General features: G+C 31.4%; 5 protein-coding genes and 1 long non-coding RNA gene across 18 annotated transcripts; 3 read left to right on the top strand and 3 right to left on the bottom strand.

The window, feature by feature from the left end:
- Positions 1-10,608: 10,608 nt before the first annotated feature.
- Positions 10,609-15,893, bottom strand: LOC118028583 (probable trehalose-phosphate phosphatase F). Of its 9 annotated transcripts, none has more exons than XM_073407960.1 (16): positions 15,819-15,893; positions 15,540-15,657; positions 15,379-15,440; positions 14,430-14,527; positions 13,346-13,451; positions 12,859-13,274; positions 12,567-12,707; positions 12,395-12,466; positions 12,162-12,293; positions 11,968-12,024; positions 11,778-11,879; positions 11,616-11,693; positions 11,445-11,514; positions 11,291-11,361; positions 11,106-11,198; positions 10,609-11,032 (listed from the first exon to the last, which is right to left on the bottom strand). In XM_073407960.1, exons 6-16 carry the CDS (start codon positions 13,117-13,119, stop codon positions 10,949-10,951), a joined length of 1,161 nt encoding a protein of 386 aa, XP_073264061.1. In that variant the 5' UTR covers positions 13,120-13,274; positions 13,346-13,451; positions 14,430-14,527; positions 15,379-15,440; positions 15,540-15,657; positions 15,819-15,893; the 3' UTR covers positions 10,609-10,948. The 9 variants fall into 9 exon arrangements, with proteins under 9 accessions (XP_073264061.1, XP_073264060.1, XP_073264062.1 ...); XM_073407959.1 differs by having other exon boundaries at positions 14,442-14,527; XM_073407961.1 differs by having other exon boundaries at positions 14,442-14,527; positions 15,388-15,440.
- Positions 15,894-36,545: 20,652 nt separating this feature from the next.
- On the top strand, positions 36,546-38,326 carry LOC118028584 (probable xyloglucan galactosyltransferase GT19). Its single transcript, XM_035032215.2, has one exon. It carries the CDS (start codon positions 36,634-36,636, stop codon positions 37,993-37,995), a length of 1,362 nt encoding a protein of 453 aa, XP_034888106.1. The 5' UTR covers positions 36,546-36,633; the 3' UTR covers positions 37,996-38,326.
- Positions 38,327-43,116: 4,790 nt separating this feature from the next.
- On the bottom strand, positions 43,117-44,062 carry LOC118028585 (uncharacterized). Its single transcript, XR_004684034.2, has 3 exons — positions 43,918-44,062; positions 43,690-43,782; positions 43,117-43,593 (listed from the first exon to the last, which is right to left on the bottom strand). It is a non-coding gene; the product is annotated as an uncharacterized lncRNA (long non-coding RNA).
- Positions 44,063-48,824: 4,762 nt separating this feature from the next.
- On the top strand, positions 48,825-53,628 carry LOC118028587 (uncharacterized). Of its 4 annotated transcripts, XM_035032216.2 has the most exons (5): positions 48,825-49,115; positions 50,169-50,457; positions 50,757-50,936; positions 51,344-51,899; positions 52,038-53,628. In XM_035032216.2, the coding sequence occupies exons 2-5, from the start codon at positions 50,320-50,322 to the stop codon at positions 53,348-53,350; spliced, it is 2,187 nt and encodes a 728-aa protein (XP_034888107.1). In that variant the 5' UTR covers positions 48,825-49,115; positions 50,169-50,319; the 3' UTR covers positions 53,351-53,628. The 4 variants fall into 4 exon arrangements, with proteins under 4 accessions (XP_034888107.1, XP_034888110.1, XP_034888112.1 ...); XM_035032219.2 differs by lacking the exon at positions 50,757-50,936; XM_035032218.2 differs by lacking the exon at positions 50,169-50,457 and having other exon boundaries at positions 48,827-49,115.
- Positions 53,629-58,660: 5,032 nt separating this feature from the next.
- LOC118028588 (probable WRKY transcription factor 17) lies at positions 58,661-61,228 on the top strand. Of its 2 annotated transcripts, none has more exons than XM_035032223.2 (3): positions 58,661-59,890; positions 60,212-60,337; positions 60,850-61,228. In XM_035032223.2, exons 1-3 carry the CDS (start codon positions 59,259-59,261, stop codon positions 60,986-60,988), a joined length of 897 nt encoding a protein of 298 aa, XP_034888114.1. In that variant the 5' UTR covers positions 58,661-59,258; the 3' UTR covers positions 60,989-61,228. The 2 variants fall into 2 exon arrangements, with proteins under 2 accessions (XP_034888114.1, XP_034888113.1); XM_035032222.2 differs by having other exon boundaries at positions 58,671-59,890; positions 60,832-61,228.
- A 5,811-nt stretch (positions 61,229-67,039) lies between these two features.
- On the bottom strand, positions 67,040-68,198 carry LOC118028589 (uncharacterized). The gene has a single exon (XM_035032224.2). The coding sequence runs from the start codon at positions 67,978-67,980 to the stop codon at positions 67,147-67,149; it is 834 nt and encodes a 277-aa protein (XP_034888115.1). The 5' UTR covers positions 67,981-68,198; the 3' UTR covers positions 67,040-67,146.
- Positions 68,199-72,089: the final 3,891 nt, after the last annotated feature.

The raw sequence follows: 72,089 nt of genomic DNA, 5'->3' as shown, positions 1-72,089 counted from the left end.
ATTTAAATAATTATTTCTATTTATTATTTTAAATATTGCAAGATTGGTAGTGATAATTTATTGTTTCTTGTCATTTATTAACCAGGGAATGTCTTATATACCCCCACCCAACATAACCCTATCTGTTTCTTATTTCATCCTATTTTCTGCACTGTGTTTCTTATCTTGAAATGGTAATCAGAGGCTATCTTAGATTTTAGTGTCACAATTCATATTTGTTGTGTGTATCAATTATTTTCTATCAATCCAGTTGAATTAAGGCTAGTAACCGAGGACACTACTTTGTTGCAAGGGTAATTATTTTTTATTTGGTTTGTTTTTTATAAAAAAAAATTAAATGAAATTTAAAAAAAAAAAACGAAACCGGTTCAAACCGATTAGTTTCGGTTTGGTTTTTAGAACAAACCGTTCAAACCGTTTGGCTCAATTTTTTTTCCGGTTTCGATGTGATTTTTTTTATTTCAGACTTATAAAACCAAAATCAAACATGTTTGTTTTTTTAAAAATTTTAATCAGTTTAATCATTTTTTTTATAATTTAATTTTTTCAATTATTATTTTTAATTATTTTTAATTTAATTAATTTTTTAGTTTTTTTATTCACCATTACTTTGTCGTGATAAATAACAGCGAAGTCATGTTTCATGAGTGGCAGCCGACCATTCAATGGCGGCCACAAGAACATTAACAAACGTTTTTCTTGTTGCCTGTGCTAGAATTTGACATTTAATCAAGGGATATTATTTACAATACAAAAAAAAAAAAAAAGAGTCTGCTATTTGTTTATAGGAATGAAAACGATTAATCATGTTTACGGTTTTAGATATAACTATAACTAAAATAAAAATAAAAATAAAAATAAAACTAATAACCATAACCATTATGGATTTTACATGACCATAACCATAACCATTAGTTATTGTTTATATATTCGGTTAATTATTAGTTATTCGTTTTATTTTTTCAGAGAAACCTGAGATAAACATAGTAGTAGTACATGTATGTGAATATTAATCATAGAAAAATTATAATAATAAAAACCAATGAATTGATTTTACTCGTAGAAATATTCTTCAGCCATAAAAAAAAATATTCATTTACAATAATAACAATTAAATAATATTTTTTATATTAAGTTGTTTCTGTATTAATTAATAGGTTTCCATGAAAAAATAAAAGTAAAAAAATAAGTTTTACTAGAGCATGAAATAAATTTCTAATTATTTAGAATCAGTATAATTATAATTTTTCAATAATCAATAAAAAATATTACAAACATTAATATTTTTTTTAGTGTGATTATCATGAAAACCATTGTCATAATGAAAATAAAAATCAATCATTCAAATAATGATATTTTTAATCGAAAAGCAAATTAGATAACATTTGGTGACTATCCTAAAATAAAAATGACGAAGACAGTAAGGACATGAAAGACAAGAAAGAATAAGAAATGAAGACAAAATTATATCTGGTATTATACAAAATAAAATGATTATCTCATTAACCTATTCCTTAGATTGTTAATAAAAGATAATAAAATATAAATAAGTCTATTTTAATTTTAATATGTATTGCTAGAGAACTTATATATTTTAACAAATAATTAGGTATATATATATATTTTTATTTTAGTTTATATTAAATGTTGAAATTAATAATAATATAATAACTCTAGTTATAAAATCCTGATTGGCTCAACGGGTTGACCCGGGACCCAATCAACCTAGAGCTTGGAATAATCCAAGTTTAAGAAAAAATAGAAAAATGATTTATCTAGTCAAAAACCTAGGTCGATCTGTGACTCGGTCAACTCGGGGTAAAACGCAGTCAAAATCCAAGTAAAAAATCCATTGCTTTTTTTTTAAAAAAAAATTATTTGGTTAAAACAATATTATTTTAATTATTTAAAAAAAAATGGGATTAAACCTCCTGACCCATGACACGGGCTTTATATTGAGCCAATCCCAGTGATGAGTTATAAACAAAAAAAAATTTATTTAGTGATATAAATAAATTTTAATTTATTTAATTAAATATGTGTATCGATTTTTTAATTTTTAAATATAATTTTCTTTATTTATAAAACATATGAAAAAACTTTCATATTTATTTTTATGTGTCGAGAATAAAATTTATCCAGTGAGGAAGCCCGTATCAGATAGCTAGTATACACCACCATATATATATGATAATATCAACAAACCGACCCTCCACCTGCCAAGTGACCGCCACCTGGATGGTTAGACGAAGATGGGTTTGCAAGCAGTGAGAAATTTGTTAAATTATGGAGTCGTAAATCCAAAAAGACGGGTAAAATCCTTCCCAATTAAGTTTTTAATCCCCGGAACAATTCTGTGGGGAAAAAAAAGGGTTGACTTCAAAAAACGTGCAAGACACTTGAAAACAATTGGAAGACGGTTCTATGAAATAATGTGGAGAGTTGAACATCATCGCTTACAATAGTCATGAGAAAGCTTGAACGAAATTACAACGGTAGTCAATTTCGTGATGCTCTACGAATCAATCAGGAAACTCTAGAGGAAGAACTTTCCACGGACAGATCTCTCGAGATGAAACTAAAAATTAAAATGAGATCAGAGGAAATATTCGAATTGAATCACTTGAAAAAGACTTTTATCCTCTTTGTTTTTTCATTTTAAAATCTTTTTAAAAAATCTTGAATTAAATTATTTTGATATACTAATATAAAAAAATAATTTTAAAAAATAAAAAAAATATTATTTTAATATATTTCTAACTACAATATTTTAAAAATCAATAACTCTTCCAACCAAACATAACATTCAACTTCGACAAAAGAAGAAAAAAAAAATAAACAACCGACGGGATACTATTTCCCTCAAATAATGGAGATAATAATAGACCAAATGCTGATTCAGATTTGAAAAGTGATTGATTGCTCTTCCATGGCCGCAAGCAATGGCCATAAGAACAAAAACTTCTGCGGGCCATCAAAGAGGGTGGGGCCCATTTGTCCACTTTTTAATAGATTATTGGACAGGAAACGTTATTAACCACATGCAAATGATGACTAGGCTTGATAATACCATTCTGGATAAAGTGGGTGCTTTCATGATGTGATCTGTCATCCTCTCTCTACCCCACGATCTCATTATTGAGGAAAAAAACAGAATATACAAGACTTTATATATATATATATATATATATATATAAAACGCTCGAGGAATAAACAAAGCAAAAAATAGGGAAAATCTAGCTCGATCCCATGTCTGTTCTTCAATGAACCCAGCTTCCACATGCAAAACCCATATGATTTCAACACTGCCCATATGCGCTTGCCTCCAATAACACATAAGTGAACAAGAATACAGAGATTATTAATTTATAAATTACTAGAGAACTCTTCGTAACATTTTGATTGAGATTAACATATTTGGATCATCAATGCACCTGGACATATAATGTAGAATATATATATATATATAGGAGATAAAAAACGATTAAAAAACATATAAAAATTAGTTTTTAGAAAAGATTTTAAAAAAACAGGATTGCAATAACGCTACCTACGTGGACACCAACAATACAGATGCCGAAGCCAAATCATGCCACTAATTTTCCATGTTTAATTATAAACTCCTTGAATATTGTGGATCCCAGATCTAGTTTAATTGCATTATGGTTAGTGGTTGATTGGCCGATAAATGATTGTGATCGGAAATAAAGTCTTTTTTCTGGGAAAGTCTAGGAGAACTGAACACGTAAGAATCGGACCACATGAATTATTTGCACAACAATGTCCCACACATGTATTTTTTTTACATGTCCACGTAAGCTCCAACGAATCAAGGCATGATGATGTCGTGTCATTGGGTAAAAACCTCTCTTTTTCTTTGCCCAGTTGGCCCAATCATAGAGTTTTATGTCGCTGCTAAACCACCACTCGTCTTTTTCCCCCTCAAGGATAACGAGATACCAGAAAAATGAGTGGTGTTGGGGAGGTCTTTATGCGTGGTTTAGATTACCAGCAGTTTTTATTTATAATAATAATAATAATAATAATAAAAGTCCTTCTGAATTCTGAAACATTAAAAATAGAAGGGTTTGGTAAGTAAAATATTGCTTGAAACGTTTCGAGAGGAGCAATGGGGGGAAGAAATGTGTCGCTGTGCAATTTAAATATTTTATAAAAGGGATAACACTCCTTAGAGGATACCTGAACGGCTGAACCACGACATCACCTATAACTTTTGACGTGCAAAACAGGTTTACTCAAGATCATCTTGACAGCCACAAAAAAATTATTCAAGAGCTATTAAAATGTTCTTAGGAGTAAAAAAATTTCAAAACAAAAATAAAAATTCTTTCTTTTTTTATTTAAATATTAAAAAAATAATATATTAAATTAATCTAAATCAGCCTGAGTTTACTTATTAAATATATAACTGAAATCATGAATCCATCTTGATTGAATCACTTTGGTTTTTTAAAATTATATTTTATATAATTATATAATAATGAAAATAGTTGTAGAAAAAAAATCAAATATTTTCATGAAAAAATTATGATGGCTTATAAAAAAGAATGCTTGCTAGATTTTCCTTATAAAAAAGACAACCAAAATCTTATCAAAAACTAAACTAAGATTTTAATAGTATTTTAAAAAAATAATATCTCAAATATATTTTGAACTAATTTAATAAATTAATAGAGCAATATATATAATATACATTTAATCATCTAATTTTACATCAAATAAACTTAAAAGGAAAAAATGATTCCAAATCAACTTTAATTAGAATGGGTTTCTTAGCCATTAACCTTTACATATATATTTGAAGGAATCCGGTTGTATCTATGCTACAGCGCCCATTAGGGGGATTCATACCTAATTTAACTTCTTCTGACTGTACAAATCAATTATTAAGATTCTCTTGGCTTGATTGTTTGTTTGTTTTTTTATATTATTGGAAGGCCCGATGAATCTTGATTGAACAATAAGAGTAATACTTTTATATTATGGTATTTTATTTGAGATTGTGTTCTGAAGTGTTTTTTAATTTGCCTTTTATTTTGAAAATATATTCTAACATTGATTTGAGAATATCCTTGCTGACATGGCATTTTGTACAAGAAACAATATGGTTTTTTGTTTGGGAAATTTGATAACGTTGCCTTGCAGGCATGAACATCAGAGGGTTTCAAACAAAGTGTACTACCGGCTCCTAGGTTATCATAGGTGGTACATATATCGGATGAAACCATTAAAAATGAAGTCTTATCATGAACCAAACTTCAAGAATTTCACATAAAATGACATCTCATAAAACATTATTAAAAATTAGAAATAATTAATTTCTTAACAACAGAATCATAGAAAAAATTTAATGGCATCGAGTGGTCACTATATATTTTTTTCACGAGGGAACAATATTATTTTAGGCGTTGTCTGTGTTTCAGGGGGTAGAGAAAATGGAGGGAAATGATTATAAAAAAAGGGGGGGGGGAATTGAAGCCATTATATTGACTCGCCGCTGCACTAAAAGAAAGGCTCACCAATGATGATTTCAGCATCGCCCAAGAAGGCTGTGAACAATTGTTTTTCTTGGTTTAGTACTTATTCTTTGATAACTTTTTTTTTTTTCAATTTCAGTCCCTCATTCTTATATGACTCTTTAAATTAGTCCCAAATTTCATTCCATCTGAGCACAATTAAGGTCCAGCCAAAAAGATAAAAAAAAGGGAAGATAAATAGATGGGGTGGATTGTCAAACTAGATTAGTTTTCAGTAGTCATGTCATAACTCAGACCATGAATTTAACAAGTTAACAAAGTTGATCACGATCGATCTAATATGATGTTACTTCTTAATTTCAATTCTTTAATTTTTTTTATTTTTTTATTTGGTAGTTTATTATTTTACAATTGAGTTTAATCATTCTAATTTCATATATGACATACTATAGATTACAAATTACTCAAGAGATATTAAAATGGACATTGAACTTATACATATACACAAATGAAATTTTAAATCATCTAATAACAAAGATTTATATCAATTCAAATCTAGCAAATACAATAATAATGACAATGTTATTCAAGAGATCAAAATAAACCTTCAAAACACATAATAATTATGGAATTAACCAGCATCCGTATACACATCCCATGTATAATGAATTAACATGTCTTTTATCTTCCATGCTAACAACATTTAACTTAGAAGATCTCATATAAATGCATAATATTCTTATATTTACTTTCAAAATTGCAAGGTAAAAATACACCTTAACCATTATATTTGTCCTCAACCAACGACTAACTTAAATATTCATGTTGTCAATTTCATCTTTGTCCAAACAACCGTCTAAGTAAAATATCAATCACCTTAATTACTGTCAGCGTAGTCAACTAAGTATCAATTTTATAACCTTAATCCCGTTAACATAGTTGATTAAATATCAAATCTACAACCTTAGTGTCGTCAATACAATCGACTAAGTAATCAATTATCTTTTAGTTTTCATCCCAACCAACTAAGTTTACAGTCACCATCATAAGAATTGACTATGTGATCAGTAATCTTTTAATTGACATCCCTGACTAACTAAGTCCACGGTCTTTTTCACTTGGGCTAACTATATATCTTTATCAAATTCACAATTAGAATCTATTTTAAATTTGCACATTGCACAATAACATTATGTTCGTTTACAATTTATAGGTGGTTACATTGATAATATTATGATTGTTTACAATTTATAGGCAGTTATCGGCCATTGAGATTGTTTACAATCATATATATATATATATATAGAGAGAGAGAGAGACACACACACACTAGTTTCAATCATTGTAGATGAACGTATGTAAATAATGGTTTTTTTCATTGAGTCAATTATCAAACTACAATTGACCTAGAATTTTAATCTAAAATAGAACTAATTTAAACTGGAAAATATTAAACTTTACAACAAAATAAGAGTTATGCTTTGATATTGTAAAATTGGATAATGTTAAACACAAAATTTGAATTTTTGTACTATTTTTTTAATTAAATAATCAATATTTTTAAACTAATTTATTGGAGACTTTCATCCTTATTCATAATAAAGAAATTCCATGGAGGATTCCTTTCTTTTCGGTTAAAAATTGAGCAATTGCACGCGAGATTTATATCAATGGTTAATGTTATTTACGAGTAAAATCATACATTAATTTATTTGAAATTCTCTTATATTGTCTTTTTATAAATATTTTCAGCCCAAATTTACAAAAATATTTTCTTTAAAATAATTATTTTACCCAATCACGAAGTTTATATAATTTATCCTTGGTTGACATTTCACCTACTGATTTTATTACTCTTTATCATCTAAAATTTAAATTAAATTACTAAGAGTTTTTATTCCTATTTATAATAGCTTTATTTTTTATTGTCATTTTAGCTCTGGCTTATCAATTTTAGGTCAAGGGTTTACACAGATCATGCAAGGGGCCATGATAGGGTACGGAGTTGGAAAAATAGAAAACACATAAATTATGTTAACATCTATTTTTGCAATTCAGTTTTTATTTTCCTTTTTCCAAAAAAATATATCATGATTAAGCAAAGATGTTAAATAGCATGATGTGCCATAATTTTTTTCTAAAGATTTTGTTTATTGTTAACTATTCTTTCCTTTTTGTTTATTAACATGTATGTAATCAATTAGTTTTATTGAGCACACTAGGATTTTCAATGATATATATATATATATATATATTTTGTTATAAATTATATGTGATTTTCAATGATATAAATATATTTTTTTCCTAAAAGAAAATCCAGGTCAGGTGCACAGGGGAGTGGCCGATGGATGGTCAAAATCTCAAGTCCTCCGACTAGTCCTAAGGCTGTTGATACGAAAAAACTTATCCACGACCAGACCCATCGACATCCCGAAGCCTAAGCCTATCTTAGAATACTGCTCGACCAAGAATACAGTACGGTGATGGAGCCACCATTGTGGCTTGGCTCTGGTTAAGCTTGAAACTCGAACATGGAGGCGAGTGTTTGGTGGTCAGAAACAGTCTTACTGATGAAGCCAATCACTTCCATGATGCGTGGAGCAAAATAACTTGCGGCACAAATTTAGAGTTTTATAATAACACTATCAAACAATAACTAACATATCTGATAAAAAAAAAAAAAATTAAGTATAAATATGAAAGTATGATTGTTGTTATTTTTTAAAATATTTTTAATTAAAAATACATTAAAATGATGTTTTTTTTATTTTTTTAAAACTATTTTTAATATCAATAAATCAAAATAATTTAAAAACACTAAAAATAAATTAATTTAAAATAAAAAATTTAATTTTTTTTAAAAATATTTTAAAAATATAAAAATAAATAGTGATAAACTCTTTTAATTCAAGATGAGAGTACCATCCATTATTTTATTATATATATATATATTATTAAATTAAGCTGACAGAACCATTTAAAATAATATGTTATTTCATTATTTTTTTCTCAATCATGTTAGTTTGCTGAAACTCGATCATCACACGTGTTTTGACGGGGTAAAGACAGTGACGGCTAATAATAATAGTTTAAAGGAGGAACCAAATCGAATCCCGAGGGCCAGAAAGAAGAAGACACGCAAGAAAAAGTTCACAATCCATTCATCTGAAGGCAAACGCAAAGCCACGTGTAATAAATGTGCAGAGACATCTTTCGGATTCCGACCGCGTGGTCACAACAAAATGCGCTGCCCATTTTGACTCCCAGAACCTTCAATAAAAACAGTTTTTTTTCCTTTCAAATCTGGAGCGTGCTATTTTCTTTTTTTTTTATATAAAAAAATCATAAGTTGAAACCTGTTTGGAAGCATATTAAAAATTATTTTTAGAGAATAAAACATTTTAAAATTATTTATCACATGTTTAGTTCTATGTTCATTGACTAAACAGTATCAAACGAGAATATCAACTACATGGCTGAAAGAAAATCAACTACAGTATCAAATGAGAATATCAAACGAGGTCTTATAATAAAGAAATATTTATATTAAATACTATTAGATATTTTTTTCCTTGAGAATAAGTTATATTCAATTTTTTTTAGTACATGTTTAGTTCTATGTTCATTGACAATGAATCCTAGAATGATTTATTTTTTAAATTTAAATAAATACTATTTTTATTATAACTTCATAGACTAATATTTATTTCTTAAAAATATTATATTTAAAAATAAATAAATAATAGATTTACCGTTGATATGATAAAGATGATATTTATTTATTCTTTTAAATTCAAGATTTAATTAAAATGGTTTCTTAAAAAATTTACTCTACCTCATTTTTATTTTTAAAAAAACTATATATAACACATACGAATTTAGAATCGATGATGATTAGAAGTCTCCAGTTGTTTCATTTCCTCTTTTTTCTACTGTGCGATTTTTCTCTTTTTTAAAAAAAGCTCATAAAAACGAGGGTGGCCAAAGAAAAACAAGAGTTTCCTTTACATTTATTCCATGAAGCCGGGTACTCAGATAGAACTAGAAAGATCTACACATTTGGGCAAGGCTCCTCAGCTCGCTTTGCTTGATTAACATAATCATCCGATCCAGCAGCCAGAAGCTCCACAGATGCAGGCCCCATTGCCTGGGCAAGGCATAATTGATCCCCTTTAATAAGCTGGGCAGATAGGGAAGACCAGCTAATAGTAACAGCTATAGACGGCTCATTTAGACGGAGAAAATTGCTTCTTTCTTCTTCTTCTTCTTCTTCTTCTTCTATCCAAGCAAAATGTCTGGAAAACATGGAACTAGATGAACAGATTTTCTGTGACCAAGTCTCACTCTTTCGGTCAGAATTGTTATGTTATAAATGGGAAAATTAGTGCTTGTGGGTGGTTGACGAGAAAGGCAGATGCCTTTTGAGGAGACATGCTGGCAGAAGATTGCTATTAACGTGTAAAATTAGGCACCATGGTGATAATTTGTGAGCAAGCAAGTCGAGAATGTGGTGTGGTATTGACTTTCTTAAAAGGTCATCACTTTGCACTGAAGTGTCGGAATTTGCATGGTATTGGGTCGATATCTACGAATGGTTGCTTAGAGGCCCATGGTTTTGTGGACAAGGTCAATTTGAGTGTTAGGGTGAGGTCATTTAAGAATAGCGTAGCCTTTTCAGACCTGACTGTTGAGTTTTTTCCTTTTAGTTTTGTTTTGCCCTATCACGAACAGGAAAAGTAATAGGTTCAAAGCTGAAGCCATCTCAAAAGATACCGAAGTAGCAAGCACAAAAATATTTTGTTACAAACAAATGAACCATTATGGCCGTCATCATCGCCGGGCAAAAAACAATTCCCAAAATTCATGCATTGTAGCAGAAAACCGAGTCTAGTTTTCATGATTAGTAGGGATCAATTGTCAATGGCAATGACCTCATATTCCTACTGTTTTCACAAGGTAAAAAAATACGATTTACCTTAAGACAAGTACAGTATCCTCTCCATTTTACCATAAAAAGTCCAGAACACGAGTAAAAAACAAGCAGTAGGAACCAGAGAGCGTACAAAAGCATAGCTAATCATGTACAAAGGCAATCGAAACACATCCAAAATCTGCAAGACTAAAATCGAAAACTGAAGTATAAAAGCTGCATGCACTGACCGCAGCTAAAATTCCAGCAGCAATGCGGTGAATTAAACCTTGCCATCTCCGATAAATTACACAAAGAATCATGACTCTAAAGTAAATGTCATCTGGATAAATAGACCTTTAAGCTTAAGCTTTAAAGCAAAAAAGCTTTACAAGGGGAAATTAACAGCAATTTAAACCGCCAGCTCTAAATTGCTGGTCCCAAAGGAAAAATAATACTCAACTGTACCAACAACCTCTTTATTATGTAATATCAATAATTAAAATGATCGAAACAAAAAACCTAAGCTATATGCATGTCATCAGATAGTCCTCCTGTTATTCAGGATGCATCCACCTTCTTCCACCTTCTTCCATGTCACCAAGGAGTTAAGAAATTTCATCACCTGAAGTTCCACCGTAAGATTTGACAAAAGAAAAGCGAAAAAGAAAAGGAAAGAGTTCACAGAAGATTTTTACCTCAATTGGATCTTTGAGAGAGTAAACTGCACTGGTTTCTTTGGGTCTAGATGATACGAGAATTCCATAACCTCGATTCCCCTCCCGAAGCACCTAATGTTAGACAATTTACCGCATAAAACTAAGCATGCCACCTTTTCCCTCTATATGAAAATTAAAGTCCTTGTCAAGATTAAATTCAATACCTTGAACGCATCCTCATCTGACAGATCATCGCCGATATAAATTGGGAGCACGTCGTCTCTGTTACTTAGCCCTGCGCACCACAATTTATGAAATGTAAATGGTTAAGAAAAACAAATCTGTACTGCCAAAGATGTTTGCAATCAGCAATCTCACCTAGACATTCAAGCAGGAATTCAACTGCCTTCCCTTTATTCCAGTCAATCATTGGACGGACCTCTAAAACCTGGTCATGTAGAAAAGCAAAGTCCAATATCATAATCATGGAAGCACCATATAGATAAAATCACATCACTAACATGAATATCTAGCAAACAATCATAATACCTTCCGTCCATGAGTTCTCCGCAAACGAGGATACTTATCTAGAATATCCTGAACACATTGTGCAATAGGTTGCCAGTTCTAAAGTCAAGTAGAAGCAGAAGAATTTGGTCAAACTTACAGTGATGCTATGAGAGAGATCTAAAAAACAACAGATTCCCTTACCTCCTCGTCTACATTTCGGAAATGCACAGAGACGCAAAATTTGTGATTCTCGACCTTTGCACCCTCGATTCCCTTAGTATTCTCGACAAGGGTTCTAAAAACCTGTGTGAAATTGAAGTGAGTAGGTTTACCCTCTGTAACAATGATGTAAGTGCTCTGTTTTATACATGAAAACACAATAATAATGCACCTCATCGATCATAGGTATAAATTCTCTAGCAGGCTGGAACAGATTCCCCTCCTTGCCCTATGAAACTCATACATAAGGTACAACGACTTGATTAGGCTGGGAAAAAAAGCAACATAATCTCTAATCCCCTGGAGTCCAGTTTTGATGGAAGCGTGAAGACAATCACGTACATAAAAAAGCCATCCATCTTATACCTGTTGGTCAGTAGTAGATTCAGTATAGTTTGGATGATCATTGGACATTGATGCTTTTCCTACAGGGCCCAAAATGTCCATCCCATGACTACCAGCATAATATAGTTCTGTTAGTCCTACCAGCTGATAAACCTGAAAGAATGCAGTAATTTAGCTCCCGCGTCTATGGCAATAAATTATAATTATACTGAAAAAAAATAGATCGTGTGCATAATGAGGAATTCTCCTCTCACCTTGTAACGACTTCTTCCACTAATAATCGCCGTTGGGAAATACTTCGCAATGTTTTTTACAATAGAACGCATCTGAAAACAGTTCATATCAATTTTAAAGACGTAAATGTCAAATGGTAAAGGATAAAACATTATCAAGTTGAACGTCCAACAAATTATGAGCAATCCTTACATCATCAGACATAAACGCATTATCCGGGTCATCTACAATTGGAGAAAGAGTCCCATCATAGTCTAGAAACATTGCTATCTTCTTGTTTTTAGCAAACTTTGCAATTTCCTCAAATGAATTGAGTGCTGATGGATGCTTGAACTACACAATCAGGAAAGGAAGGGAAGAAATGACATACAAGCAGAACATAAAACACCATGATCCTTGTTCTAAAAAACACATTTGTAGTTAGCAATTTTGAATTTGTTAAACATACGGCATGACAAATTATCAACAACAAAGCAAGCATTACCATCCAGGAACTGTAAGCGGTGTCAGAACCATCCTTAAAGAGCTTCTTCCGAGGGGGTGATGAAGATTTCATGGCATCCAGCCATCCACTCGAGCAGACTTCGTCTAGCTTCCCTGGCTTTTTCCTAGTATACTTGCTAGAGGAGAGTGATCCTCCTGGTGGTGAGTAAGGCAACAGATTAGAATAGATACCGAGCCTTGAACTGTTTATCGATGCAGGGTCAGCGAGAACAGGAGAAGAATGATTTGACTCGAAATCCATCGTAGCCAAATTACTTGCAGCAGAGTTGTTGTAAAGTATAACTTAAATACAGAACTTTTTCACCCGACCCTCTTATCAATGAAAAACCACCTCTTCAAAGTTTTCTTGTCACTACTACTAGGAGAGCAGTCCATCAAGCGGGGAATTCCTGAGAACTGTCAGGACAAACCATTAAATATTTGCTTCAAAATAAGAATGTATGACTGAGCAAAACCTATATCCATACCTTCTCATCTCCAAAACTACACAACATTTGTTGGATGAAAGAACATTATTTGCACAGGATTTTCGAGAAATGAAAGTATGGTTCCAGCAAAACGCACCAAAAATATCTGTACCAAGAATAACAAAACGCGGCATGTTTAATTAGTCCCGTGAACATTGCTTTCTACATAAAAGAGTCTACAATTTCACATTGGAAACTTGGAAACTGCTAGCGATCAAATCAAAAGGACCAAGTTTGTCTTGAAGAGATGCAGAACTTCCCCTTAGCAATGTTCAGATTTTGACCACCATTAATGTGTAAGACTAGAAAATAGCTTTTCCACATCTATATCTAAGCCAGCTATCCTGATGCTGACGTTGACATTAGAAGTTTTGAGAGATACAGGCAAACAGGATTTTCTAAGAAAAGGGTCGAGATCATAGGCCTAATGACTTCAGAACAGATCATAATACTTTTGACAAATGGGACTCCAGAGGACATCAATTATCTTGCACAACAAAAAGGACAGGCATGTAAGGAAAAAAAAAGGAAAGGGACAGCAACGTATGAATTTGACATGTCAACATATATTTCAGCTCATATATTTTCAGATTGCGGCAACATTTTAAAGAGCAGCTTTATTCAAGGTAGAAAATGACGCAAACAAAATCAGGCAAGCAAAAATTAAACAAACATGAAGCCAATCCCCATTATGTAAAATACTCATGACCTAACAAACAAAACTTAACTCAAAATTATGTAAACATACGAAAAACATCTAATTGGGTTGGCCAAATCACATCGAGACATATAGTTTGCCAGAGACATAAACTTTAGGTAAGAAAAATCAAGATTCACTACTGCATCAACCAAAAAAAAAAAAAAAAAAAACATGAACCAGCGCATTTATTCTTCTTACATTCTTTAAAACCTCCAAGTGACAACTAACATTATTAACAAAAAAAGAAGAAAAAGAACATGCCTGTACCAATACTCGACAGCACAGTACTAACAACACACTAGATAATAATTATAAAATCCAAGAACCATGTATATAATTGTTAATTTGCTAAAATAATTTAAATTATCTCAAAATATTCTCCACCTCATCCACTACCACATGGTGTCCCACTTCTTCATCGAGATGCATTCCAGTATCAAGAAGATAAAGATGGCAAATATTTCTGGGACTTTCCAATTTGTCTAGCAACAATACACAGAACATAATCATAATGCAGAATATATACTATGATGAGCGTGTGTGTGTGTGTGTAAACACAAAAAAAAGGTGGGACTATGCGGGCCTCTAGAAAGGTTATAATTTCAGCTGTAGATCTAATGTATATATGAATTTTTCATATGTCCTACTATGACAAAAACACTACAACTACCAAAACGACCTCAAAATAGTTATTTAAGACATAGTAAAATATTCAGAAAATGTATCAACCTTTTCTCAATGCGAAAACTTTCTTTGGGGTTTTTTTAGGTGTGAAACACCAGTCGGAGACTTTTTAACTCCTAACTATATATACAATTGACAGCTCAAATCTCTGTCATGAGATCACACCATTACTGCCAGGCAAAAACAACTTTGCAGCAAAGAAAATACTTCTAAATTGTAAACAACACATAGAGCTTTATCTTTCCCATTAGAGGGTCATTATATCACAAGAGAAAGCGATTAACACACGTTTTAAAACCAACAAACTGATTTACCTTAATCATAACAACCGACAAAAAAGAAATTTATGGTAAAATGAAGAAACTTTATAGCTCGGTTGTCAAAATCGCCTGATATAATTAATTTAATTATTAATTAAATATAAAAAACAAATCAAAGAAAGAAGAAATCCTATAGTATGAAAAAAAAAAAAACTCAAAATAATTTCACCAAGAACCAACTCAAAAGGCATTCAAAAGTCATAAACCCTATGGTCTGAAAACTCCCCAAATGAATTGAGGTCAAGCCAAGGAAAAGTCTCCATATTTATGGTTTAAGAAAAATAAAGAGCTTCAAAAAGATCGCAACTTTAATAAGTCAAGGGGTTTACATGTCTAACCAGAAAGAGAGAGGAGCCAAGACAGATCTCACAAAAAGGGTTCCTGTTTTTCACTGATGTTGGCACAAAGGTTATAACAGCATTGCACATGAAACATGAAAATATTTTCAGATTCTACAATAAATAAACAAAACAAACAAAAGAGCTCACACCTAATCCACGAGTTAACAAAACGTGCTGGCCTGTTTTTCTCTTTCCTTTTATTTTTTTCCTATCAACCAAACAGGAGCTGATCTCTATAATGCAGTTTCCAGATCAAAAATGAAAAATCTGAAGATCCCACAAAGAGGAAAAATAAGAAATGTGAAATTAAATAGGAAAAAATAAAAACAAGTATGAGGAGCAAGAGAGAAAAAAAAAGAAAAAAGAGCGAGAGAGAGAGGGAGCAGTACTCCCATATACACACAATGAAAAGCGAAGGGAATAATCACCTCGTTGTTAATTAGAAAAGTTGCAGAGGGGGCTTAACGTGAGAGAGAAAGTAAAGGAAAGGAAGGAAATGAAGGCGAGAAGAACGAGTATTTATAGAGTTTGATATGCCTTAGAAGACGTGCTTAACAAGGTAAACCCTAAATAACCCGGTTGTTGAATCAGGAAACACTGTAGTTTCCCTTTTCCGAAAACGTAAATCTTTAATAAAAATATGTTTAAATTAAGTATTGGATACTGATTACTATAATAATAAGAAGAAAAACTTCAATTAATTGCTTGAGAAGCACATGCTGCTTATAATGTAGGCAAATGTAAGTTGTGATTCCTCACAAATTCAACGGTCCCATGTTTAATATTTTTTTAATTTTTAATTAATATAGGTGATTGTACTAGTACGTATATCTTGACTAATCTTACGAATCTTAAAATTAACAATTATATAAACTTTTAGTTGCCCTGAAATTAACAAGACTCGAACTATAATATTTATAAAGTAAATCTAGAACTTGATTATTTTATTTTATAAAATACAAATTTGGTCCCAACAAATTTATTATATGCCATGTTATATTTATTATAAATAAATATAACGATGGACCGATAATTATACAATATCTTAGTCACTCTCTGTTAAGTTGGTGTAGTTAAGGAGCCATAACTAATTTGGTATTAGCGTCCTTTCTCTGCAACAAGAAAAAGAAAATAATTAAGTTGGTGCAATATATATACACTTTTCAAAAATAAGAAAAGGGTTGATTTAATAGTTGCTTTCATTTTTTTTAATATTTTTTTAGTTTGAATCTTACAACCATAACTTCAGAAAAAAAAAAATTAAAACGTGAGATGCACTTAAGACCATTTAAAAAATTAATTTCGATAATGTCTATATATTTAGCATTCTTAGAAGAAAAGGGTAATTCAATAATAATAGCATCATTACTATAATATTTACCAAGTAAAAAAAGGATTAATTGATTGATTAATTAATTTATTGTAAAAAAATAGTAGTGGCGGTGGAGTGGGGTTGGTGTTTACATATAAAAAGCAGCATCGCCAACACGTGTAACTGGAAGCTTAGAGACAGAGAGGAGTGCTGAAATGGTGCCATCTGTGAAACACATAGAAAGAAGATGCCACGTGTCAGTATTGGGGGTCCGCGTTACAAAATACGGCCAGAATCGGCGCTTCCGTCTCTTTCATGCACCGTTGGCTTTTTTAAGGCGCTGTTTGTTTCTTTCACTCACCGAAAATCCCTTTTTCTCCATCTTTCCTTCCTCCATCCCTTTCTGTTTACTCATCACGAAAATATGATTTGATTGTTTAATTATTATTTTTTTGGTAAGGTTCGGTTAATCAAAAACCAATCACGTTTTAAAAATTCAAAAATATTATTGTTTTTTTTAATAATCATCAAGCATTTTGAAAAGGCTATAAAATTAATAACCAAAGTAACATACGTACAGGGATATGATAAAAATAAAAATAAAAACTAGTTTACTACAACAAATACAAAGATATCAGAAAAAAAAAATAATAACTATCTAGGATTTTTTATTACACCACAATTTAATGTCATCAGCAAATCTTACGATATTTATTTCTGGTATAAGTGAAAATTAAATCCAAAACATGTAATTAAATAGCAATTCAATGAGAAATGATACGAAATAATTAAACAAGTTTATAGTTTTTTCACAAAAAAAATATTATTTCTTAATAACCAAATACCCCAGCTGTTACTAGAAATTAGTCTACAAGCTAACTTTTAAAACTTGCCATGCACCATTAATTTCAAACCATTGCAGTAGCGGCGAGTTTAGCATGCTCAGTAAAAGAGCATTGGATACCATGAAGTTAAAAAGGTGCCATGAAGTTTTCAAATATGATCAAAAAAAGATTATTTTGAAATAGTTTTGTAATATTTGATAATAAGAAATATTTTTAAAATAGTTTATGTTTTAATGAATTTTTTTTTTATAATTTTAAAGTTGTACTCAACAAATCTAGTGCATTAATTAAATGTATGTAATAGATTTTTATAGATATTGGCTTTAAGACCAATAACCTAGATATATGAATCTAACTTTTTCAAAACCTTTTTTTTTTTTAATTCAGGGGAAATCTCATCTTTCAAAAAACATATTTTTTGAACTCAGGTGAGTGAGTAAAATCCCGGCTATCCTAAACTCTTATAAGAGGTGCACACCTTGACTCGAACTCGAGACCTGCTATGCAGATCTCAAATCCCTTTATCATCACGCTATATCCTTTGGGGACAGAAAATTATATAAGTAATTTTATTCAATTGTTTATAATTTTTTTTTAATTTGATTATAAATATTTTGAGCTATAATGAGTATAATTCATGTATTTTGTTGATAAATGTAGTTTTTATATGATGACTTATGCTAGTTAATGTACTTTAACTTATATATAGAAAAAATGTTTTTAGAGATATACAAATCTTCTTCTTACTTTTTTTTCCCGATAAAAGGTATTCGTCCAATCTCATAATATTCAGCATTATAAGTCCTATTCATGTATAATATTGGCCCGTCATTGCTGTGTTTTTTTTTTTCAGACGAAATAAATAAATAAAATAGATTATATAAAAAACAGAAAATCTTTTCTCGAAGTCTTTTTTTTTTAAAAAAAGATCTGAGACTTTTTGGACAATAATACCAGTTAAATACACTTGCCACATAAATTCAAAAACCACGTGGCAGAAAAGATGGGAGTTTAAAAAGCTGAAGAGGCGATAAAAGCCGGTTTTCCTTTTAACGGTCAGAGAAGCAGGAATCTCGTGGATACTCACGTGGCCCATCATCCCAGCTGGCAAAGAGATTTTTTAGTCCCGACGTATAGTCATGATCATTTTTTAAAATATTTTTTATTTTAAAATATATTAAAATAATTTATTTTTATTTTTTAAAATTAACACATTAAAATAATTCAAAATATAAAAAAATTAATTTATAACAAAAAAAACAAATTTTAAATTTTTTAAAAAACATTTTCTTATTGTTTGTAGACTATCAAAATCTCTAAAAGGGCAACTCCTTATAAAAAATATAAAATAAACCTTTTTCAATTTTTTATTTAAAAATATAATAAAATAATATTTTTTTAATTTTTTAAAAATTATTTTTAACACCATTACATCAAAATGATTTATAAATATATAATAAAAATTAATTTTAAATAAAAAATTCAAATTTAACTAAAATGTTATTTGGAATATATTTTCAAAGAACCTTTTACTCCTTTACTTTTTGAGGTTTTCTAAAAACATCAAATTCATTATATAAAATTATTATTCTTTTTTTTGTCATAAGTTTTGTTCCTAGGTTAGCTTAAGCATATTAAATCTGAATACTATATTTTTATTTATTATTCATTCCATGACTTTGGTATTAGCGTTAACCCACTAATGAAATCATAAAATCAATAAAGGCAATCTTTAAAATTGGATGAAAAACACCAACTTTATACTATTTTTTTTTACACATGCATATGCACATATATATGATTTTTTTTTAATTTTCTTTATAAGAATCCCCTTTCTATGCTTTTAAATTTTAATAGATGGAATTAGCTCAAGATGGAGACTAGATTCATGAAAGATTAAACTCTTAGTACATTAGGTACACCACAGAGAATTCTTACAATAGAAGTCTTAAATTCAACACTCCACATAAATACACATCTAGAACAACATTGTGTGATGATGTAAATGATATAACAATGGGGAGTACAGCGTGGCATTAAGAATAATATTAATTGGAGGACTATATTGAGAAAGTTTAAGGAATTTGATGATTAGCTCTATTTTTTTACGTTTCAAAAGTATTTTAAAAAAAAATTAATTTTTTTTTTTTTTTTACTTCAAACTAATATTTTTTTTTATGTTTTTAGATTATTTTAATTCACTGGTTTTAAAAATAATTTTTTAAAAATAAAAAATATATTTTAATATATTTTAAAAAACAATAAATTTTACATCTAAAAAAACCTATAAATGTGTAGTGTGAATCAAAGATGACGGTAGCAATGAAAATATGGTGGTTGGAGAAGAGCATGGGACCCAATACGCTGGCTGCTTTTTGTTTTTGGTTTTTCCTAGTTGATCGAGAAGGAATCTTCTAACACATTCACGTTGTTACACGCGCTCAACAGTAGAAACATGGACGAACGCGCTACCGCTAACTCAACTGACGTGGCATTGATGATGCATTTGCCTTCCCGGTTCTGATGTTGAGAAAGTTATAGTTAATTTGTGGAGCTTGTCGGTAGAAAATTCCACTTCTTGTTCTTTGTCATCAATGAAAATCAATGAAAGGAGAAACATATAATTACGGGTTTAAATAATTTGATCAGTCCATTTATTTCTCGAAGTATATTTCCTCTATTATAAAAAAACAATCCAATTATGATAAGCACAAAACCAACCCACAGTACCGCTTCAATCAAAATGAAACAAGAAGTTTAAAGACAATATTAAAAATAAACAATCACATAACAATACATTAAAAACGAAAGCGAAAACTTCAAATCTTTGAAAGGTTCCATGGAACTTTCGATCAAAGACAGCTTCTAACTTTTTTGTGCTTTTTCTTTCATTTTGTAGTAATAGATAATATGGATTTTGAGGAATCTTCATGCACGCACGCACGCAGGCACTAGCCTTTTTCTTTGTTCACCATTTCAAATCAAAGAAGGAAAGGATTTTAGGAAATTAAGGAGGAGAGAGCTATCCATATAGTGAAATATCCTAATGAACCAAATGGAATGAGGGAAAATAATGATCAAGACGATATGTAATTTTAACATTTAAAATACAAAACTTAATCACGTAATATTTACGAATCATTAGTAGACGCAAATGTTGGGTTCTTCACTTTCTTGCTTCTTTCTTGCACCCCTCTCCAGGGTCAAGCTCAAGGCGCACGCGGAAACAGTAACTGTGGATTATGGGTCCACTACTGAGGTAATAAACCTAAATTTTATTCATGCTCTCTAGAACTTCGTCAAGATTCCTGATTGATTGATCGGTCATGTCATTACAAACGTGAAGAATAAATTGCATTTCATAATAATAAAAGGAATAAGAAGTTTCATTTAGCATTTTAATAGACGGTCATTGGAAGCTGGTGGTGTTAAGAAATCAAACAAAAAAATCCAAGTCGTGTGTGTGAAATTAGCTTTGACCTACCGAGGTATAGACTCGAGCTATGTGCATGTGAAAGTTTCCAAGTCGTGTGTGTGAGGCCCTTACGATTTTCAATATGTTAGTTTCTTGGTTGATTCCTCCTAATCTTTGATTTTCTTAGTAGTCACAATGGAGAGACTGCTAAATGAATGATGGATTAGTGATTGATTAGCTACTAAATTACCGAGATAATCTTAAGTTTTGACTCGAGGATGCCTTGAATTTAATCTCATCTTCCTCTACTCACGACATAAAATTAAAATTTGAGAATGATTAATTAATCTACTGGGGTATTCAGTATTTTTTTTGAAAAAGTAATGATTCTACCATTTTTGACAACGCTCACATTGGCAGTAGAAAGAGCAGGTAAGGCTGTCCATTTCTAAAACTCAAACTGGCCAGCTAAACATTCAAGTGATACCAGACAAAACCCATCTACCTGTATGAACACTAGCTAGCTAATTAATACCTGCATGTGCTGTAAGTTTTGGTAACACCCTTCAAATCCGTGATTGGTGCTGCCTTTTTATCTAATAGGCAGAAATGTAGTGACAAAACAGGATGTTGTCGGTCTTGTTTTCTTTGCCTATAGTGTTTGTCATCGCAATGTTTTAGGACTCTTTCTGAACATGATAAAAGAGGGCTCATCATCGAGATTGTTCAAGTGATTCTTAGTTTAAGCTGGCTCTCTGCATGGAGTCTTGAAATCGACAAGTTATTCCTCTTCTTGTTTATGCTTTCTTCTTCTCACAATATTGACGCAGGATATTATAGGAATTGCTATTTTATAGGGTATATATTATAGTAATTTTATTTATCATGTGTATAGGTTAATTATGTGTTGTGATCTTCACACTAAATATTGTACACTGCCTTACATATATAAATAAGAAAAGTTAGCTAACTAATTGTTTAAACCTTTTTAATTTGATATCAAAGTCCTAAATTAATTACTTGGCGCTAGACCATATATAGTTCTTGTCGCATATACTACCAACCCTTCATAATGTGTGGTGTGTCTATTTGGAAATATGTGAGACAAGGAGTTCTTTGTCTCTAAGCTAAAAAATCTTCTAGTATTGTTACTTGCTCATGGGGTAACTAGTTGCGTAATTTTTTTTGAGTGAAATAACTTATTGTAAATGATGTATTCCTCGAAATATTATTGAATTAAATTAAATAATTACACCATATTTTCAACAATTAAATATCCCGACATTCAATGCGATTGTCCACTGTACCTGATGTCTATTTTTGTGTAGAAAAATACAATATGAATTTTAGCTTTTTTGGCCGTTGCACAAAAACATTTTTTTTTTTTTAGTTTTTTTGTATTTAAGTTTTTTTTTTTGAGAATGAAAATCAAAATCATCAAATATTAATCAATGCATAAAAATTACACGCTATTTTTGATTTTTTTTCAAGATTTTAACCCTAGGTTATGATAATTATTCAATTTTAGTTTCTCTACGCGTCTCTTTTCTAAGATTTTTCAACACAGACACGAAGCAAGTGAAATGCATGAACAAACACTGTCAATTCTATTTTATTTTGTTGCAATGGTTGGTATATTTTATTTTAAGTTAAAAAATGAAATAAATTAAAATAATATTTTCCCCTTAAAATCTCAGTTTGTTCTAAAACATTTACTCAAATTCTAACCAAAATATTCTACTTTCATTCTATTTCAACTGTAAAATCTCGAAATAATATGCTAAAATTAATGAGGTGTACCCATATCTGCAGCATAATAGGCCCACCATGAGGTATTGTCTCATATGACTTCTAGTGGGTTTTATCCCTTAAAAGGCGCCTCGTACAAGCGAGGGTCTGTCGTCTCAGCTCAACACGAAGTACTATCCCATGTGGCTTCGAGTGGGTTTTATCTCTACAAGGGCATCTCACAATAAGAGAAGTGTCTTTGGTGCCATATAAGCAACCAAGGCCCTCGTCTCCTAACCAATATAGGACAATGACCTCATTAAAGCCTCCCAGACAAGGAGCTTGGGTAAAGCACATGACTCGTCCCCACAGACGACACCATCTGATGAGGTGTGCCCGTATCCACAGAATGGTAGGCCTACAATGAGGTATTGTCACACATGGCTTCCAGTTAGTTTTGTCCCTTAAAAGGCACCTCACGAGAGTGAGGGTCTACCGTCTCAGCTCAACATGAAATATTGTCTCACATGGCTTCCAATAAGTTTTATCCTTGCAAGGATGCCTTGCAATGAGAGAGGTGTCTTTGTGTCATATAAGCAATCAAGACTTTTGTTTTCTAACCAATATTAAATAATGGCCTCATCTGAAATGCTCCAAATTTAAAATATATTATTTCAATTAAAAAAACAAAACATCAACCAAAATAAAATCGACAATTTTAGCATGAACTAAAAAATAAATATGGCCGGAACATGGTGGTAAGTTTAATCATTAAATGAGGATGAGTTCGTTCGATATTTTTCCCTTGTTAAATATATATATTTTTATTTTCTAACCTAACTTTCTCTCTCCTTTTTCATTTTCTCGATAAGTTCTTTCCTCTCTTTTTTCCCCTATAGTTTTTCATATGGGAGAGGGTACTAAGTAAGAGTTTTCCTTCTCATCAGTGCACTGATTTTCTTTCCTGTTCTTCTATTTTTTTTACAAAGACATAATAAAAAAGAATAAAATCTGAGCTCGGGGGTTGTCCCAAGGGGAAAAAGAGACGAGGAGTGTTTGTAATTAAAAGATGGAAACTGTATAGATTTGATTTAATGAATTAAAAGCGTCGAGCAGAAACTACCGTGAAATATCTTTGCAAAATGAAAATCTTATTTCTTTTAAGGTTTTTCCAGCTAATACGTAAAATACGAAGCATTGGAATTGACAAATTATTAGAATATATTGCAGCTTTGGTACGAATTGGACAGGCAAAAGTCTGAAGTTACATGCTCTTTTCAAACTTGAATATTATGATATCATAAACGTATATATCTCTCATCGACACAAGAAGCCCAGGGGAAACGTCTTGAGGGGAAAAAAACAAGCAATTGAATGGAAAGACGCTTCCTTCCAGAACCATGTAATTTCTTTCCTTGACTTCTAGCTTGGTAAAATGCGATTTTTCAAAGCAAACTATGTTTTTTTCTTGTGAAGACCAGGCCTTGGACTTTCTTTCCTTGTTCAAGAGCAAATGGGGTAAATTCATTTTGAAATATAATTTACCCTTTTTTTTTTTAATCTAAATCATCTCCTGTAATTGATGCACTTACAAGATCTTTTTATATTTAGGATAATAAAAAAAGGGTAAATTATATTTCAAAATGAATTTACCCCATTTGCTCTTGAACAAGGAAAGAAAGTTATATATATATATATATATATATATATATATATATATATTCAATTGAAACCAATGAGCATTTTTGCATAGAGAAGATCCTAAGAGAGAAAGAGAGAGAGATGCGAGGCGAATTATTGTGGTTGACAAGCGACCATTGATTGATTAAAAATAGGAAAATGCAGCCACCACCTAGGATACACGAGGCGGACCTTTGTCTTGAGCGTAAGACAGCACAAAGAAGGGGCCCGCAATCAGAGAAGGTTCACACGGTTGGTTTAGGCTTTGGGTCCAATTGTCATCGATGTTACATGCTGACGTGTCAGCATACTTTTAGATGGGGACTTACAGAGGTTACCAATTTCAGGACTCAATCCTAATTATAATAATCAGAGGAAGGGTCCCACAATTATGGCACACACCACGAGGTAGTTTCTTGGATGACGTGGTTGTGATGTCATGAACCAAGACGTGACTGGGTGCTGACTCGGACTTGCTTTTTTAAAAACTAAATTTGGAGGGAAAAAGCAAAGAGAAAGCGGCGATGTCTGTGGGCTTGAGAGAGAGAGAGAGAGAGGTGGTCGTTTTGTGATAAAAAAGAGAAAGAAAGGAGAGCCGAAGAAGAAGAGAGAGAGAGAGAGAGAGCAAGCGACGCAGAGGAGAAACGCCGCGTTTGGTCAGATTCAAATTTCAACAACCCTTTCCGTTTTTTAGGCTTCTTTTGAAAGAAAGGCATCCATCCATGTTTACATACATATAAGTTTCCCCTACCCCTGGGCTGGCGCGTTCAAGACAAGTCGGACAGACTGATGGTGGATATTTTTTGTACAGACAAATAACTATATAATTATTATTTTATTTTATTTCGTGATAGAAGTCACCGTAACAATGTATCTGATTAAAGTAATGGTGGATATATTTTTTAGATTTTTTTTTACTGAATTTTGTTATTTTTCATCTTATTTCTTCAAATGTTTCTAAAAAAAAAAAGATATATGGGTATCTTATCTTATTTCAATTAAAAAAAAATTATTCATCATTTTAGCCTTGTCTACCCCTAGGTTAAATGTAAAAACAAAGAAATACAAACTAGTTAAATCAAAAGAAAAAAAAAAACTTAGGGAGTATGAAAAGATGACGACAAACTGTCGGCCTGAGTTAACACACACAAACTTTAGTAATGGACATGATTATAATGAATTAACCAGACTGAATAATTTGTTTTTTTTTCCTTCTATTATTCTTTTCCTGGTTGGACTTTTATTGGGTCTTAATTTACCACAAATCAAATTAAATCTAGAAGTAAATAAATGAGTTATAAAAGAATTTAAGTTAAAACTTTAAAAATGTGTTATATTGATCTACATCAACTTTAATTAACAAATAAAATTTAGAATCCATGTCTAAACATGATCCCAATTAGATATAATTTTTTTAAGATTAGTGAAAAAAATGATGAAATTGCTTCTTCTTTTTTTAAGTTAAATAAAAAAAAAGTCAATGATAACAAATGGTTAAACTTGTATTTTAAAAAAACTTTACAGGAGAAATCTATTAAAAAAAGCCCTAGATATTGTGTCATAACTTGTCGAATCACAGATCCACGCTAAGAACTCAACGAGGCCTAATAATTTTTTTTTAATTAAATTTATGTTGCACCAAAATAAAAAATAAAAAGAATTGAAAAAAAAAAGCCTCACAAAAGAGCCCCGATGCGCAGGCTTAATAGCCCAACATGTCTAGGTCTATTAAAAAAAAAAGCCTAGGCATAGACTAGCACACTTGAGCTTTATATTTTTTTTATACTTTTAAGAGGTGGATAACCTGTCATCTACCCCTTTTATTAAAAAATAATTTTGGCAACATGTTGCCTTTTGAAATAAATGACATATTGTCTATTTGTTCAAAATTCAACCACCACTATTGTAGCTGTAAAATGAGGGCAAAGAAAGTTTGCTCCAAAATCCCTTGTTTTAACATATTTTAACAAAAAAAAACACCTTTAAAAACATGAAATCAAATTGGATTAAATGTTTCTTTCTCGACTTTGATTTGAGTTTTTAGATAATATTGAAGTTTGAAACAATAACCATCAAATTCCTTTCATAAAATAGAACACGTGAACACCAATATCAACTCATTTGATGGCACGAAAATGATGATTTTTTTTTCTATGTTGAAATCCAGTGAACATTTCTCTCTCTTTCAAAAATCAAGGATTTAAAAATAATAAAAATAAAGTAGTATATCAAAATTGAATTTAAAAAAACATAATGGACCGAAAAGATGTAATTTTATAAAAAGGAGTTAATGTGTGTTTTTTTATGTCAACTTTAAACACATCATTTATTTTCAGTTTTTCTCTTTATTTCAACTATATCCCTGGCAAATAAATTTGAAAATAATTTTACAATTAAAGCATGCATACAATAAAAAAAGGTTAAGTGATCAAAGTGAAAATAAAAAATAAAAAAATAGCACTGCTACGTTACACAGTGTATTTTTAGATATTTGCATGGTCCAGGGCATCATAGGCGTTAATTTATCATGCAATATCGTTAAGACAGATGTTAAGCGCTTCAAAATGAGTCGCAGATAAGTTAGGGCAAAAACATCTATTTGGTCCTAGCTTGCATTGCAAGTGATGACAATATTTAATCAATTATATGGACATCAAGCTGTCGGCCACTTTGTTAATTAGCTTGTCACCATACACTCATCATGTGACAAAAGTGCTACTGTTAAATTAATAATAGAAGGATCCTACGACTTGATTCAAGATCTTGTGAAACATTTTCCTAGCTTGTGAGTTAAGGATTTTACAAGGATTGACAGATATTTTAAGAAGTAATTAGGTATCACGAGGGGTTTAATTAAGTATATGCTAATATAAGCAAAAAATACTTAAACTACAAAAATAATCTTGATTCTTGACGTGTTCTTAATTAGCCTGTTAATTAGTTTAGGAATCCATAATATCGACGTGGGGGCACACCCTTTAACCCCCACGTCGATAATATAACTAAATACTTGAACTGCTGACTTATAACTACAGAAATAAAAACATTGTGATTTTGCCAGTCTTATAAAACACAGCTAGCTTATTAATTATAACTAGAGTCGATCGAGGGAAATAAATAATTAATATACAATGCAAGTCTTGGCCCTTGATGATAATTCGATTAATTTCAAAATCTATCTTAAGTTCAGGTTTATGTTTTCAAACTAAGTTAACAACTTGGGAGAAAAACTCTCTCACTCTAAGTCACACACACACACACATGCCAAAGAAAGAAAAATCTACTGGAGAGAGATGAAGAAGATCAGCCGTGAACAAGATTTATATTTGTTGAAAGAATTAGAGTATATATAAGCAATTTGATTGGGATCAATTTACTTTGATGAATAGAAGGTAAGCAATTTGGTTAAAAGGATAATTAAAAAAGAGAAAGAAGACAGCATCTGAACTGTACTCTTAATAACCTAAACAAATTGCGCAGTATCTATTTTGTGTGTGGGAGGGAGGGAGGGAGAGAGAGAGAGATGAAACAAGAAGCAAGCATGGTAAGGTTAGACAGAGGATAACAGGTTAAGAAGATTGAGAGGCCTGAAAACTTCTGAAACATGCCGAGAACATGAACAGATCATGACTTAACAATATTTAACTGAGAAGTTGCTGCTGTTGAACACTTGACAACAAAATATTGGTTTAAAAAATTAAGTTTCATTTTATTTTCTTTACATACTAACTGTAGTTGAGGTTATGGGCATTTTTTTATTGCTTTTTAAAACGTTTTTTTTTGTGAAAAAACAATAAATTGATATTTTTAGATGTTTTAAATAATTTTGATATAAAAATGTTAAAAAACGTTAAAAAAACAAATTTTAAAGAAAAAAGCACTTGAAAAAAAAAACACTTTCAATCACATTATTATACACAGTAGATGCTGCTTCAAAACATTATTAGGATGATTTGTTTGCTGAAACAGATTTTTGTTTTTGAAGCCTGAGTTGTATGTCACATTGGAGTTCCTGTTAATTTGTGATCAACTTGCGCTTTTAGAAACCTTTCGAACATATTTCATGGACAGCATCACACGTTGCTTGGCGAGCAGGCAGCGTTAAAGAATCTTTTAACTTGCTCCCCCAACTTGTCATAAAAGACAACATTTAAAGATTGGACACAGATTCATGCACGCATGCAAAGATTTGGAACAAGAGAATGATATTTTAAATAATTAATTACATGATTTCAACAGCTGAAATTCATTACAATGGACTCAGGCACATTAGCTATACCACTTGGTCTTTAATCAAATCAAACACAACATCGTATATGATACATGTGCAGAGACCAGCTGCAAATCAAATATGCAGCTCCTTGGGTAAAACAAAAGTGCTGACTAACTAGCATCTAAATTAGGGTCGACCAGAATTCTTTATGGCTGTGCTTAGATCATCAGACGTTGCCAATCTGGGCATTCGAGTTGTTTATCAAGATAATTGTACCTGCGGTCCGTGAAAGACACTGCAGATATTCAGCAAGGAATACGATACGATCAACCGTTGCTCACCTCTCTCGGATTCCGATGCATGGAGACACTCAGAAATGTCCGATATGGTGGGCAATTTGAATTGTTTGACAGCAAATTATTATATTTCTGATAGATGCTACTGATTTAATTAGTTAATAATTCATTAAATGGATGCATGGGTTCTGGAAAATTCAAGTACTATGAATGTCTCGTTTCTGTTTTGCTTGGCTTTTTGCGTGGGGAAGGTTATGTCAGGAGTGGCTTAAGATATATAAAGGTCACGCATAAAAATAAAATTGGTTTAGGTCCTTGATTTGTACTTTCGAAGATTAATGCAGAGTTGCAGTGCAGCAAAAATTTAAAGCAAGTTCCACTATAGTATATATATATATTTTAAGTTTAAGCTGATGATTTTAATTATATTATTTTCTAATAATTTAAATTTATATTATATTGTGTTATTAATTAGATAAAAAAAATTTAAATTCCTGATTGTTTAGTCATTAAAATTACAATATTATATCAAATAACTATTTAAACCATGAAATTTAAACTATTACATGAAAATGAAATTTCAAGACATGTATTCACTATCATTAACTTATTATTGGTTTTTCATTAAGAAAGAGTTGTTGGGTTCATGGTTTTGTCGTACGAAGTCAAATTATATGTCGGCATGGACATGGTCCAAACATAAGGCGTGGGAGTGTCGTAATCCTAGATGTGCTAGTTTCTGTTCTGGTGTGCGGAGTATATATATATATATTTTATATATATATATATATATATATATATATTTTATAACAAACTAATGCAATTAGCATTAAAGCAATACTCCTATTAGTTGAAATAAAGAACTCCCTTTGACACGCACATCTTTCTTTTATATATACGAAAAATAGGATAGAAAATTGATTAATATTATAGTTAGATCACATGAATTTCTAAATGCATTTCTATTATGTCACCAAAAAAAAAAAAAAATACAAAAACACTTAACATGTTTATTTTATATTTGAACAATTTATTAGCCTCTATTATCCTATTTTATCTTAAGGATCTTAATACTTTCTTAACTATAGCAATGATTTTATTTATTAAATTAAACTAAAGAATCAGAATAAAAAAATACAGAAATCAAGATATATACCGATCAAATTATAAATAGAATAATATCTGTCAGTATTTTTTATTAATAATTTTACTGGTTTTAAATGAATTTCTGATAATGATTTTGCTAGAATAAAAAAAAAAAGCAAAATAACAACAAATATGAAACAATTATACTTATTGATTTCATAAATCATATATAGCATCCTGTACTTCTTTTTTTTTTTTTCTAATTGTATTCTCAACAAGAATCCTTTCATTGATTTTTTTTGTTTTTTGAGATTTCCCTTCATTGATTCATTGTAATGATCTTACTTAAATCGAAATGCTTTTAAAGCTCTTTAAATAATTCTTTTAGTTGAACTTGATTGAAAAAAAGACTAGAGAGAAAAAAAAAAAGTTTATTATATATTTGTTATTTTATTTTTGATTTGATAAATATTGACTTAAATTGTTTTGCAAATTGATACTGATAATGTATAATAAATGTTAGACATTATCTTTATTGATAAGTATAAACTACTATTTTATATAATCTTTGAATTACAGATATTTTACTCTTTTCTGTTCTAATTTCCAAAAAATCTTCGACGAATTCATTCAAACATATAAACAAATTATTCCGCTTCATGCTTAACTAGGATAGTTTAGTGTTGTTTTTCTTTTTAAAATTATTCCAGATTGCTGTTATCGCCAGGCTTTTCTCTTTTTTAAATACCGTGCAGGTAGGATGAGGTGGGAATTAAGTAGAAATCATTTACTTCTGCAATTCAAATTAACTAAATAAGTAAAAGCGTCAATGGGATGATTCTAAAACAAAATTCCAATAAAGATTTTGTTTTACAACGGGAAATGCAATGTTGAGGTGGATGTCCCCCTCTGCAGTCTGATGTTTAATTGAGGGCACTAAACTCAGGAAGTATATGCCTGTCGCATGCAAGAGATCCTTGTTTAGGCATATATATAAATCTGGGGTTAATTATAATTACTGGAATGTTACGACAGGAGGATCCATTTATATAGAAGAAGAAGAAGAAGAAGAAGAAGCAAAATGAATAATAATTATCATCTGATACAGCCAAAGCATGAGAATTTGGAATCTGATTTACCATTTGAGTGTCTGCTGTCAAGTCAAGTTGGGGTACGTAGACAATGCGAAATGCTTTAAATAATTATTTTTAATCCACCGATTTTGTTTTTACAATGCAGAGCGTACATTGTTATTGGTTGTATATTCAAACTATCATGTTGCTGAAGTATTCCGTGATATATTGTTTCGTAGCAGTGATAATTCTTGCTTCCTCCCATGGAAAATCTGTCCAAGTCATCAAGAAGTGAGGCTGAAGATGAAAAACCAGAAAAATAAGTGCGACATTCATGTGGATTTTAAGCCAGAGTTTGGTGTGATCATGGATGGAGATGAGATTCTTACATACTTGGCCAAGCCTGTATAGTGAAGAAGTTTAAGCTGATGCAGCTAGTCATATAGCTTCAGCTAGGATCAAAGACAGTACCCTCCTTTTGCAATTCTGTTGTTTAGTGATTCAGTTTTGGCTTTTGTTTCATTTTTCAAACTTTCGGAAAGATATAAAATCATGAGCACTGAAATCAAATGATGACATATTTCAAGGTAGTACGATCATTCTTGTTTGCACTCGCAGCTCTTTTGGTAATGGAATTTCAAATTACCTTAAAAGAATTTCGAATGATTACCTGGATGATCAATTCTCTTCGAGTTAAACTCAGCCTGTTCGAAGGCGGACTAGTTAACAAGATTAGTTTATTATTTAGGATAGTAACACTGTCATGGTTCACTGACAATCGCACACGTAGACGGTTGAAAGAAGAGATGAATTTCCTTTCAACTGCTGGAGAAAGATGAAGAGGAACTGCTGCAAATAACTTTTACTATCTTCACTGTCACAATTCATCAACACAAAAGTAAAAATCCATCAAAATTTCTTTCAATTATTGGATTTCGATGACCTATCTCCCACGGTAAATTGTATTCCATGGACACGATCAATTTCCATCTTTCCCAGCTATTGTCGTCTGAGATTAGGATTATTGCTAGAGCAAACAAAAACTGATGCTTGCTTTCATTTTTGCCGGGGCTTAAATGTTAGTGCTGCTTCTATAACTTTGAAGAGAGTACCAACAAAATCTGTAACTAGTTCCTTCGTATTAACAAAATCTAAAAGGCTTGGAGTTTTCACAGTAACAATTCATACTAAAACCTTATTTTTCCTTTTAAAACTTCAACTTAACTGGTCATTAAAAGGTAAAAAGATGTTTTTATAGGGGCATGGTAGCCATTATAAAACTCACTAGGGTTGGATTTGTCTTTTCAATTTGTTTGGGAACAATGCAATAACTAAAATTACCTCGGGTGAGGTTTTTCTCTTTTCAACTCCTTATTTTCTCTCTCCTCTCTTTAATAGAGTATAAAGGTTCCATGTCATTTATTTTTTATATTCTTTTTTAATTATTATTTATTTTTTTAATTGATTATTTATTCAATTTTTTCCCTAATCATTTAATTTAATTTTATTTCAAATTATTTTGTTGTTATTTATTTTATTTTGAATTTTATTTTATTGTATTTTTTTAATTTCATCCCTTGATATTTTTTTTTTATTTTTTTTTAGTCTTGGCTTTATGACCAAGGATATAAATTTTAAATATTAAGAAGGGTTGACTTTGAATTTTTTAGATTTTTTATAAAATTTATTTATTTTTAATTTTATCCTTTAATATTATATTTTTTAATTAACTTTGTATTTTTTTTTTACTTTCTTTTATATGGGATTATCTCACTTTTTATGCTCATATTTGAGAGGTTAGTGAATGAATCCGGATTAACTAAAATCTTTTTCATTTTTTTTAAAAAATTATTTTTTTCAGTTTTTTATATCCAAAAACACATTAAAAAATCTTTATACATTCATTTTTTAACTAACAAAGAGTATCTGTCGAGGAATGCAGGTAAAATAACTAGTTGTGGATTCATAAGCGACTAGTTTACTAAAGGCAGAAGAAGATATGGATGGGCTTGATTTATCCATTTATGGGCCTAAAATGAAATGACTTTGTAAGTCATCACATCCTTGTTGAACTCGGTCATCCTTTGAAACAAAGGAAATCATCATCTCCATTCTATTATAGGGGTTGAGAAAAAAAAAAATTAAAAAAATAATTAAATTAAAATAAAAAAAATTAAAAACATAGAACGGTAAAAAAAAATTAATTAAAATTTTAAAAAAATTGACTAGTTCGATTTGATTTCAGTTTTATAAGTCTAAAACTGAATCGAATCGGAAAAAAAAAAAAAAAAAAACCCAAAACAAGAAAAATCAAGCCAAACAAAAAAAAACCAAACCAAACTAGTTTGAACTGATTTTTATTTTAAAAGATTTAAACCGGTTTTAGTTTTTTTTAAAAAAAAATTAATTTAATTTAAAAAAAAAAAACCGAACAAAAAATGATGACCCTTGGTTTATTTTTCAACATTATCAAATATAATAATAATTCAACTTTTGTTTTCTAGCTCTAAATCCCCGGTGTTTGTCGGCAACGGGCAAAAATAACAGGAAATGGCCTTCGAACTTTCTCGGGTTTAAAATTCAAAGGAGATACGAAGTATACTTATTTTTTTATGATTGGTTTTTTTTTTGAATTAATATTTTTTTTTATTTGTACTTACACTTACAAAATCTGATCAATCAAGTAACTTTATATTTATTTCATTATTCAAATGTTGATGTTACAATTAACTCTGTTCAAGTGAGTCCAATTGATACTATTTTATATTTCAGTTTTCTAAGATAATAATATATATATAAAGCACTTTTACTCTATGTTTTTGTTTCTATTTGAGTATATGTATTGACTTTTTCATGAGTACTTGTACTCGTAAATCTTGGCCAATAAAGTAATTCTATACGTGTACTTTACAAATCAACAAAAATGTTAGTTATCAACAAACAAGAAATTGGGCTAATCCTTCTAGAAACCGAGCCCTTTGACAAACATCCTGGAGCAAGCTTCATGGAAATGATACCACCTGGGATTTCTTTCAAGTTTCTGTACAAGTCTGGACAATGAAGTTTCTCTACAAGCTTCATGGAAATGGTACCACCAGGCCAACGTTAGCCTCGGGTCCCCTGGGTCACAACCCAAAATTAAAATTATAAATTTAATGATGATATAAAAAATAAATTAAATTTTGATAAAGGTGCTAAGAATAAAAATTTAAAACTAAAACATTAAGGGTCGAAACCTAAAACACCATCAAATATTGAACTAAAAGGTCAAATCAAAGATTTTTGTGTCTATAAATTAAAAAAAAATCCAAAATAATAAAAATCAAAATACACTATTTTATACTCAAAATGCTCGACCCGATGTATTGGCTTGTGACCCAGGGGACCCAAGGCTTACGTTGGCCTGGGTCTCAAAAGTACATTGAAACTGAAAAACATTTGATGCTTATATTTAATTCAAAATAAAAAAAACCTCATATAAAAAACTAAATTGAACAAAGCTTGAAAAAAAAAAAACCCCTAGATAACAAGTGTTTTTTTCAAAATGAATGGAAAATCTCATAAGAATTGGACAAAAAAAGTAAGAAAATATTGAGGATGAAATTGAAAAAAAAAAAACTAAAAAAAGAAGAGAAAACCAAGTAAATCTGGATGAACCTTATAAACTTAGGCTTAATTTTTAAAGTCACAAATCATTAAATTCCAAACCTGACCTCAATTAAAAAACTCAATACAGAACAAATTTAATGTTGAATGATGAGATAAATTAATCTAATTATAAAAAATATTATTAAAAGGCTAATACATGTCATTTTACTACAGAAAAAAATATACAAAGACAAATAAAAAAAACCCCCTCCCACAAGGCCAAAACTTTTGAGCTTTTAAGGATATCATCATTCTTTAACTATACAAATAATTAAAAATACACATTAGCTCTTGGACAACATGCCTATTTTTTTAGCTTTCAAGGTGACGAAATAATCTCACTGCATATAAAAAAACATAAATTTATTAGATTATCTTGATTAATTGACAAATGATATTTTCATCCTTCAGAGAAGATAACTCTACCCACACAACCAAGGCAATTATTCAAAGCATTAAATGACAAAACGATCAATATACTACTTGACAAATACAAACTGACATGATACATTTATTTTTTAGAAAGGCAAGTGCAGAACGCAAGTTTATGGGAAAGAAAATGAGGAGAAGAAAAAAAATTTAGTTAAACCCAATTGTTGCTTCGGTATGTACACGTGTCTAACCACCGTGAAGAGTACATTGAAACGCTTTCAACACCATCATGAAGGATTATGTTTGGCCATCAAAGGACACCTTATGGGTTGCCTAAAGAGTGCAAGCGTCTTCCACTTACTTATGCATATATTTTACATGTACACGTCAATCACTTTTGATTTTCAAATAATATTTTACATTTATTAAAATATCGAATTTTTTCTTAGTCAACTTTATTATAACTAAAAAGTCAAGATGAAAATAGAAAAAAAATCCTAGACACAAGTTCAAAAAATTATGTTTTTAAAGGTAATTTAATCATTTTATTGTGTTTTAAAAAGTAAAAAGAAAAAAAAAAATCATATGTTCTAGTTAAATAATATTATTTTTAAAAATAATTTAGTTATTTTATTGTATTTATAAAATGTAAACAGACCGAGTTGTCTTGAATTTAAAAATAACTAATAGACTTGTAAAAAAATTATATTACCCCAACAGCCAAACCATTACTTTTTGTCGAGGATGAAAAAATTATCATTACACTTTTACAATTCAAAACTATCTTTAAATTGAAACTTTGATCTCCTGTAGCTCTTTTTTATTTATTTATAATAGGTTAATTTAATAGTAAAGAGGCTCATTTAACTTTCAGAAAACTTTAATTTGGATATTTTAAAACTATAAAGAACAGAATGAGAAATTTTGGAATCTACAAGGATTCGAATATAAACCTGAAAAAAAAAAATCTATAATTAAGTTTTGTCCTCCTCCCATATTACAGGGTTACACTTCCTGGGCTTTTATCTTTCTCTGACTTGCTAGTCAAAGTTTTCCACTTCATCTTGTCTATTTTCCTCATAACACAACACTTGTAGGACCCCACCAAAGGAAAAACAACCTCATCTCTACGTCTAAAATACAAAACAATTATTCTTACCACAACATAAATCTAGAAGTAGTATTGTAGTTAATAATAATAATAATAATTTACCACCCACTAAAATACAAAACAAAATAATGTTATAACATGTAAAAGTATGTTTAACAAAATAATGTTATTCTTACCACGATAAAAATAATAACAATTGTTTTTTAAATAATTTTTTGTATTGAAATATATATTAATAATATTTTTTATTTTTAAAAAATTATTTTTAATATCAGTATATTAAAATAATTAAAAATATATAAATTATATTAAATTTTAATAAAATAAAATTAATTTTTTTTAAAAATACTGTCTGTACTCCGGTCCAAAAACATAGGCGATATCATGGTACATTCTTTCTACTTCTATCCTCTCCTCGTAACCAGAAGTTCTCTCTCTCTTTTTCTTTCTCGCTCCCTCTATCCATGGCCTGCAAAACCATTTCTTTCTTCTTCTTTTGCTTCCTTTTCATCTCCATTGATTCAATCTCTTCTCAACGATTATCAGACACAGAAACAGACTGCAGTAAGCGTTGGATCCACATCAGACGGTTACCATCAAGGTTCAATCTTGATCTCCTTACAAACTGTTCTGAATACCCACTTTTTGATGACTTCTGCCCTTACCTAGCAAACCATGGTTTAGGCCCCAAAACACACAATAAGTCTCAATCTTGGTACCGTTCAAACCCATTATTGTTGGAACTTATCTTCCATCGTAGGATGCTTGAATACCCATGTTTAACATCAGATCCCAGTCAAGCCAATGCCATTTACTTACCTTACTATGCAGCAATTGATTCTTTGAGGTATCTTTATGGTCCTGGTGTTAATAACAGCATGGAGCATGGGCTTGAATTGTATGATTATTTGCAAGACAATGAAGGTTGGATATGGTCAAGGAATCATGGGGCTGATCATTTCTTGGTCATGTCAAGGCCTGCTTTGGATTTCTCTCAATCTGTAGATGTTAATCCTCCTATTTGGGGTACTTCGTTTCTTGAATTGCCAGAGTTTTATAATCTCACTGTTTTGATTGTTGAAGGAAGGGCCTGGCCTTGGCAAGAACAGGCCGTGCCCTATTTGACATCGTTTCATCCCCCAATTTTAGGACTACTTGAGTCTTGGATTAAACGTGTCAGGGCTTCAAAGAGGACCACTCTGTTGCTGTTTGCAGGTGGAGGTGGTGTTGGTTCCTCACCGAATATCAGGAGGAGTATCAGGAATGAATGTGAAAACAGCAGCTTAAGTAATAGCAGCGACGTTTATGTTAATAATGGTGGAGGGCACGATTACTCCAAGATGAGGAAAGTTTGTGATATTGTGGATTGCTCTAATGGGGTATGTGAGCATGACCCAGTAAGGTACATGAGGCCAATGTTACGAGCAACATTTTGTTTGCAGCCTCCAGGGGATACACCAACTAGGAGGTCAACTTTTGATGGGATTATTGCAGGGTGTATACCAGTTTTCTTTGAAGAACAATCCGCAAAGTCACAATATGGATGGCATTTGCCAGAGGAGATGTATAGAGATTTTGCTGTTTTTATGCCAAAGGAGGATATTGTGTTTAAAGGGTTGAGGATTTTGGATGTGTTGATGGGGATACCAAGAGATGAAGTCCGGAGGATGAGGGAGAGAGTTATAGAATTGATACCACGAGTTGTGTACAGGAAGCATGGGAGTTCATTGGATTTAAGAGCTAGAAAGGATGCATTTGACATAGCTGTTGAAGGTGCTTTGCGGAGGATCCATTCTAGGCTAAAAGCAAGGGACTTTGATCAATGACCAGAATTCTGTTATTTTCTGGCTGTTGTAATTATTACATCTACTTATTTTTGTTTTTTTTTTCCTTCTTCTAACCACCTTTATTGCATAGGTGGAGAGAAATATAGATTCGTTTGTATTTGTAACATTTGTAAAGCTACTCAATTTTGAAGGAAATCTATTTTACTTTTTTTTACTCTTCATATTTTAGGCCATGGCATGCAGAGATGCTCATATCTGGTTGTTTAGCAGTCACTGGAAATTCAAGACAAATTGCCAAAAATAAGGCAACAAAAAGATGACAGACAAAAGGGAGCTGTTAGATTTTGCAAAATACATATGATACTGGATGGAAGAACTGGGGAACTGCACCTTATAGGGAAGTCTCTTTACTCTTCTGTATGGTAATTGGTCGGAAGTTTAAGATTTCAAACCAGCTCCAAATCCTGCAGTTGCAATGGTATGGCCTGGTCACTTCTGACGGCTTCATCCAAAGCCAATGGAATGGAAGCAGCACTTGTGTTACCATAATTTGCCACATTTGATATGATTTTTTCTGGCGGGACTTCCAAGTATGTTGCAACTGCAACAATGATCCTTTGATTTGCCTGCAGAAATCGATCTTTGTTGCTTATAAGCACTCTATTATAAAATGTCTATCAGCATGTGAGAATTTGCAAGAATTACTTGTAAGTAGTCTCGTTTAATCTGCAAGCGGTTTCATTCACAAATTCTGTCTGTGTAAACTACCTTACTAGAATTATCACCACCTGCTTATTTTCAGCAGACTACAGTTGCTACCATTGGTGAACTTAGCTAAACCATTCCTATTGCAAGTTAAATATCATCTAACTATTAATCAATTAATGGACATCAAGATCTTTCCCAGTTGCTTTCAGCCCTTCCTAATGCCTATAGGCGCAAATGGAAGTGAATCTAGGAATCATTTTGCCTTACCCTTTTTATGATCATTCTACGCTAAAAACCTGAAGGTCCTGAACCATAAAATACAAACTTCTCAAACCAAAAGGTCAACAAAAATTAATTTCGATAAACTTCTAAAAAATTGAGTTCTTGAAAAATTAAAGTCTAAATTATTTAAATCTCTTTATATTTTTTTTTATCTAACAAGTGATTAAAGAAAAAATTAGTCAAAAATTTGTTAAATTACCTTTGAAAAGTTAATAGGGCCAATAAAATATCTCATATCTCATACCCGGTGGATCAGTGGCCAGTCAATGCTTGACCCAGGGAGACCGGCCTTTTCAAGAGCACACTCTATAGACTGGGGCACACATCTAACAGCAAAGCGGAAAACCTCTTTTCCATTCATTTGAAGGCAGGAAATGATGGCATGACGTTTAGGAGGAAGTCTAAAACTGCAAACGCATGATCAACTTCATTATCTTTGATGGAGGCATTTAAATATCTGAACAAATGGAGGAAACATATTGCATCACATTCCAGAAGGAGGCACGGGGCTTGTTTGCTCAAGAAAATTAAGAAGCACCTTACGTTAGACCTTCTCCATCGCTGTGCAGGTCAAAACTTAAAAGACCATAATCCTCACTGTCACAGGCCTCAGGATGACAGAAATGTCAAAATAATTGCACATGAGAAGCATGATTATTGTAATTCCCGGTTTCAAGCAGCTATCTAATTAAAAAAAATTTCATCCTGGGTGCATTTTGAGTTGATACTTTATTAATGCCTTCAACTAAACAAAATCTGACATAAAAGAAGATATAAGGTTTTTTCTCTCCAGCCTAAGTGCTGTTGAAGCTTGGTAATTGTAGACATACATTTAGCTGGAGACAAGGATTGGAATTCAATATAACAACGCTTATGGTTTGTCTGAGAATATTATGAATCTATCTTACATAACCTGTTTAATTTAAGGGAAGATGGGATCAAGCTGGTAGTTATTTAATACTAATGAGTTTGGCATTGCATCTTGAAAATGTTTTTAAAAACATATAATTTTTTTGGTTTTAAAATAATATATTTTTGATGTTTTCAATCTAATATTAAAAATGATTTTTAAAAAATAAAAAAAAATATTATTTTAATATATTTAAAAATAAAAAATACTTAAAAAAAAAAAACGTTACTACACCTCTAAATATACTGTAATGATACGGAAACAGATAGAACAAGAAATGTTTGTTTCGCTTCCTATAATTCTTTGAAACTAAAAAGTTGATGCAACCTAGTACTGTACCAACATGATGAAGGTACTTTCAAGTATAAGTTGATATGACTAATTCTCAGTGTAAAACATTCAAGTGAAGGGCCTCATGGTCATAAAACCCCCACCATCGTAACTAAGAAAACTAGACTCCAAAATAGTAAGACTCGTACTAAACGACTGTAATTACTCATCTGTAAGTACAGGCTATACAGTCATGATGGGAAAAATCCGCGGTTAACACTATTTGTGATGATATGATTGAATCTCTGTAAGTAATGAAAGAAACATGATGGGAAAAACAATGAAGATCCAGCTGAAAGCACAATCTATTATCAACTTGGTTATTGAGCCAAGATGTTATAACATGTTTAATAAAGAAGCCATGATTGTGCAAAACTTTTAACACGGTAAACTCAAGGAGCCATGTCATGGAGTAGGTTAGAGTTATAAAGAAAGAATTTTACATTTTAAATATCACAAAAATTATCGCCCTAAACAGTGCAGAATGGAGGAAAAAGGTTTGTTGAGTGAGTCAGATTTATTTGAAAATCAACTAAAAAGATGAAAGCAATCGTACAACCACTGCAGCATTCGCTATCGACAGAGGATCTGAAATTTTTTCAAGCTGGCTATCAAACAGATGCACTCTGCAAATCAGATATTAACAAGAAATAGAATTGTCGGAGAGGAAACAAAACAGCATCTGCATTCTGACTTCATAGTGTTCTTGGAACTCCTCAATCACCTTCACAAAGACAACTTTATGAACATGACCTGTTCTTTTAAGGGAAACTCTAATCTGTAACCTAGGCAGCTTTGATATCGAGGTGCCGTTATATTAGCCTCCTAAAAACCAGACAATTTGAACAAGATAATTGACACGCCAGGGAACTAATACACTTTGGGATAGCTGATGAACTCAAATTAATCATTGCTCACTCGCAGAACAGGATGTTATGTAAACCTCAATGTGTTGACTAAGCTAACTATTCACCATTTTGCTATATCTATATAGCAGTCACCGCGATATTGTTCAAGTATATCAGAGTTCCCTCATCATATACACAATACTTCAAGTTACTTTGCTATTTGATTCAGCTGAAAAAGAAAATGACACTAGAACGTCATTCACCACCTTGTCACCAGTAAACTCCATTACTAATTCATTTCTTCATTAACTCAATAGATAGTTTTTTCAGCACTCTAACTTTCCATAACCTGCTTTAACCAAAATACCACTTCATAATCACTTTATTAAGATATCCTTGAAAAACTATCCTCTAAAAAAATCACCTTGGAATTGATATCCAGCTAATGATTCAACAAACTTGCACACTGTAACCATATCTAACATCAAGTTTACAAAACCAAAAAAGTCCACCCCACTTGATTCTTTCATTAAATTGAAAGTTCAATTACATGTGTTCATGCAACAACAATTCAGCTGCGAACTCTAAAAAAAATTTCCACTTCATTCAACAAAACAAGCATATATTCACCATCAAACAAACAACCAAAACCATTACTAATCAAAACCCACTTGCATTAAAGACTCAATTGCCAATTGAGACTAAAAAAAAAAAAAAGTGTGTCCATAACCAAAATACTAACCTGGGCAATCCAGATTGAGAAGGGGAAATCTTCTCTGAACCTTCAATGGTGCTGGCACCACTCTCCTTGAGATTCCTTTGATGGAACAAAACCCAGATCCAATAACCCCTGTTGAAGGCATAATCTTCCCTCCGAGGCTTGGAGCTGAAGGGGACTACTGGACCCGGATGCACTTGCCATTTCTTAAAAAACAACAAAGAAAGAAAGATACGGCAAAGAAAACAAAAAGAGAAGACAAGTGTATCTAAATAAATTAAATAAGTATAAAAAATGGTGTTTTTTTAGATACGACAAAGAATTACACACACACGACAAGACTAACTATATCAAAAAAAAAAAAAAACTAATTAAATTAAGAGAGACCTAAGAAAGTAGGTGGGTGGATAGAAAGTAGGTGGGTGGATCTACTGTTTCATCGTTTTTTTTTCTTTAATAATTTTATATAAAAGATTTTAGATTGATAATTTTAAAATTATGATAATAATTATTTTTATTTTTATGATAATTTATATTAATTTTTTCAACCCATAACTTGGATCTTGTCCACTTGAGTTTTATTTTATGGTCGACTTCAAATCAAGTTTTTAAATTATGATAATAATAATTTGTATTTTTATATTGATTTGAGTTGATCCTTTTGATCCATGATCTAAGGACTTACCCCAAGTTGAACCTTGAATCAAGTTTTTAAATTATAATAATAACTATTTGTATTTGATGTTGACCTTTTTGATACGTGATTAGGACCTTACCTCATATCGGTTTTTAAAAATATAATAATAATTATTTTTATTTTTATATTGATCCAAGTCAACAGTCAACCCCACTCGTGACCTAGCCTTGTCTTAAGTTGATCCCCGAATTGAGTTTTAAGACTATAATAATAATCATTTTTATTCTTATACAAACTCGAATTAACCCGACCTGTGATCCATATCTCAATCAATAACTTGGGCTTTGCTTCAGATTAACTCAAGTGTTAAATTTTAAAACTATGATAATAACTATTTGTATCAATAGTGTAATTTACTATTCTATTTTCTTATAAGTGAGTTCTTTGGACAATTTTGGAATTAAAAGTTTTTTACAAAGATATTTTAGAAATAAAAAATAAAAAAATATTATTTATAAAAACATATTTCTTTTATACATCTTATTTTAAAAATACAAATAAATTTACTTTAAAATTATTCTAAAATCATATTTATTTTTATATTTTTATCTTTATTTCCTTAACCAAACACATTTCTATAACCCTTCTTTTTGTCTCTAACTGTCCACAAGAGTAACAAAACGCTAGCTTAGACTGTACTACAAGCAGGTGATAAATGAACTTCTAGGAAAATGAAGTGGATGTTTATCACTTCTTAAATTTAAATTTTAAAATAGGGAAATCAATTTGTCAGGAAAAAAAAAAAACAAACATGAGGCATGGCTTAGTACCCCAGAATCTAACATCTTATGAGTGTAATGTTTAGGAATGCCAGAAGCTTCAAGTATAGAATAGAAGGCCTTAACATCGTCCATCATGTGTTCTGGACTGGTGATGGAAGCACAGATCGACCTGATAACACACCAGCAATCCACTTGCTCTGAAACTCAGACATTGGAGAAGGGACAGCCTTGTACCAATCACGGACGAGGGGTTAGTTTCAGCACTGATGTAGCCGAAGACAAATCAAAACAATGGCAGATGACATCTTAGAGTTCAACCTAGCTTCCATGGTAGACGAACAAAGGATAGCCCTGGAGCCAAAGATGGGAGGAAAAACATGTTTGTAAAGTGGCCCCATACGATTGTCATCCACAGTCACAATCTGTGGCATCATTCAACAACAAGAACAATTGCAAATTGTAAGAAACCCAGTATTCATTTTTGCTTTGTCTTTTCAACTAAACTAAATAAAAAATACCCAGTGCAATGCAGAATAATGTCAGCAACGACAGCACTGCCATATCGGAAAAACCACGGTACCATCTCCAATGGCGCTTCCCACCTGAATAGTCTTTTGAAAAAACAAAAGCATTTTAGATCAAGCCATCCCCCTAGCACCATGGTCAAACAGTTGCCGGCCCCCACAAAATCATTTACTCTCTAAAGATAGACAGTTTCCATTCTTAACTTGGATTAGAACTTTTACCATAGAATGAAGCCACAGATTGTCATGGCCCGGCGGTTTTTTAGGTTTCATCAGCCACTGATCTGGATGCAATGTGGACCTCTCTGGCTACCTCAGCAATCTCAATAGATAAACCAGCAGCACTCATGGAACTGCCTATCAAAACCACAACCTGCCAATGGAGGAAAATTATTTAACAAAATAGTTCAGTAGAATAAAACAACAAATAAAATCAGGGACTCCAAGTAATAGCGAGAATGCATAGAGACACATAGAAACCGCCATAAAACAACGAAAATTTGCATTAAAAGGTGGAAAGGAAGTAAATACAAGTAAACTCTTGCTTGTTTAATCTTGCATAATCTTTGCAAGCTGGATATGCTCTCAAGAAGCGTTACAAATATATGGATTGATCAAAGGTGTCTTAAAAGACAAATCCGAAATCAAACGAAATTTTTGACAACAATTAGTTGAAAGTACAAGAAAACTAATCAAAAGTCGCAGTAATATTGAAATAGTGATTCTCTACAGTTATGATCAGATAAAGGATAGAGAACTAGAAACTTCACACATACTCGATTCCGGAAGGGCTCAGGAGTGCGATAGTTGTGACTCTGTATTTGCTTTCCAGGCCACAAGTTGATGCCTGAAAAGGATGTGTAAGAAAAATAAAAATACAATTGGAACAACTTCAACAAAAACCTTTAGACGAGGATGCAGCAATAACCCCATTCTAAACATTAAAGTAACTTTTTAATTGGTTCAAAAATACAAAATCAAACTTAATAAAAAAAACATTTTCAGACCCAGATTTACATTACAACATGAATGAAGGCTTAAACAATCTACATCGACCTTTTTTATCCGAGATGAACTATGGACATCAAGATTATTCTTTTTTATTTTCAGAATATGATTGATTGAAACCTCTTTTTCCTTTTTCTTTTCAATGATTTTTTCTCCTATTTCACAGCTCTCAAGAACTGAAATGCAATAACTATGGTAGGCAATTGAATTTATTACTTGATAATAATTATACATCACAGACCAAAGTTTTTTTTTTTTTATCAAATATGACAGGTCAAAGTCAAGATAATATTAGAACATAGAAAATAGAATCTGGGAAACTAAAACATTCATTGAAGAAGCGAGACAAAAGAAGAAGAAGAAGAAGAAAAAGACTTGATACGTTATGATAACCCACCGACAAAAAAAAAAAATCTCAATCATTAAGGAACTTGTTGGGTTTTTTTTATTTACAATTGAATTGTCTTTCCGGATTTTTACAATTGAATTGTTGGAAGTTAAAATGCAACCCAACTCTCAGTGTACAAAAACAAAAGAGGCATTCGATGAGGTTCGCTAATTATAGGTTTGGTTTAAAATTATTTTTAGTTAAAAATATATTTAAATAATATTTTTTTATTTTTTTAAAATTTAATCTTGATATTACTTCTTTAAAATAATATAAAAATATATTAAAAAAATTAATTTTAAACAAAATAAAATTTAAAAAATCCTACTACTAGTCACATTTTCAAATATACTTTTAATTATTGGAATTTTAATCTAAGTTACATTGGAAGAGTCAAGATTCTTAATTTTGATTGAATGGTTTATCATAGATCAAATATGAATCTGGAGGGATAAATTTAATCATGATGCGCTAAGAAGTAAAAAACAGCAAGATCAAAGTCAAGCATCATCACATGTTCTATTTACTATGGCGTTGCTAGAGGCAACAAATTTGGTTACTTCTGACATAACCACCGACCGACTGGAGCTCTGAAACCGAACCGGCACGTAACATCCTTTGACAAGTCATTGTCACAACGCCAAGTTCGGTGGCCCAGAACGTCTCTTTCTCTGGTAAGTATCGGTCTTTTTTATGAAAAGGATTGTGTTTGGGAGGTTGATAATTGATATGCGCGCAAGAAATTATTATATTGATCCTCGCTCTATGCTCCCCGACAATAATAGTTGTAAGTTAGTCAATGCTTTGTCCCCAGAGAAGAAAAAGAAAAGAAAAGAAGCAACAGAGAAAGGAGAAAGGTCGGTCAATGCTACTAGGATTCTCTGTAACTAATTGAATAATTTTACTTCACTGTTGCTTGAAATCTTTAACAAACCATTGGATAATAACTTTTATGATTATAATTTTAAAGATAATGTCGGGAATGTGGTAGTAATTATTTGATAAAATTATTTTTTTTTAAAAAAAAAAAATCAAAACGAAAAAAAAAAAAACAAAAGTCAACGACCGGGTTCCGGGTCGATAATTCCTTCAGGCATGCCCGAGTAATCATGATTGTACACAAATGATCCTGTTAAAGTAACAATTGATCGAGTCGAGAACATGCATGGGACATATGTAGGACCCTACACAATTGTTCTTAGGTTATAACCAGCACCCCGCGTCATCCACAAGAGTAGGGTTCATATTTGTCCAAAAACCAGCAAATTGACAGTGCATAATGAATTTTCTGCGAGCATCTGTTATGAGTTGAAGATATTAAATTTCTACAAGGCCCATCAGTAGATTTGTTCGTCATTGGATTCCGCATTAATATCAAGATTCAATGTCTCATAATTATTTTTTAAAAAAAATCTCTTGTTGTTTTTCTTAATATCTTGTATTTTCAATGATATAATTAAATACTTCAAAATGCCATAAGATTTAAAATAAGTTTGTCCAATGTATGTTAGATGAAGATTGAATTATTTAATGCTGAAAGAGCATATTTGCCTATCCATTTTTTTATTAAGAAAATAGAAGGTTTATTTTCTTATTTAAACTCCCAATAAATCACGTTGCACAGACAACATTTGTGTACATGGAGAGGATCGAATTTATCTTAATAGAAGCATATCAATATTGAGTTGCAACCAAGATAACACTTAAAAAGAATCTTGAAGTCAAGAAGAATGAATCAAGATTTCAAATAGTTTAATAATATTCTTTATGGAATTCTCAGATGATTCATGTCTCTGTTCATCACATTCATTTTCGTTGTTAAACTTCTGTCAGTGGTGGATCATGCTGGGCTGCAATGGTTCTGCTATGCGGTTTATGCATGCTAGACCTATTTCTGCTTTCAAGGATGAATTATGGACTCGTCTCCATAAGTTTTCAACTGGTTTTCAGGTGCCTTGGACCTTAGTAGGAGACTTCAATTTGCTTTAATCGACCCTTGCGTTTTAAAGAGAGGATTGCTTGGATATCGGCTTTTAGGGGAATAATTGTGCTTATGCTCGAAAATGTCATCATGTTTATACTGCTCATGTTCGGTTAGATACAGGGTTTGTGTAATGAAAACTGTCCGCTTTTACTCCCTGTACCATTTTCAGTGTTAATTTTAACGAGGCTATTATCATTATCACCTAGCTTGACGGTTTTGTCAATGTGCAGTGAACTGACAATTTCTTGAACAAGACAATACCTCCTGTACAGTAATATTTGACAGTACGATAAAGATTGTTTTTTAAATAACCTTTTTCGTGTTAAAATACATGTTAATAATATTTTTTTATTTTTTAAAAAAAATTATTTTTGACATGAGCACATCAAAACGATCCAAAAAATACAAACGCATTAAATTTTAACAAAAAAAAAAAACTTTTGAATTTTTTGAGAACATGGTTTCAACTGCGTTCCCAAATGCTACCTAAATAAGAAATGTGTTTGGTATTGTTGTAGCTATTAAGGTTGTGGTTTGAAAAAAAATTATTTTATAAAAAGTATTTTTAGTTGAGGTTGGTTTATAAAAATATATATTTTGGTTAAAATTAAGATTGAATAAAAAGTAGTTTAATGTGTTTGATTAAAAAAATATTTTTCAAACTGAGATTATATATATATATATATATATATATATATATATATATATATGATGGTTTTTAATATAAATATTATAGATTTAATTATTATTATTATATTATGAACTAAATAATATTAATATCAAATATTTTTTATTGTTCGATCAAATTCTGCAAAATGTTATGTTATTAAACGATTTTCCTTCTAATTTTTCGCATAAAACACAATTAAAAAAATTAAAATTTTTTAATTTGATCAAACCCAATTCAATATATTTAGTTTTAAACCGGACCTGGTTCGGCCGAACAGTTGAGAGAAAAAGCCAAGCGTTTTGCCCTTGAGTTAACACCCCTCCCCTCCTCTCTACCAAGATAATATTATGTCTCTCTTTATCTCTTCTCTTCTATTAATCATAGCCTCACACAGATTCAGGTTTTATTTCATGTTATTTTTATGGTTATGGCTGAGTAATATTAATTTTCAACATGGCGACCATTTTCTTTTCTCTGTATGTTGATGATAATGACACTAAGCATTCAATATTCACAAGAGACTAGAGGAAGCTCTACTATGGCACCCATATAGTTGTTTTTTTAATTACTAATACGGAACAAAAATGCAACAAAAAACATGAAAAAGTTGCTTCATCAAAACCTGTGGTTAAACCTTATTTTTCATGGGTTCCATAAACCAAATCACAACTATTTATTTATAACCAAACACTAGTTTTATTGAGTTTAGAAAAAAACACAGCAACTATCACTTGGTCAAACATACTCTTAGCTTAAATACAAAAAAAAAAATTTTATTTGTCCTTTGCACTGATTTTTTAAAAAGAATTAGCTTCTTGGAATGTTCTTTCAAAAGCATCTTTATAATATAAAAAATAAATAAATAATTTTTTAGCCCCATAGTATATAAGCTAAGGATAAAATAATTAAAATTGCTAATTTAATTTAATTTTATAAATATAATTAAATTTAACCATGTGATTTAATATTTTATAGATATAAAAATTATAATAAATTATTAGTGAAATTGAATTATAATTTGGTTACAATCATGCCTTTAGTAGAGAGAGAGAGAGAGAGAGAAATGGAATCCCAAAACAGAGCAAGGAAAGAAAGAAAGAGACAGAAAGTTAACCCATAAAAAGAAATGATACTACAGCAACACAACCCTCACTGTTAACTATATTAGTAGCTCAATTCTAGTCTCTCCCTCCTCTCGTTATATTCAGTGAGAGAGAAAATAATTTATCTCTCATTGGGTTCTCTTTGATCTGATTCCCTCTCTTTATTACTTGTCTTTCATGATGGGTTTTGTATGGTTTTTACATTCTTTTCTTTGCCATGTGGGTTTCTAAAGAAGAAGTTGAAGATCATGGGTTCTTTGCTTCATGGTACTCTCTTTTCCTTCTCTTTTTTTCTTTTCTTACATCATTTTGGGATTTGAGTTTCATTGTTGTTGATAACATGTTTTTGTTGTGTATTGTTTTGGTGTATTTTTTTTTTGAGGGGGGTTACTATAACAGTGTTTTGTTTTGTATGGGCTGGATATGAAGTGGAGTTTTGATCTTTTGAATGTCCTTGTATAACTCGTGCCAAAATGTTTGCAAGATATAAACTTTACATGCCAAAGAATACATATTGAGCTTCTACTTGATTCGTGAATCATTAGCGAAGTTATTTCCGTTGTTAATATGCAAATCCCATGTCATTAATGCAAATTATGAGGGCTTAGTTTGGTTTCAGTTTTTTCTTTTTTGAGAACTGGCTTAGTTTGTAGTGTACATGAGTCTCATCATATAAAGGCTTAAAATTTTGATTGGCTATGAAGGCATCAGAGTCATTTCTTGTGGCTTGAAAAAATGAGGCTACTCTTTTGTGGCTGGAGGTCTTTGGGAACCATCTGGGGCTGGCTTGGTGAATGGGAAATTTGAGAAAGCATCGTTGTCCAAGTGTTCATGGAATTTGTGTCCTTTGTTAAGCCATATCTGGGTTCTTATTGGCCAAATTTCATGTCCATGAATGCATTGGCTTCTATGCAATGAACTTTTTCTGCTACCGAATAGTGCTGGAAGAGTTAACTATAGAGCGAGTCAGATCATATTTTGCATTGTGTGGGACATGCATAATTGTTGGTGGTACTGTTACATCTGGGCGCTGAAAACAGAGTTCGTGACCCCCTGCAAGGATGTAAACGGCTCTGGTGATGATTTCGGTTGTCGACATGCTGTTGATATGCCCTTCGTTTCTCATTTGACGTGTAAATAGCTTCTCTGGAGTTTGTTTTTCATGTGCATGATTAGTGATGCTTAGTATTCATATGATTTTGCTAGTGCTTTAAGCAGGGGAAAGCTCATTTCATTGGTGCCACTTAGACTGTCATAGAGTTGCCGGTTCATTGGTTGATTCTGGGCATCTTATAACTAGCAATTCTTTTGAAAGTGTAGGGATGGTGAATGGGTGGTTTCTTGGTTCTTATCGGTGCTGCTGCCCATCTCATAACTAGAAATTTTATTTTGAATTTACTGGATGGAATATGGATTTTGGAGACAAATGATCACAAAATGCAGCTTAGGGTACGATTCGTGATGTAATGCGATGGACTTGTTCAATCCTAGCAAGGTGATGTTGATGCCAGGAGATTTAGATCTGAACTCTGTACAGCTATACACGGATTCATTTAAAGAAGTTATAAAGAAGACAATTCTCAAGCAGGAGGTTATATTTAGGACTCAGGTTTGACCTCAACATTCAACATGCATCATAATATGTTTTGAGCTAAATCTGATATCATATGATTCCTTTGAGTTTGGTCAGAATGTTGGGTCACTTCTGTCATATGTAGCTTGAACTACTCAGTCATACTAAAACTAAGCTGAGCTCTGGGATTTTGGGTTACACTTTTTTAATATGGTTTATCTTATGGGTGAATCATAAGGAAATGGTTGATGGCATGAAAGATAGAAGTTTACGTGTTTGCAAAACCATGGTTTTGCCACAATACTCTTATCTTCATTTTACTTGTATTTCTTTAGGTCCATGAACTCCATCAGTTATATAGGACACAGAAGTCACTAATGAAGAATCTTGGTTGTAAGGGGTGTGGTGCATACAATTCATGGGATGCAAATGTGCAATCTTTTTTACCACCTTTTACAAATCCTACAAGAGTTGAACCGCTGGTGAAAGAAACAGGAATTTCCTCATTTTCCAAGGTAAATGAAGGCTCTGACTATGAGCTTGCTCTTAAAAGTGATCCTTAATGTAGGAGAGGAGGGTTTTTTTTTTTCAATCATGGTTTTTAGGCTCTTTTTCTCGTGTTTTTTTTGTGGCACAAGCTCAAGTCTTCTACGGCATGCCATTTGAAAGTCCAACCTATAGCAATGACAAAAATGTTGGCAATTCAGTTAGTAGAGACCTACTCTTAATTCCTTTCAATGGCTTCCTGCCTTCATTTGGTTAGATTGAGGCTTTTTGGTCCTTCAGAAAAGACAAGTGGTTGTTGTATCATCAACTGGCGTATCATGTATTATATCTTTCCATGGAAAACTTCACTAGATAGCTTTAAACCAATCATCATACACGCTTTTCGTTGTGCTAATATAAGGATCTTGTCTTTCAGGTGGTCTCAACACCTTCCACAAGCGAGGAGTTGTTAGATGGGTGCCAAGATGCATATTATAGGCTTAAGCAGAGGCCTCTTGATCTTCAGCTCTCTGCTGATGAATTCATCAACCATGTCGAGGAGGATCTCCCAAGCATAGGACATGCTTGGAATCATCGCTTAAGAGAACCCATAGACTTTAAGCATCCTCTCTCTTCTATTTACTCTTCAGGTTCTGAGGAGTTGAAGCTTTCCCTGACCACTGGAGTTGACTATAGAAGAACAGAAGGTGCATTGAGGACTTGGTTTGATAAGAAAACTCAGCAGTACTGTTCTGTGATTGATTTGGAATCAGATGAGATGATATCAGATGATCATGCAAAATGCACACCTTCTGTTGGCGGTGCTGCTCCAGAAACTTATTCCCCAGGCAAGCACAAGTCACTAGTTTCTGCCTTCTCCAATTTAATCTTCTCAACTAGAGCAAAGAAAGATCCATCTGTTGAGATTGCAGAAAGCAACTCTTTTCAAGAACATAGTGAATGCTGCCGAGAGCAGACCTCTTCGAATGAAGGTACTGATAATCACTAATTGGAAGTCGATATAGTATTTTTTATCCATGAATGTGTGTTTCAGGATTTTGATCTTGTGCAAATTAGGTATATGGTTAGCCACCATCATATTTAGCTCCTTTTATTGTTCTTGCAAGCAGGAATTATGGAGTTACATGATGATATCCTGTTTAATAATCTTTCCACCAAAATTCAACAGTCCACTTCACATCTAAAAGCTGATTTGGACCTCAACAAAGTTTACCTTGATGACCCGTCATGTTTCTCAAATGATCCTCTATTGGCCTATCCTTCACCGGCCAGCTCAGCAGGTGTATCTGCAGTAGTTATTGGGAGCATGCAGAAAGAAACTTGCCCAACCGCTTCTTGGGAGAAACGAGTCAATGGCTGCTCAAATGAAATTTCTGATATCCTTCATGCTGCTCAAGTAGATTTAAACAGCACAACTAGGAGCGCAAATGTTTGGACTCGAAGTTCCGAGCATAATGGAATAAGCAGTAGGGTAGTGAACCTTACAGGGCCAGAGCCCATGGCCAGCTCCCCAGTAGACATTTTTGTAGACATTGGCAGCTGCAGTAGCGACCATAAGAATGATAATGTTGTGCTGAAGGCGAAACTTGCAAATGGTCTTCTACATGATTTAAATCAAATGCGTTTAGCTGCTATAGAACTGACCTCTGAGAAGAGCCAAGTGGAAGACGCTGTCTTTTCATGTGTATATCAATCTCAAAATGATAGACATGGAAATCAATCTCCTGTTTCATGCAAGTCTGGCATTTATGATAATGATTCAAACAGTGGAAAGACAGCGCAATGTGGCAATGTGTCTGGTGATGTGAACACTGATTTGAAAAGCCACTTAGGGTCACAAGTTGCTGATGCCTCATCAGATGAGAATGACCTAAGAAATTCCAAGAGTTGTGATTTGAAAAATGAATGCTACCACAAGAAAGAAGAATCAGCTGAAGTGGATATTTTGATGAAAAGAGCAGCTGAATCACTTATAAATTTGTCTTTGGAGAATTCAGTTTCCTATCAAGATTCTTCTGCCAAAGAAATCAGAAATGAGACTAGAGAGGAGCCCCAGTATACTTGTGATTCTTTTGAATTAATAGTTGTGGATCTAACGGAGAGCAATGTGGATGAAAATTCCGTGACATCAAAGCCATATGAAGTAAATGATGTGGAGACAAAAGATTTTGGCTCAAAGTTGAGAAGGGGAAGGAGAATGAAAGATTTCCAGAAGGAGATACTGCCTGCTCTGGCATCTCTTTCTAGACAAGAAATTCATGAAGATATAAACATTATTGAGGGAGTTTTAAGATCAAGAGAATACCGCAAAATCAGCGGCAAGATGGCAAGAAATGGAGAGAACTGGTCTCCACCGTTGAGAAGTAGACGGTCAAGACTCAATTATGTTGGACGGAGAAATTGTTCATCGAGGTTCAAGTAGAAGTCATTAACAGCCTGATATCTAATCACATCCGTTCTAGATCTACAGAACATCTTTGCATATATAGCAGCAAATATAGTTCGATCTCATTTCCTAGCTTTAAAAACAGAACGCATTACTTCAAATGGATGGTTGGTCGTCATATTGTGTTCCATTCTTAGGGCAATATTTTCCTTCACCACACCTATCTTTGGCACCTTCAATGCTTTTCTCTATCACTTTTTCATGTTTGTTTCCCTTGATGATGGCACCAAGTGAGAAAGTTGATATTTTGCTTCTTTACTGATGGCAAAAGAAGTTACTGACAGAGAAGTTTGCTGCTTGGCAAGGCTACTGCTGTTGTATATGTTAACACGCCCTATTCGATGAATGTCATCGAATTTTAGAAGTTGTTCCATTTTGAGCAGTGCAGTAATTGCCACATTTATAATGATTAGCTTCTGTACTTTCATGGCTTGTGATCTCCATGGATTCCATGCTGGTATCCCCCACAAGAACATTTTCTCCCAGACAATTTACTTTGAGAAGCGGGGGATGCGATCGGGGACTGTAGCAGCGGTCATCTTGATAATTCAATCAATGATTTCTTGTAGTTGAATTATACCTTATGGTTACCAATCGTGGGCATGCTACGGGGTTTGAAAACATCCAGCCTAACTTTCTGGCTGTTGTTACCAGCAAACGTCCGGTCTTGTCCTTGCTGGATTTTTTTCAAGCAAACACATGGCTGCTAGACCAATGCAAATGCTTGCGAACACACTTGTTGTAAATTTTACAACAAGATGGCTCCGCAGTTCATTTTGCTGGATTTTAACAGTTATATATATATATATATGGGGAAAGTTTTATATAATAGTTGTACTTTTCTGAAATAGTAGTCGTTGAGGAAATGACCTCATTCGGGACCATTTAGTCATTTCAAAGCATATTATGACTTTTGGGTTTTGGCCGTCCTGAAAGTGTCCCTCATATATATATATATTCCTCTATTTTAGCACATAGGCGTAATTGGCATGTCAAGTTACACGCCTGTCAAGGTCTCGTTAGAGAAGCAGGCTCAAATGTCATTTGTCATATTGGATTCGAAAAATAACACATATTGTAAAATCAAATATAATATTCTTGTAATATGGAGTATAACAATGACTTTCTAAGCTTTCCGTGTTAAATAATGCATCTAATATGTATATAAAATACTATCATTGTAATCTATAATATATAAATGTTATAAGAAAAACTAATCCATGTTGATTGATTCTATATCAAGAAAGGACTTGTAATGCTTTCAATTACATGGATGCCTCGGAAAATGCATCCATGTCGATGAAATAAACATGTGTTATGTTCATATATTATCTTATATAGCTCTTTAAATCAATTGTCGGGTGCTATTTAATTTCTCCTTGCATGCCAAAGATTTAAATAAGTTGCATGAATCACCAATCAAATATCTTCATTTTATCCTCGATGAGCAATAATATATAACTCATTACTTGTATCAACATAATTTGGGATGTTTTGAAACAATTTAAACTATTGTATTATGTGATTAGAGCAATGTATCTCAACGATATCAAAACAGTGTATTGAGATCACTAGTAGCCATAAATCATCTCCCTCCCGGCACATTAGAGAAGTTGCTAATATCAAATCCTCAGTGGAAGATGTTCGCATGACGTATCAAAATAAAATAAAAAAAATATTGGAAATCAGCTTGACACCTAAAAATAATGTCACCGACAACAAATAAAAATAATTTATAATACATATCTAGTTAGGCTCTTGTGCATCTAACTTACCTTTGTAGAACTTGTGAGCGTGGATATGAGTTTTCTCATCTTGCTCTACTATTCATATAGAGATCTGAAATTTACAATCTATTTTTGGTGATCAATCCAAACATTGAATTTATATTATCATCATTAGAAATTGGTACACCAATATAAGGAATTGAACACACCCCATATTTCATCCTCCAATTAATGTTAATTTTAATTCTCTTAAATTCCATCCAATTCAACCACATGTAAATCTCTTTAGCTAAGTAACATGTCTAATCTTGTAGTTAAGAACTTAGTATTTTTTTTCATTGTAAATGATATAATTATTTACATTGACAATTTTACCATATAAAAGCATAGTAATCCTATATTTTTTTGTTAAAAACACAACAATATGTAACCCTAATTTATCAATATTGCAAATTAATCATGACACATAATTTTGATAAAATTTTAATCAAAGAAATCATAAACACTAGCATAATTAACAAAACACTCATGGTAAGAGATTGATTTTTAGTTGGCAAAATGCAAGTATCAATGCTATGACATTCACTTGCCTGTTCAGGAGGCAGCAACTAGGCAACTGCACAGGTAAGGCCAAAGCTTGTTATTTAATTGATTGGACATAGAAAAGCAACACAGCAAATCAGTTTGAATGGATGACAATATCATTAGGGAGCACAGTTGTTTCCAACCATACGATATGATCTTTTGACTGAGAACTTGATGGAGTATACCTTGGAGTGCTATCAGCAATGATGGGGAGATTCTTTTCACTTTTTTTGGATTTGTTCGTTATATCCGAGACAGCTTGCATGTATTTGGATAATTTCACGGATTCTAAAGATAACAATTAAGTAAGTCTTAAATGATCATTAATATCAGTAATTACATAACTTGAACACCACATAAAAAAACAACCTTCTTGATCTCAAGCTAGTAGAGATATGGGATGATTCTTGATATCTAAGGACATGCCTGCCTGATAGCACAATGTAGGTAAGATTTCTATGAAATATGTGCTTATCTGATATGGATTCTTTATTGCGACGGGAAATAAAAACTGCAGTAATTAATAGGAGGAGTGAAGATGAAGCCACTAAAAGCCATCCTTTTGGAAGAAGCATGCTTCAATGATGAACGCAAAAAGGATAAATGCTAGCTAGTGGTCCAAGTTCTTGAATGAAAGAGAATGCCATTGCAATGGCTGGTTAGTGGATTAGAATCCTGGGCAAGTGGAAAAAGGCCACATACAGCCAAAAACTTTCACCTAAATATTTGAATCTCTTTGTGCCTGTCCCGCAACCCACATATACAGTGGAATGATTTTTATTTTATTTATAAAAAAGCATAGCAATGGTTTCACTTTATAGGTTCACGGTGAATATATATATATATATATATATATATGGGGTATCGAATTTTTTCGATTGTATCTGATATGTGTTTTGAAAGTTGTTTCTTTTCTTTGCATATTCTTGAAATTTAAAAGTTTTGATTAGTTTCATGCTTTGATTGGAAGCCGGTTTAATAAAATAAAGTTTGAATTTGTACAATAAAGACATAATAAAAAAAAGATCAAATTGACAATAAAAAAAAATATAGCATTTCTCAAATTCACATGAAAAAATATGTTTTAGTCTATATATTCTTCACTGACTTCTTTTTTTATCCTTGTAGTTTTAGAATTTTAAAATTTGATCCAAAACTTCATTTTATTCATCTTCTAGTCTTTAAATTTATGGAAAAAGAGTTTTCAAAAACCGTTGAAAAAACATGAAAAAAAGAGAAATAGTGATCGATTGATCATGTTTTAAAAATAAATAAGCTAATATTTATATCAATATCTTTCATTTGATAAAAATAGTGTCATTGAAGTGTTATTTTACCATTCATCTTCCTGGAAAAAAATAAATCAAGCTTGAAGATATTTTCTATTTGAATTATTTATTTATTTTTTAATCCTATTAAACCCTGATTTAATGTTAGAAATAAGTTTATTGAGGTCTTTGGAGTTTTTATTAGGTGCTTTTAAATGAAAACATGGTTTTGAAAAATTTAAGTTTTTTGTTTTTGTTTAAAGTTTAATACTATACTATTCTATTAAATACCATTCAAATCTAAATTTGTTTTCAAATAAGATTATATTATTTTTATAATATTAAGAAGCACTTTTTTTAAGCCCTTTGCAATTAATTTTTTTATGATTTCTTTTTTGAATTTTAATAAAAACTCGTTATACTAAAATAATTTAAATTATATTTAAGATATCATTTCATTAGATAGCATTCAATTTGACATTTATTTTATAATGTCACCAATTATTTTGTTAATTATTATATGTTAATCTATGCAGACTTTTTATAAGTTTATGATCATGAATAATTAATGAAAAAAAAGTTTAATCATTATAGTTTCCATGAATATTTTTATTTGGATTGTTGTTACCTTTTATTCAATGAACTATACTTCTTATAACATTTCTTTTCTAAAAAAAAAAAATATTACATGAAACAAAAACGAAGGGTTTTGAAAAAAAAAATATTTCTCCCTAATTTTATTTGTTGTCTTTATTATGAATGTCTTTTATATTATCATATAATTAATTAAAAATATATTTCAAAAACATTTTCATGGCAGTGCACCAACAATATGTTATTCGTAACTTTTTTAATATATTGATGTCAAAATTATCAAAATATAATTCTTTTTATTTTATTATTAAATCTTGCTTTTATATTTTTTATAAGCAATTATTTTAAAAAAATATTTTTTATGTTAAAAAATATAAAAAATAATCATGAAGGGGTTTTAATTAAAAATATGTCTCTTTTATCCTTATTTAAATCGTTTATTTTTTTATTCTATTTATTTTAGTTTTTATTGAATTAACAACATAGCCCAAAAATATATTTTTTATTAAAGAATATATTAGTAAAAAAAAGAAAGAATTATACTAGAAAATTATTTTTCTTTGATTAAATTTAAATTATTATTTTTCTTTAAAAAATAATTTTATTGTTATATAATTAAATAAATAAAAATATGAGCTCTTCGCGGTACAATATCATTAAAACGCATTCATAAATCTTTTTTTATTGCCATACAATTTTATTTTATCAAACTCCTACATAAACTTTTCAATTCGCCATTTCAAAAAAAGATTATAGAAAACCGGTTAACAACTCCTATACTTTCTCCAATTTTTAAGATATATATACAAAAAAAAAACCCTTCTAATTCAGCCCCCGGTGGAACTAGTTATACACCATAGACAATATACATATACACACGCACGGCGCACGTGGATATGCTAACTCTTTAAGAAAATGACAAATGAAAAATATTAAAAAAACTACAGGGATAAACATTATATGTTTGTTATTCACCAAGAAATGAAATAAGAAAGCATATTAATTACATGTTTCATTGTTTCATCCTGAAAACTTGTAGGATCTTGATTAATCCGTGTGAATATCGATCCTGATCACATTAGTAACTTCAACGTCATGGATGTGATGCTAGAGTTTGGATTTGGAGTGAAGAAGCATCACCTCTGTAACTGATGAGAAATTTGTCTTTTTAATGATTTTTACGGAGTTTTGGAGCATTATTTTATCAACATTACTAAATGATACATAAAGCCGGCACAAAGCCACTTGAGAAAGCAATGACAGTCACCTTTGTTTCTACTCCAACGTTTTCTTCTTCTTCTTCTTCTTCTTTTTAAAAAAATCTTCCTGATCTTTCTTCCGTTTGTCTCAATTTTTTCGAACTTATTTATTGATTAGACGGATTCCGTAACCCAAGCTATCGTTTTGCTTGTCAGTTGCGTACATAAAAAACAGAGAGACAGAGAAAGAGAAGAAGAAGAAGAAGAAGAAGGTATCTTCATTGCTTGGTTTTGAACAGTTTGTTCAGTTAATTGCTTGGGGTTCACCTGCTATTAGAAAAATATAGTCTCTCTATTAAGATCGAGGCTTATCTGGTCATTCATGGTTGTTTGACTCTCACTATCTAAACCTAGACAAGGCCTTTTATCAGGTAGTTCCGATACTAGGTTGTCAGCGTAGCGTGTGAACTCCAGACTGAATACGAAGGAAGCTTCAGCTGTTTGTGTTTCAATGACTCCAAGATGGGATTTCAAAATTCATGAGGTTGCTCAAAGTAGTTTCAGACATGCTCATAATCTGTTTAGCTGTATTTCCGATCAAAATCAGAAAAGAAGCATCCAGGAAGTAAGCCTGATTGCTCAAGATGCAGTTAATGAATTCAGAAATTTAGTTAGAATCCTTGACGATTCAGCGCAGTCAGATTGTAAGAGGATCAGGAGAGGTCCCTTACCACATGCCCATGACATAAACCCAGTTGAACTGATGGATAGTCCCCACTCTGTGTCTAAAAGTTTTGACAACAGCTTTTCTCAACCCAGTAGGCAGCTATTCCCTCTTCAGAGTATTCTGTCAACTACTTCTTTGACCCATGTCAATACTCTCAACTTGCACAGGGAAAAACAGAAGAAGTCTAAAGACAACGTCGATGTCAAAAATAATTTGATCATGGGGTTGAACCATTCTCCCTTACAGACAAGCGCATATTTTTTAAATTCGGATGGAAGTGGCCGGATAATTCCTCATTCATCATCAGAAGGTCTACCTTCTCAAGATGACTCCTCCATATTTTCCAAGAGCAGGAGTGAAGAGACTAGTGCTAAATGCCTTGCCTCAACCGGTGGATGTCACTGCTCAAAGCGAAGGCAAGTCATACCTAATTTGTTTCTTCTGATTTGACTCAAATTTATTTTACTTAACCCTGAGGAAACTTTTCGATTGTGATATTGGGAGAGATTCTTTTGCAGACTTCTACTTGTCTTGCTGATTGATGCTTATGATATCGTCTTTTGCTGTATTTTTTCTTTTCAAGAATCAAAATATTTCCATCTGTAGTTGACGAAATCTTGGTATTAATAACGACATGATAGCTGTAATTTCGGTTGCCTCGACCAACTCCATATCTGCTGGATGATTTTTATGTTAATTTCTTGCTTTTAATCCCATCTTTCATATATTATCTATAGGAAATCGAGGATCAAGAAAATAATTAAGGTTCCTGCTTTAAGCACTAAACTAGCTGACATACCTCCCGATGATCACTCCTGGAGAAAATATGGACAGAAGCCAATAAAAGGATCTCCATATCCCAGGTATTTTGACATCCTGAGTCCTGACATTGTCTCCTGTCAAATCTCTTTTGTTGCTGGGAGAGGCAAGCTTTATAGATTTTTATTTCCTCTCCTTGATAGCAACTGAAAGTAACTTGATTTAGTTGTGTAGAACTTCAAATTCGTTCTTTCTCTGCATTCGTCTACCCAATAAAACACAATATAGAATCAAACAGGACACACCGGACCAGCTCATCATCCTGCTCAAGCTTAATATCTGTGTGATTTATGAAGCTTTGAGACAAATTATTATTGTTTTCTTCTTTTCTCCCCCAAGCCAATGTCCCAGTCAAAAACCGTACTTGTAGTCAAGACTCATATGCTTACACCTACTTGGTACATTTGCAATTTGGTTTTTGAAATCTTCATTACCGAACACAAGCTTTCGACACTAACCTGTCCATCTAAGAGTAAAGCTACCTAGACCAGTAATATTGCTTATTAACATCTCTTTAATTCGTGCTTTGGTTTCAAAGGAGCTACTATAAATGCAGCAGGAGGAGGGGATGCCCTGCAAGAAAACATGTAGAAAGGAGCTTGGAGGATCCTACAATGTTAGTTGTGGCTTATGAAGGGGAACACAATCACTCCAAAATTGCATTTCAATCTCCCAACATGATGCTTCATGTTTAACAACAAAATCAAACCGTAGGACAACAGTTTTTTCCAATTAAGCTGGAATTGCTCGTGCACCCGCAAGCTAAGGTTCTTCTTCTGCTCCATGTGTTTCCTTCAAAAAAGATCCTGTCACTCCATCAAGACTCCCGATTAGTAACTCCTAGGCTATATGCTTCTTCTTCATCAATGGATTTCATGTCTGGTTGTATACATGCTCTTTAAGATTTTCTAATAAAGGCTTGTTTGTTTCATGCACGACTGAATTTTTCTTGTTTGGTTTTCAAATATCTTTCACCTCAAAAGAAAGACTCGTTGAACCAGGAGTTTTATCATATGCCCACTGAAATTTACTATGAAGATTCATCTTTCGAGACTTATTTTGATTGTTTAACTCCTGCCAGCATAGTATTTGTTTTCCAGGAGCTCAACCTCGTCAGATCAGACCTCACCTAACACATGGCCCGATCAAGCATAAAATGCTTGGAGATTCTCTTTTGATTAAAAATCTTTAAATTCCTATTGACACTAATTTAATTAGTTGTATATCTTATGCTTTATGCAAATTGTTTAACGTTGCTGCTTCGACTTGGAAATTGAATCAACTTCATAGTTTAAAAGAGAGATGAAAATGGCAACACCAATCCTTTGGCCCAACACAATTTTTTCCACAAACGGACAAACTGATGGGTCCATACTTCTTCCACAATCTGTGCACTATCTTTGATCTAATTAAAATAGAAAAAAACTTGATGAAAAAGAAAGATTTTTTTAACAAAATACTAATAAATTAAGCATGGTCAATACTGGGACTATTTTATTATCTTCTATGTTTCACTTTCGAAATCTGGTTTGATTTATACTAATCAAAAGCAAAAATAAAAAATAAGATTAGCTAGAAAAACTTTTCTCATTATAAGCCTGGATGGTCCAAGTGGGATCCAAAACTTTTGCTAATATTGCATGCCATGCCAGGCTCATGCTCAGGCCCAACCTATAATGTCCTCCTTCTAAGTGGTTGATCAAGACTTTTCTTTTATCATTTCCCACATTCCTTGATCCGAGAAAGTGAAAATGTAAGTAAATTCCCTGAATTGGGGTTTCACATTATATTTTATTTCCGTCAACTTTAAAATTATTAAAATAAAAAAAATATTTATTTAAATTTATTTTTAATATTCGCATGTTAAAAACAGGAAGAGTAAATCGATTGTTATAATTATTGCTTTGTGTAAAGTTTCAAAAATAATCTTTAAATGTGTTTAAGAACACCAAGTTATGAATAATATTTTTAATACAAGTATTCTTTAGTCTTTCTTCTAACATCTTTTAAATAATTTGTTATTCAAACCAAACAGTGTTTCAATATCTTTTTCTTCGTATATGTTTTTCTTAATCTTGTTTTTTCTCAAGAACAGCAACCCGCAAAAGCCATTACAACATCAAACACAAACTACATCAAGGATAGCCAAGCGCCCATCTGATGAAACTCTTGTGAGCTATGGAGTTACAGTCTTTACGTAAAACTACGGAAACGAATAGGTAGGGTGCTCCTATTCCGTAGATCTAGTGTTAGTGGATTAGAAGTGTTTATCAAAGATGGTGACCATACACCATCTATCTGCCTTTCATTTTCTCCCAAGCGAAGCAGTTGTTCGACGTCTTCAAAGCTGGAGAATAGAGCTAATTAAGTAGAAAGGATGGAAATTCAATGCCCAACAAAACAAGTACAAGTGTAAGTTAAGTTATCTTTTGTTCGTTTTTCATCAGTAGAGAACAAGTTATTTCTAGACTAGGTCTTCTTGTAATCACAGCAAAATTAGGTGTCGCCGTTGCTACAATACAAGGTCAATCTTACCATCAGTTACTTGCTTCGCTTCTCACGTAACACCTGCCGTTGATGTATCTAGAGTGGTACGGTATAAGGGCAACGCTTGTGGATCAAGATATGTCCCTTCTTCCGTGCATTGCAAAGCTATGTGTCGCCGGATAACTTCTTGCCCATACCGTTTGCTTGGTTGGCTGGTCGTGGTGGACAGCACAGGGAGAAAGCTACAAACACTGTAAATATATATTTCATATGGCCTTATCTTGACCTAGAACCTCCTTTTTCAGTGATTTTGGAGCTGTTAAATTAAGAGGCAAGTGGGGTTTTTGTTTTCAAAGAAAAGGTCGTGAGAAAAATATTTCTTGAAAATCCACTAATAGATGCATACATATATTATGATATTCAATTCGGTCGTCCACGCACCCTTTGAATATAATATGAAATGAATGAAAATTTCTTAGGCCTGGATGATGGCCCGTAAAGAAAAGAGAAGATATTCTTTCTTAAATATGGACAGGAGGACTTAAACCTTGTTTTCTCATGTTCATACTAGTTTATTTAACCAAACTATGCTGTGGGTTAAAAATTCTTTCAACGTGAAAAAAAATAAAAAAGCCTAGATAATGATATCTATTATGTTATATAACTAGTTTTAACATGTTAATTTTAAAATTTTGTTGAATTTTTATTTAGTTTGAATTTATAAATTAATTTTCATGAAATATTATCTTCACATGATCTAGTCAATATGATGATTCATGAATTCACAAATAACTAATAAAAAGTGTGGCTTAACATCTTTTTTTATTTTAATATTAAATGGTAACGTATTGAAATCGATTCAAGTAAACTTAATCCATAAAACCCATGACACAGTTTATAATGGACTACACTAGATTTAACAATTTTTTTTTTTTTAAATAATTTTTTATTTAATGATATGATAACAAAAATAGACAAACGTAAAAAATTTAAAAATCAATAAAAGTCTGAGACATTCATTTGAGACTTGAGGTTGTAATAATCTCTTAGAAAGTAAACCAAAATAAAATATAAAAGCAAATCAAAATAAATTTCAGATAAATCACATGTTGAATAATAAAATTAAAAAAAAAATATTTTATTTTATTTTTTGAAATAAAGATAGGCCTTTCTTACACCATATGTTAAATATGATTCCAATTTCTTTAATTTAAACTATACATATAAACAAATAAGTGTAAATTTTTTAGTGATAATTATTTCTAAGAGTTACTATTTTAACTATTAGTTATTAAAATATTGAATGATAATTCCAATTTATACTCTTTAATTTTAAATTTTAAAAATCAAATAAGATATTTAATTATAATTAACTTATCGAACTTAATTTAAAATTATTTATATCTTAAAATATTTTAATATAATAACCATTCAAACTTTTTTATTTATAGATAATTCAAAAAATCCATTAGAGATTAAAACAAAATCATAAAATAGTTGAACAAAAAAATCACACCTACCAAGCCTTCCAATTATCAAAAAGAAAATAAAATTCAACTCGCATCATGGACCTTTTGACCTGTGGTTTAACGATATGCGTGTGCTTCACCTCTTTTACAGGAGGTTTTAGGTTCAATTTTTTAGCTTACATTTTTTTTAAAAAAAAAAAGTTATAAGACTTTTCTTCATAAAAAATAATGCCATCACGATTCAATCATTTCAGTTTTAAGAATTTTTTGATTTGAAAAAAAGTCTTGGGTGTGTCAATTGAATTTGTCAATGAGTAAGTCGATGCCATGTGATTTCTTTTCAAGTTTTCAATTTTATTTTGTTTTGGTCTACTATGAGGAGACTTGTAGTCAAGTATTACAGGTAGAAGGGGAGAGAGTGTCAATAAAAATGGGAATCCAATTTTGGCTAGGTAATGATTGTATAAGTTAATTTGTGGGCACTTCTATTCAGATTTATCATTTGAGTTTTCCCGTGACAATTGACATGATTATGTGGTTTTTTCGTGGCCCCATTAGCATTATCAGGTGAAGCCTTGTACTATATTCTGAAATCTGAATACATTTTAAAAGTTATTTGAGATATATGAGTTATTGTTTTTTAAAGTATATTTTATTTTAAATATATTAAAATAATATATTTTTTTTATTTTTTAAATTCTATATCCAAAACATTTTGTGTCTCCATGACATCACCACCTATCCCAAATGTATTAGTTGTGTGTAGTTCTTTGAATTTAACTTGGGACATGAGGGAACTCTATATTACATGAGTTTTTATTTTATCCGGGTTTACTATTTAAATAGAACTCTAAAATTTGCAACACATTTTTTGTTGTCAAACCGGCCATTGAATTTAAATTTTCATCACTATAAATGAGCACGCGACATAATAATTTGGACATATACTAGCTTACATCCTCTAAGTAATATCAACTTTAATTTTAAAAAAAATTTACTCACTACCTCCACATATTAATTTTCTTAGTTTAGTAAGAGACATGTCTAATCAAGTAGAAAAAATTCATTATTCCCTCAATTATAAGTTTTGTTGTTTGTATCGACAATAATAACACTATAGTAACATAATAATCTTATAAATAACACAATAAAACTCAATGCTAATTTATCAATATTGTAAATTCATTAAACTATATACTTTTGAGAAAACTTTAATCAACGAAGCTCTAACTCATCAATTTTCTCACTCATCAATTTTCTTCCTAAACAATGTAATTTATCAATCAAATTAATGTATTTTATAGCTAATTAACATAATTTATAATTAAGTTAATCAAAACCAAGAAGTCCCTAAACTAACAAAAAAAAAAACTCTTAACACTAACCATAACATATTAGAAAATAAGACAAAAAATAAAATTAAAAAAGAGAGGGTGGATTATATCTTAAATTATTGAAAGAGAGGTGTTTTGTCGTGATAGATATAGAGAGAGTGGTTGCATTAAAGAAAGAGATCGAGAAAGGGAGTATCAAGGTGGCGTGGAGGAAGGGGAAGAGAGAAATAAAGGGAAAACAGTTTTTAGGGTCGTCCATGTGAGACTTCTAAGTCTCAATCAACTATGTTATTTTAACAGATAATTTTTTAACAGCGCTATCTTGATAAATTTATTTTACCACCATGCCAATTAAAAAAAAAAAAAAAACCCTCTACTTTAACATGGATCTCTCCCTCTCTCTTTTTATCATGGGATGAGTAAAAAAACTAAAAACTTAATTAAATTGAAAAAAATTAAAAAAAAAAATCATAAAAAAAAAAAACCAATTAAAATTTCTAAAAAAATCAAACTGGTTTAGTTCGGTTTTATAAACTTGAAATTGAAAAAACCGAACTGAATCCAAATAAAAAAAACTGAGCAAAACCAGAAAAAACCGAATTAAACTAGTTTGAATAAGTTTTTATCCTATAAAACCAAACCAAACCGAAAATAATGACCTTTACTTTTATATATATATATATATATATATAATTACAGCTGAAATTAATAAACCTTGTATGAAGTATCTAACTTTTGAAATCAAAACAAAGACAGCAAGTAAGTAAATGACTTTTCCCAATCGAATCATTGCTAAATATATGACCATCATCCCCTTTCGAAAGCCAAGATTTTCTGTTGCCAAAATCATAATTACAGAATCCAATATTTCTTACGAAGGAAAACCACAAGAAATCCACCACTTAATTATTGCTATCATTACATTATAATTCTCATAGTTCTTTGACACAGTAAGTCATCATTGTGCATATTGGTTTAGCCAAAAATCAATACAAGATAACTAACAATCAAATCTTTAGATAGTCTTTAACATTATAGTATCAGCAGAAGCTGTTTTTTCAAATATTTTTATTAAAATAATATATATATATTATTTTAAAAAATTATACATTAAAACGATCTTTTTTTTTTTTTTTAAGAGGGTGGCATTCTCTTCCTGTCAGCATTAGAGCTCTACAAACAATATTGAGTTGATAGCTTTGACAAATCAACATCAATATCATCACACAACGACAAATGACCCCCTACTCTTTTTTGACCAGACTCTCCTAATAAATTAACTATTAAAAAAAAATTACAAAAAGAACAGGATGTGGTAGAAAGGTTACCGAGCAATCAATAACAATTAGTACATTTAAACAGTAACGGCGGGTGGGTTAATTAGCATTTATCAACCCAGTTTCTCTCACAATAACTGCAATATAAAAAATATTAAAAAAAAATTAACAGCTCAAGATTTAAAAATCAAGAAAGAAAATTTGTGTTGATGAACGCACCAGATTAATATTTAAAAGAAAAGCACTTCTAAAAAATAAATGAAAAGAAAATAATTTCCACGTATTTTTACAATTTATAGATAATAAGAAAACAGGGCAACACCGCACGGCTATCAAATGCCATCAACTCGCCGTTATCCCCACTCACCGAGTCAAACCCGACCCGGCAGTCATCAATCAATGAATCAAACCCGACTTGCTTCGTAACCCGACCTGCTACGACCCGACAAACAAGCATTGCTCTCCGTCCTCTACCACCACCAGCGCTCTCATGAGCTCCTCCGCTGCCGGAAAACGTGCAAACTCTTGCTCCTTTCCCTCCAGGGAAAACCCACGCATCACCACGCGCTTCGTGGACACCTCCAGCGGGACCCAAGCAATAAAACCGCATCATCTCGTTTCCATCCGCAACACACCTTGCGTTTTCCTCCCGCGTCGTTCCGCCTGTTAACTCGGCCCGGGTTTTAACAATTTCTCGATATTCTTCAAAGCGAGTCACCGTTCTCGGCCCGTTTTGCACTTTGAAAATCATCTCGATTCGACCCGGGAATGATTTGTTGCTCCAACTGGTGTGAAAGATGATATCCACCACATTTCTTGAAGGATGTCCGTCAGGCAGCTCGGTGAGGGCAGGGAAAACGGGGTCAGTGTTCCGGGTCGAACGAGAACGTGGTGGGGGTGTTGAAACGGGGTTTGAGGTGGGTTTTTGTTGGTTATGATTAAAAAGATGGTGTTTAGGTTTTGATCTCTTGGCTTCGGTTTCAATAATGACATCTTTAGTCATTTTTGAAGAGTGTTTTCTGCAACTGGAGCTGGGTAACAAGTGTTTCGGGTTGGGGTTAAAAACATCATCAAATGCTCTCGACTTGCATTGTAAGGACTTAATCCACCTGCTCGCCATTGAACAAGGACAAGCCGACCTGCACACCAACTGGATCCTCTCTCTTGAAAAATGAAAATTAAAAACAAGAAGAAGGGAGAGTTTCTTATTTCATTTCCATATCTATGTCGATTTTGTTGGGTTAGAGTTTTTGAGTGAGGTGTTGATGTGCTTGGGGATTCATTTTCTTTCGACACAGAAGTCAGAGTTTTGTTTTGTTGTGTTGTAATAAAAAGAATGAGATGGAAGGGACATGGCGCGACATTAAATGGACACGGCAACTGGTTAATCTTTTCAAATGACGATAATGACCTAGACAGAGTGTTCTTTCTTTCTTCCTTTTGTCTGTTTTAATTTGATTTCCCATATGTGATAAATAGAGAGGGCAGAAAGAAAGGAAAAAAGCATTACCTTACCTTGGATTACAAAATATAATAAGATTTCTAGATATTTCATTGTAGTAATTTATATTATTTGTAATTTTCTCATTTTTATTCTCAAACATTATTGGAAAATTCAGCATTCTTTGACCAATTTAATGGCTGGTTTCTTATATTTAGTTAAAGAAAAATAAAATTCAATAAAAAAAGTATTAAAGTGTAAAATAAGTGGTTTGGGATTGATAAGTGGTTTTTCAAGGATTATATTATTTTTACAAGTGTTTTTAGATAAAAACAATACAAAATCAAGTTTTTAATTAAAAACTTAGACCTTCATTTTTCCATCATCAAAACTGACTAAAAAATGATCAATTGATGACCGGTATAGATGACCTATCACCCATCTTAAAAAAAAAAATTCCAGAAGAGCATAATATGTCATCCGATTTTGAGGAAAAAAAACAGGTGCGGGCCAGGTCTTCTAGTTTTATCAGGGTCTTTTTTTTTGTGTTTTTTTATCCTTTTTCATTACTTATTTTTATGTAAATATTAATTTTTCACCCTTTCTTTTTTTTTTAAAAAAAAAAAAACAAACAAAGGGAAACATCATGCTTATCAAGCGTTTTTTTTTTTAGCAGCTCTTTCTAATTTGTCTTTGTTTTTGTTTTTAAGTTTTATTTTTTTTGTTTTTCTCTCTTTTTTTTTACTATCACATGTTTGCATAAAAAATACCCGAGGTTTCTAGTGCACTGTTCATTTATCTTTTTAATACATTCGCAGTATAATGAAAATAAATATTTTTTTTGTTATTTTTAATTTTTTTTTTATGATTCTAATTTCTTTTTGCTTCAATAAATAAATTGCTCAAAATAGGATACACATTAATAGGATAAATATATCTTAAATAAAGAGATGCATTTTTTCCTTATTTTGGATCGTAATGAGTCGTTCAAATGTTTATTCTAATCACTTTTTATTTTTATTAATGAAGTACATAGCTCAAAAAAGCTTTATTTTTCAATTGAGAAAAATAGATTAATAAAAAAAAGAAGGATTATACTAGAAAATTATTTTATTTTGATAGAATTTAAATTATTAATTTTTTTTTAAAGCAATATTGACATATAATTAAATAAAAAAGCTTGAATAACTCTGAAATCAAATATTTTAATATACATTTATGTTTTAGTTTTCTAGTCTAGTTTTTTTTATTTATGTCACTAACTCTACCTCACATTTATCTACATATATAATTTCTAATTCACTTAATCAAATGCTTGAGTTAACATTTTGGCGCACAATAAAATAAAATGATCTAACTGAAAAATGACAATGCTCACATTTTTATTTTTATTTTTTTATTAAAAAATAATTTTTAATTTCACCCTCGGTTTATCACGACCAAGATAACTATTGTTTCTCTATTTGATTTTTACTATTAAATTGATTCAAGTGATTTGTTTTTTTACTACTTATATAAATTTTATAATTGGAATCGAGGAAGATTATAAAGGTTTTTAAAATTAATTAAGTATTTAATTAAAAGTATGGTAGATGTTGTTTTTCATAATATTTTTTACTTGTAAATATATTAAAATAATAATTTTTATTTTTTAAAATATATTTTTAATATTAACACATCAAAATAATTTTTAAATATATAAAAAATTAATTTAAAATTTTAAAAAATATATATATATTTTTAAAAAAGGCCGTATAACCGCAGTCACGTACACCCGCAGACTGCCTTGATTTCGCAGCTTTTCATTCAAGGTAAGATAGGGAAAGCTGTTATTTTCCCCCCCTACCAGTGTCATATCAGTCATTTTCTCTTCTTGGTAAATCGCACGGTGACAATATTTGCCTCCTGTTTCTTGAGGCTTTGATCTGGCCTTTTTTATTTTATTATTTATTACTGAACAAAGCCCGGGTTGTTTAAAATTCACAATCAGTTTTCATGTCAGCGTACCATCTATCTGCCCTAATCAAAATCTTAATTATTTTGCATCAGCATAGTCTAAATTGGTTAGCACTCCATCCTGTCAAGTCATTTTCCATTTAAGGCTACCTCTCCCACTTGGTTTTCAATACTTTGCGTTTCGTTTAGCTTTGTTCCCCCTTCAAATCAAAGCTACACCAACAATTTACCACTGTAATGCTGTTTGTCTTTTAAAATAATTTTGTTTTTACTTAAAAATATATTAAAATAATTTTTATATTATTAAATCAAAATTATGTGAATTCTAAATAGGCTCTAAAAACTTCTACAAATAAAGATTTTATTTTGGAGAGTTAAATTAATAAAATAATAATTTAAATAGTATAAATATATCTTCTTGTTTTTTTTTTACATATACTCCAATAAAAAAACATTTGAAAAGAGAGAAATAAATGTTTCATGAAGCTCGATGTCATTATTTTTATACATAGCTGCATTTAATTAGTTTATTATTTATTGGTTCTATTTTGCTGGTTTTGGTTATTTTTTTTAAGATATATAGAAATAATATTTTTGAAAAAAAAATTATTTTAGTATTTTGTTTAGAACTCCCATTAAAGCATATAAAACAAGCATTGATTAAATAAAATATTTTTTTTAATTCTTGACTTTTCATTTATCACAACCTTTGGAGGTGCTCTAGCAGTGTTCTGGCTGCAGATTAAATGCAATAAGAAACCCTAAGGGACCCCTCGAGGTTTTCGTTTTGTTCTCTATGCATTATTGATTCTCCTGTGTACCGGCCTCCTTAAAAAACAAAGGAGGGCCGCCTTGACAAGTTGATCAATGGCCATTAGCAGTTTTAATATCAAAGAATTAAATAATTTATTGGATCGTAATTACAGAGAATTGTTCTAAGGATATTGCTCGTCGGAGTAGGACCTCCATGATTAGGAATTTGTTTTCAGTTGCGATATTCCATTTTGCTTAATTATGGGGACAATCACATCAAACGCCAGGATTAGGGTGCTTTCAGACACTGAACAATGATGAGTGGATTCTCTTTAATGATTTATTGGTTATCCGGAGATTAATTCCTTGCAGTAGAGAGATAAGATAGAGGACCGAAGAGATGAATCCTTCGTTGGAGTTTGAATGGTACAGTGAGAAGAGAATAATAGAAAGAGAATGGAATATTAAAGAAGCGCTGAGATTTAAAACAATAAAACGACAACTTGTCTTCCACATTTCTTCTTCTTTTTGCCTTTTGGATTTTAATATCAAGAAGCACCCTTCAATAATTTTATATCCCCCTTTTTTTTTTTTTCATCACATTCACGGTGGTGTACACAGCTAGACTAGTTTTTTGACCAGCGCTAAGAAGCGAGTTAATTTTTTTTAACATTTAAAAATTTTATAAAAGTATTAGAAAGTAAAAACTCAATGGATGCTGACTGTATATAAACACTTTTAAAATATTTAATTGGTGATATTTTAGATAAAATATTTTTTTCTTAATTGACACATCAAATTGATCCAAACCAGCCATAATTAACACACGAAACTCATCAGATGAAATATAAGATAGTAATAAAACCATAAATTTATACAAAAACAAATTAGAAAATCCGATTATAATGAACTAAATATAAAAAGGTTAAAAATGAATAAAATTATAGAGGTCTTTTTTTTTTTAATGACTTGGTAGTCGGCGCAATGGCGTGAGCTGAGGCAAATCTTTCTCAATGCAAAAAGAAAATTATTAAAGCAATGTTAAGATAATATTCCAGATCACATGAGATAAGCAAAAG

This window comes from Populus alba, chromosome 3 (assembly GCF_005239225.2).
Source record: "Populus alba chromosome 3, ASM523922v2, whole genome shotgun sequence".
Taxonomy (NCBI): domain Eukaryota; kingdom Viridiplantae; phylum Streptophyta; class Magnoliopsida; order Malpighiales; family Salicaceae; genus Populus; species Populus alba.
The sequence above is the reverse complement of the archived record's forward strand: the minus strand, read 5'-3'. Positions and strand labels throughout refer to the sequence as shown.

What these genes read in the sequence shown, in the direction of transcription:
- LOC118028589 (XM_035032224.2), bottom strand. Translation starts at nt 67,980, where the DNA reads ATGGCGAGCAGGTGGATTAAGTCCTTACAATGCAAGTCGAGAGCATTT.
- LOC118028584 (XM_035032215.2), top strand. Translation starts at nt 36,634, where the DNA reads ATGGCCTGCAAAACCATTTCTTTCTTCTTCTTTTGCTTCCTTTTCATC.
- LOC118028588 (XM_035032222.2), top strand. Translation starts at nt 59,259, where the DNA reads ATGACTCCAAGATGGGATTTCAAAATTCATGAGGTTGCTCAAAGTAGT. An exon ending in TGTCACTGCTCAAAGCGAAG is followed by an intron (nt 59,891 to 60,211) that starts GCAAGTCATACC and finishes TATTATCTATAG; the next exon opens with GAAATCGAGGATCAAGAAAA. An exon ending in AAAGGATCTCCATATCCCAG is followed by an intron (nt 60,338 to 60,831) that starts GTATTTTGACAT and finishes TTGGTTTCAAAG; the next exon opens with GAGCTACTATAAATGCAGCA.
- LOC118028583 (XM_073407960.1), bottom strand. Translation starts at nt 13,119, where the DNA reads ATGGATTTCGAGTCAAATCATTCTTCTCCTGTTCTCGCTGACCCTGCA. An exon ending in TTATACCTATGATCGATGAG is followed by an intron (nt 11,880 to 11,967) that starts GTGCATTATTAT and finishes AATTTCACACAG; the next exon opens with GTTTTTAGAACCCTTGTCGA. An exon ending in CTCTCAAAGATCCAATTGAG is followed by an intron (nt 11,033 to 11,105) that starts GTAAAAATCTTC and finishes GTGGAACTTCAG; the next exon opens with GTGATGAAATTTCTTAACTC.
- LOC118028587 (XM_035032216.2), top strand. Translation starts at nt 50,320, where the DNA reads ATGGACTTGTTCAATCCTAGCAAGGTGATGTTGATGCCAGGAGATTTA. An exon ending in AGGTTATATTTAGGACTCAG is followed by an intron (nt 50,458 to 50,756) that starts GTTTGACCTCAA and finishes GTATTTCTTTAG; the next exon opens with GTCCATGAACTCCATCAGTT. An exon ending in GCAGACCTCTTCGAATGAAG is followed by an intron (nt 51,900 to 52,037) that starts GTACTGATAATC and finishes TCTTGCAAGCAG; the next exon opens with GAATTATGGAGTTACATGAT.